Genomic DNA, 71,716 nt, shown 5'->3' with positions numbered 1-71,716 from the left:
ATTTCACGACCTCTTATTTATACTGAAGGCGAGAAAAAGGATCATCTCAGCAAAAGGAACTTCACTGGCTTCAATCCAGGGAGCAGTAAATTGAAGGAGTCATCAGTTTCCTGGCTGGTTGATTAGATAGTGCCTAAAAGAATGCTTAATGAAAGATGCAGTATAGTCTAGTGGTTAAAAGCAGAGTACTGGGAAATTTCCAATCAAGATGGCTCAAAGAATTCTAACTTTAACAACCCTCCCTGCTACAGTTAAAATTTTAAAAGAAAAAAACAATAAAACAATAGCCAAGCTCCAAACATGTTATCAATTTCTGTGGACCAGAAAAAGAACAGAAAATCAAGGAATTGGAGTAGACTCATGGGTCTCCTGGGCCCCGGAGCTGGAAGCAGGAGTTGTAGCCCTGGAGCTCAGCTTCTGCAGGTTAACAGAGACCCAAGGAGCCCCAGGTTAGCCAGTTACCCAGCTAGGGTCACTGTGGGACCCAGCTAGGATCACTGTGGGAAGCCAGGCCTGGAAAGGAGCTCCCATGTGCATGAAAGAGTCCAAGGGAAAATAGTAGCCTGCTGCAAGGGGTAACAGACTGAGAACATATTGGACAACGAAATTAGAGAGAGAGAAAAAAAGGCATAGACTAGTGGCTAGGAAGTGAGACTAGACAACCACAGGTTCTGGACATGAGATACTTCAATCTCACCACAGAACAAGAGCCCCAATGCATCTAGCTGGAAGGAACCACCAAATTTACATGAAATGGAAAGTTTTCTAGAAAAATATAAATTATCAAAGTTGAATCAAAGAAATAGAAAGCCTGAATAAGCTAATAACTGTTGAAGAAATGGAATCAATTATCAAAATCTTCTTCCCCCAAAAAAACAGATGCCGACAGTTTTAAATGTAACCTAGCAAATCTGTAAGAAATGAATAATTCCTATTTTATACAAAACACTTGAGAGAAAAGAAAAATAAGGGAAGGTCACCCATCTCATTTTATTGATACCAAAATATGACAAGGACAGTACAAGCAATAAAATTATAAACCATTCTTGTGAATACAGATATAAAAATCCTAAATAAATATAAGCAAATAAACTTCAGGAGTATATTTTTTGAAGTGTAACCAAACACTTTTGTCAGAAGAATATAAAGATTTTCTAATATAAAGTTAAAGGAGAAATATCATAAGACTTTTTCAATAGGCATACAAAAAGCATCTGTGCTAGATGTCCTAGCCAAGTAATATGATCAAGATTAAAAGAATGAGATATAAAAATCGGAAATGAAGACTCAAAACTAGCAAAAATATGCAGCAATATATTTGTATATGTAGAAAATCTAAAAGCATCTATCTGCTATTAGAACGAATATTAATAGTAAAGTTAAGCAATCCTTATGCACAAAAGATAATCTTTAAACAACTAATAATGCTCCTATATGCCACTTTGAAGAACTAATAGAGAAACAAGGATCCTATTTGCAATAGCAAGAACAATTATAAGGTTCCTAAAAATAAAACTAAAAAAACTAGGTAAGAACTTTATAGAAAAAATTTTCAAAATATTATTGATGGTAATAAAATAAACTTAAATAAATGGAAAGATATATTAATACTATTTTCGTGGTTGGGAAGACTCAGTTGCACACAGGTGCAATCCTACTCCCAAAATAATACATAAATTCATTGCAAGTACAATCCAGATTTTGACTGGGGGTTTTACGGAGCTACCCAAGATGATCCTAAGATGCCTCGGAAAGAGTAAAAGGCCAAAATTATCTAAGGACAAAAGTAAAGAATAAAGTGAAGAGATGTAACCTGCCTATACCAAGTGTTAAAATACTGCAGTAGTTTGGTACTGACACAGCAACAGACAACAGAACAATGGGACAGAACTCAGAGCTCAGAAAGAGACATATTTCTTAGGGCACAGGAGTGGATTATAAACGGGGGTGAAGACTGGACCAATGTGTGACTGGGATAAGTCATTTTCTGTGGGAAAAATGAAAGTAGATCTCTACCTCATTCCATTAGTAAACATTAAAATACAGAAAGATGTGGACACTAAATGGGAGGGAACTCTCCAGAAATTGAAAAAGAGAAGAATATCTTGATAACAACAGAAGAAAATATTTCAAAAATAGGAGACACAAATTAGTACAGCCATTATGAAAAACAGCATAGACATTCCTCAGAACTTTTTCTTTAAAAATAGAACTACTGTATGATCCAGCAATCCCACTACTGGGTATCTGTCCAAAGGAAATGAAGAGATATTCGCACTGCCATATTCATTGCAGCACTATCCACAGTAGCCAAGGTATGGAATCTACCTAATGTCCATCAATGGATGAAGAGATAAAGAAAATGCGGTATATACAGATGTTTCTTGACTTATGATGAAGTTAGGTCTCCATAAACCTATTGTAAGTTGAAAATGCATTTAATGCTGGTAACACAGCAGATGGTCCCTGACTTATGGTGATTCAGCTTATAATTTTTCAACTTTACAATATAAGAGCATTATACATTCAGTAGAAACTGTAACCCCATCATATGCTGTAAGGAGTTCCTCGACTTACAGTGGGGTTACCTCCCAATAAACCCATCATAAAGTCAAAAAATCATAAGTCAAACTATTCTAAGTTGGAGACTATCTGTATACACAATGGAATGCTATTCAGTCTTTAAAAAGAAGTAAATCCTGTCAATTTTGACAACATAGATAAATCTGGAAGACGTTATACTAAGTGAAATAAGCCAGGCACAGAAAGACAAATAGTGTATTATCTCACTCATAGGTGGAATCTAAAAAAGTTGAACTCATAAAAGCCAAGAGGAGAATGGTGGTTACCAGGGCTGGAGGGCAAGGGAGAGAGGATTGGGGAGATATTAACCAAAGGACACAAAATTCCAGTTAGACAGGAGGAATAAGTTCAAGAGATCTATTGTACAACCTGGTGATTATAGTTAATACTAATGTATTGTATACTTGAAAATTGCTGAGAATAGATTTTAAGTGTTCTAATCACAAAAAAATGATAATTATGTGAGGTAATGCTTATGTTGATTAGCTTGATTTAGCCATTCCACAACATATATACATTTCAAAACATCGTGTTGTACACCATAAATATATACAATTTCTATCCATCAATTTAAACAAAATTTAAGAACAACTTGCCTGTAATTAATGTTTGCTGAATAAATGAAGAAATAATTACAAATGCCTAAATAAAATAATGAATATAAAACAAAAAACACCCACGCAAATCACTCACTACAAAAACATTCCCAGAAAGGCTAAAAAGCTCAACCACTAACACTTGATTAAATTTAAATAAATGAAATTTTCTGCTCATTAAATGACACCATAAATAAAATGAAGATAGTTGCAATTCATCGAATTAATATCTACACTCCACAAAGAATTTCTCCATATAAATTTTAAAAAGACTAATATCCCAACTTAAAAAAAAAGACTGTGGAATATAAAATGAGTATAGCAGAATATTAAGTCTAATAAAATTGGATGCTGGGTGCATGGGTGTTTGTTGTATTGTTCTCTGAAGTTTTCTATGTGATTGAAATATTTCATAGTAAATTTGAATAAAGATAAAAGCAGTGCTTTAACATCAGACAGGCCTGCTGTATCCAAGCTTTAGTTCTGAAACTTACCAGCAGCCATGTATGAAATATTTGAACTTTCCAATTAAGGATCTCAGTTTCCTTATTTGGAAAACTGGAGGAGTAATAACATATACCTATGGGCTCCATACTGGGCTTGACAATAGCTAATACTTAATAAAAGCTAGTTTCTTAATATTAATCCGAACCTCTCCTATTTTTTTCCTCTCACATATAATGTCCTTAAATCTGCCCAAAAAGGGCAAGTCATATTGACCTTTTGACCTAATTGATGTAGCAGATGCTTTTGAGCAGTGTGTGAGATTTATTTATTTCTAAGAAGGCTGGGAAGGTCCAGGCCTGGATAAACTCTAAAGTATGAAATGTAATAAATACTTGGAACCCACACACACATCAGAATCCCCAACAGGCTTAAAGCATCTACCCTCTGCCTTAACTCTGCTATTTCCTGTTTCCTATTCCTATTTAGGTGTTAACTCATAACACAGGTATTCATGAGCATTCCTGTGTTTTAAGAGAGAACTCAGAAAGAATATAACTTTCAGATCCAAAGTACTTACATTAATGGCAGATTAATTTTGCCCTAAACTCCCTCTATCACATCAAATAGGAATTTCTTGTAAAGTAGGACTAGGGCTGAAACTGCAAAGGTCATGTGCCCTCACTTCTAAGGCAATATTCTTGCATTTAAACTTAGACACACACACACATACATACACACACACACACGTGTGCACACACACAGAATTTTCTTGCCCAACCTCTGCTTCTGTATATTAATAAGTAATATAGAATAGGCTGATCATTATATCCTAATATACTATTGTGATGTGTAGAGTAAAGATCTTGTCCCTAGAAGTACATGTGGTCTCCCTTGAGAGGGACAATCATTCCCTAGAGTCAATTATCCAAAGAGGTGGCAGGTTCCCGAAAGGCAGGCCTCAGGCAGGGAAGAGAATCTCATTTCTCTTAGTGCCTCGTTTTATAGGAGCTGTTCTTCAAGGAGTCGAGATGCCTGGGGTGAGCTCCTGGGTAATAGGTGATAAAAAGATGCCCCTCCCATGGAGACAGGCTGGGAGCCAGGATGAGGTGAATCCTATCACTTCCAGGGTCCCAGCCATAGCTTCTACAGCAGATTATGTAGTGTAGCATCCTCCCTGGGTTTGTTTCTCTTTGGCTTTCCTCCCAAGTCCTCCATAAAGTAATGTTGGAGCATGCAGCACTGTCATTCTGCATCCATACTTGTTAATGTGCATTTCTGTGTAAGAATTAGTGATATGTTCTCCAAGAAGAGCTAATTTTTATGTATTTAAACTCATAACACGAGATCAGGATTATAAAGAATGTTTAAACATGAAATTACATGCCTTCTTACAATTCACGCCCACAAGTTCTCAACAAACATCTCATTCTCCAATGGGGAGATTTTTTTCCTTCTATTACCAACTAAATTATTTAGCAAGCTGTGTCTAAGTGACAAACCACTCAAAAATTTAGTGATTTGAAACAACAGTCATTTATTATTAGCTCATGATTACATCGGTCAGCAATCTGCGCTGTGCTCAGCTGGATGGTTCTTCTGCTGGGCTTCCTCAGGTTCCTACCTGTGGCTACACAGAGCTCACAGGTAGAATGGGGGCTGCTAGATCTAGGATGTCCTCATTCGCATGTCTGGCATTTGGTGGTGGCTGTCACTGGGGTGACAGAGGTGACTGGGCCATATGTTTCCAGCAAGCTAGCTCAAGTTCATTGACACTGTGGTAGTTGAATGTTCCCAAGAACAGCAGAAGACAACTCCAATGTGCAATTGTTTTTCAGGTCTCTATTTGAGTGCCATTTGATAATGTGCCATTGACTAAAGAAAAGCCCAGAGTAAGTTTAAGAGAACACTTACACAAGGGTATAAATAGAAGGAATGGAACTGTTATAGCCATTTATTCAAACAATGTATGCTTGCTTTGAATAGTCTGAATCTTATTTCATGACACAGGGAAGAATTTTCCATAGATACACAACATATTCACACACTCACATCCATACATGCACACAAAGAATCATTGCATTTTCTCACACAAAAGCACATGTACGTATACATCACAGTCATACATGTACCTAAACATGGACACATACCCACAAAGAGTTACATAGAGATACACATAAAACCAGTCATGTGTATAGTCACAAAAAGCCTATTTGCAAGGTATGGTTTTGCTGTACAACACTCTGTTTCATTTTGACTCCAGCTTTTCCTTGAGAAAACCTGCCATAGCAAATTCAGGAGAGGGAATCTGCTACTACAATCCATCCTTTGATATGAAGGGTTAAGCGATTAAGGATGACCCAGCCTGCCAGCTGCAGGCCCATCTCTGTGGTCTGATTTCTCAAGATGATACAGCTCACTTCCCAGCGGTGATTGCAAGATTTAAATCTAAGTCAGGAGAGAGAAAAATGCAATTTGTAGTATGATGTTAGTTAGAGCACAGCTAGAGACAGCATTACCATGAACAGACAGAGTTTTACAGAATTATTTTACCATTTGACTAGATGGAAAATAAGGAGATGCATTTCCATAGAGCTTCAGAGCTCCAGGGCCTTAGGAGGTCCCCTGGTCTAGTTCCCTGAATATCTAAAATGAATGTGCTATGTTCTAGAAAAAGACATAGCCTTTTAAATAAAGATCTCTTTATTTGCTACTGAAAGCATAGGACTTCATTCTACATTTTCACATCTCTATGCATTACCAACATATATGATCAACAATTTATAGTTAATAAGTATTTACACTGATAAATTTTTAAAGTGACAATATAATTGATAAATATGTTAAAAATAAGATGATATATAATGTCACTTTTCCTGAAGTTCTTAGGCCTTTGGGGAAACAATTTTTTTTTCCTATAGTGGCAAAATTTCTGGAGAATTTATATAAGACCAGCCAGACAGGGTCTCAAAAATGGACCACTTTTATAAATTCACTATATCTTACTATAAACTTTCAGTCCAGGACTGATGTGTGTGATCCCTACCACCACCAACTCCACCATCTGAACCACCTTTTGAAGCTGACTGCCCGCTGCTTAATGCTCCCCTGATGTCAGCCAAGTACAGCCCTGTCCTCTCCTCTCCCCCAAGTCCATTGGCTGCTAGATTATCCCCATACTTGGAAATACAGTAGAGAACTGTGGAGCACAAAACAGGTGGAAAATGACTGCTTTGGTTGCAAATGGGTTGTGATTGGCAAAGACGATAGTCTGAAGTGCATGTAGCACCTCCAGCCTGTCAATGTAAGAGTACCCACTGAGACCCTCCAGTGCATCTGACTACCTTAGGGCTGCACAGTCAAGGGCTCAGAGGCCCAGGCAGGTGGGCTGAGAGGAGAAAGCAGGTGGGCAGCTGGTGTACGTGAAGAGCACACGATGCCTTCTCCGCTCGACCCCAGGAATCAGGGCCTGACGTGTCCAGACCTTCCAAGGTCTCTCACTTTTTAAGTGCTGGCAACTAACTCAAATTATATCTGTCTGCAGGTCAGAGCACTCAATTAATTAATCGATCAATCAATCAATCAAACCAGAAAAAAAACAGTCAAGTTTCCAAAGCGCATACTCTGCACTGAGCCTCAAATTCCATTATCCTAAGACATCTTTGATCTGATCCCAAAGGGACTTGATTCCAAAAGTGGCCTGTTAGCAGGGTCCCTTCCTCCCCTCCAGCTCTAGGCTGTGAGGCCTGAAGACAGCTTTCTGCTCAACAGCTGGGGAAAGCAGCTATACCTGAGCACAATGTGGTCTTTAAGAACAAACACCTACTTCCCAAATTGAACTTTGTCCTGGTTTAAACTCCTAAGTCCCCTGGGACACCTCCCTAAAAGTTCTGCCTTAAATTGATTTTAAAAGGGATGGGCTAGGGAGCCACGACCTCCTGATGGATTGATGTGCCTCAAGCATTTCCAGCTTCCTTTTCAGCCAGGAGAAGCCCCCTCCTCAACACACACATACACACTCGCACTCACACTCTCACAAACCCTCACACTCACACTCACACTCACACACTCACACTCAGGGAAAGGGTCCTGCTATGATAACCAACATGGCTGCATGTTATAACAATGCATTAACCATGTAACTGATTCATGATTTAAAAAAAAAAAAAACAGCTTTAAAGAGTACAACCCGCCCACCAAACAGTCTATGAAAAGGGGAATGAATGGTAAAGCTGGTGATAAATGAAGTTTACGTGTTAGTGAGGCAGCACTGACTTCACGAAAATGGTGACAAGGGCACTCGCCCCTCGTTCAGACCCTCATCCTCAAAAAAGTATTTCCCCTCTTGTTACCCCAAGTCATTGTTCCACAATCCTGTGGGCCAGCAGGCGGTTGATTATACCCATTTTACAGGGGGGGAAAACGAGGCCCAGAGAGGAGGGGTAGGTCACAAAGGAAGCAAAGCCCCAAACAGGCCTGTCTTGCCCTGTTTGCTCCTCACCCCCATCTGGAGCAGCACTCCTGGCCTCCCTGTCTGCCAAAACCTCCCTGTCCCCTGAGACCAGCGCTGCCCTTGGGGAATACTCCAAGCCTCTAAAGGTAAAGGTTGAGTGTCCTGTTCCTCCCACCTATCCACAGAACCTGGGATGGAGCCGCCGCACATGGGCCCTCCGGGATAGAAGCTGTGGTCAGACATAAGAGAGCGGTTCCCCAAGTTCTGCCAAATACAGTTCCAGGGTCAGCTGGCCAACAGAGACCTCCAGGAAGGGGAGAGTGAGGGTCAGTCCAGGACGCTGGACACACCCCTGCCTGGAGGTCAGAATGTAGCAAATGCCTGCCTAGGGGCCCTCAAGCTCCAAGACTGGGTTGGTCTTGAAACTGGGTTTTAAGACTCTTGGTTCTCCACTAATAAGAATGCTTATTTTGAAGAAAATAAAGTCAACAGAACAAAAAAGAGCAGTCTCCTGATCCTGGCTCCCATTTCTATAGACTGTCCTGTGCTGGGCGTCTTGGGGAAAACAGGAAGTGAAAAGTCCCTGCCACCTGGAAGCTGATAGATCAGTGCGGGAAGTCGATATGTTCACGGACATGAATTAAGGCCACGTACCCATCTGACTTCTCAGATGCTTAAATGATCTTGGGGCTCCCAGTTCTGATCTCTGGGAAGACGTGAAGCCACAAAGAGAAAGGGGGACTTTTCAGGGGACTGGGCCTCTCGGAATGAGCAGACTGGGCTCGGATGCAGGCTGGGGTGCTGGGGGCCGGGTGGGGGCAGGCTGCAGGCTCACAGAATCTGGTTGGAGATGACAGCAGAGACCAGGGCAAAGGGTTTGAAATGGGAGAGGGAGAAACAGCCCTGCAGGGTTCGCAGGTTCAGGCCACGTGGGCCCTTGATTGCCAGAAGGAAGAAGCCGACATGTTCAGTCACTCAGCAGTGAACATGCCATCGATGATTCCCCTTGTAGTCCTTTGGCATCAAGCAAAAATGGAAAGGAACATAAGCCAGATGGGGAATAAAACAAAAGAGCAAACAACAAAGACCTACCCCTAGTCCCAGATGGCAGCCAAGGTCTAATGTTGGACCAAAGGCCCTTGCAAACAGTCCCAGGGCAGGTGCAGTCTGTCCTGCAGTCACTGGAGCAGTTCTGGAAGGTCGGCAGAGTTCTGACACCTGCGCAGAACCTCCCAGGCACTTCTTCAAGCCTTTCTCCAATGGCCATGCTGGGGCCAGCTCCTGCCATCACCCTGGAGGAGTGCCAGAGCTGGGGGCACCCACCAGGAGTGCTGGCCCCTCAAGAGCCTCGGGTAGGTGGCAGGTGTGGGAAGGGACTGCCCAGGCCCCCTCAGGGCAGCTGTTTGACAGCTGTCCTGCCACCCTCTGCCAAGAGAAGGAGATGGGGCTGCAGCTGATACCTTGAGCTGATGAAACCAGAAACTCTTTGACACTGAACACCCGTCTTCAAAGCAACAAAAAAAAAAGATAAAAGAAAATTAAGACATTGAATATAAATCTGGTAAAGTAAAAGAAGTTATTCATTTTTCATTTTAGTGTCACTCCAGGAAATGTAGTACATAGCAGAGAGTAAAGACCAGTTGTATAAGAAAGTCGTAATGATCCGGGAGTGATTTGAGGAGCACATAGAAGGTCCATTGAAAAATCTTCCCAGTCCACCTGCCCCAGTGCCTTTTATCCACTTTTGCCATGATCAAACCCTTCACTGATAACACGCATGCCCCATTCGGAATGCCACCGTCTGGTTTTACTGGATCACGTGCGGTTTCCCCAGCACACTGTGCTCTCAGACTGCCAGGCCTCCCTCTCCTGTTGGCCAGGGGCTCCTGCTCCCTCCTGACTCAGCTCCGTCGCAGCCCGGGCTTCCCCCACAGCATCGCCCCCAGCCCTCGTGACTGCCTGTCTCACTGCTCCATGATCATTCAAGTAGGTGCCTGTACTACTCCTCCCCACTGGGAAGTCTCCCAGCACACAGATCATGTCCTATTTTGTCTTCTAGGTCTTTACAGGGTGCACCTAACGAATTAGTCCTAAATGGGAATGCAAGCACCATTATCACCTGCTGGTATCCCCCTGTGCCAGTGTGTCGAATGGGCAGGATTTGATGTCACAGAACATCAGGAAGCAGACAGGAAGTCGTGCCTCGGGAGAACAGATGTGCTTCTTCAGCACAACAGTGAGGCAGGTGGCCACACACAGGGTAAGCTGGCAAGGGCTTAGGAAGATAGGATACCCACGAGACCCTCCCCCCCTGCCCACTGATGCCTGGAGGAGTGACGATAATGACAATGAGTTAAAGAGTCTTGCTGATGTGGACTGTCCATCCGGGTGCTTCCTGTGCCCCAGGTGCTGCACTGAACACTTAGCATGTATGATCTTATTTAATCCACACCACAAAGCTGGGAGGTAGCTTCTGCTCATCCTAATTCCACGGATGTGGAGCCTGAGGCTCAGAGCAGATAAACAACTTACTGAAACGCATGCAACTGGGAAGTTGAAGAGTTGGGATTCAAACCCCTTCCTCTCTACTCTTGTGCTGTTGAATAAGAAATCAGGCTGAAACTGCAGGCCCCGTTCAGTGGGAAAATACATCTATATACATTCACACTACTTCCCTCAAATCCTTTGAGACCATAGGAAGGCATTAAATAACAATGTATAACTAAGTAAGGATCTTGGTGAATTCATATCCACACACACCTGCCTGAAGTCAGTCCTCCCTCTGAGCGAGAGCCTCCCTGTAGGGTGGGAGATGCAGGTGCCAGACTCCTCAAAGGGCTGACATTATGGAACAGAGGGTGACGGGCGACAGGACGGGGAGAGGAGAAGGAGAGGCTCTCAGAGAAATTGCCCATGAAGGCAGTTCCCATCTTGCAGACTGTGTTCATAAAGCCCCTCTATCACCCACGGCTTCTGCTGGGGCTCTGCCCACCCCGGTCCAATCACCTGCGATTGCCTCGAAAAGATCCCCTCTGCCCCCAGCCCCTCCACCCTGACACGGCTTTCTCAGCAATGTCGGCCTGCCCTTCCCAAAGCACAGCTCAGACCATGTCATGTTCCTGCTCCAACATGTTCAGGGACTCCGTTGCCTCTGCCGAAGTCTAAATTCCTCAGCTTAATTAAAGGACGTGCACATTCAGCCTCCAACCAACCAACCAGACTTGTCCCCAGCTACTGGCCCAGACACCCCACACTTCAGCTTGTGGCCCAGAACACGACCAACTGTACCCAAGATGAGCCTTGTCCTCCCCACTCTCCCCTTTCTTATTCTTTCCATCTTTCTAGAACACCAGGTGCTACACTAAACAACTGGAAAGTTGAAGAGTTCTGATTCAAACCCCTTCCTCTCAGCTCTTGTGCTGTTGAATAAGAAATCAAGCTGAAACTACAGGCCCCATTCGGTGGGAAAATATATCTATATACATTCACACTACTTCCCTCAAATCCTTTGAGACCATAGGAAGGCATTAAATAACAATGTATAACTAAGTAAGGATCTTGGTGAATTCATATCCACACACACCTGCCTGAAATCAGTCCTTCTGAGCGAGAGCCTCCCTGTCTTCTCTCAGGCTGCCAACAAACATTTGTGGAGCACCTCCCAGGTGTTAGGCACGGTCCTGATTTACAGAATCGGACTTTTCCTTCGACGCTGACTTCATGACATGTTCATCAGTCTCTTCCTAAGAGGTAACCTCATCCTTCTCTATGTGTGGCATTTGGCCCTGAACCACAGGCCTGCATCTGCCTCCCTCAGCACTGGAAGCTCCTTGGGGACAGGGAGGATGGCATCAATGGCAACAGCCCATCACTGAGCATGATGAACTTCAATCCAGTCTGTACCGGACTGACAGTTAGTTCCAGAGTTCCTGAATGACCACTTCCCACCGGCATGTAAACCATGACAAAGAATGTGTGTTGCCAAAACAATCATCAAAATATCAAGGGCTGAATTCTCTGAAATATCTAATTATTAAAAAGACATAATAAGAATCACCCAGTCCCCTGGATAATTTTGATTTACCTAACATTTTCCTACTTCGTTCCTGCACAATTAAATAAACTATGTAAATCCATAGCACTTTGTGCTGTCAGACAAGGATGGTGTAAGTCAAGCTAAAGGGGATCGAACATATGCTGTTCATTCCCTCTCGGGTTTAGATTCTAAGCCCCAATGTTAAAAAGGAAAGTGGGTGTCAGGCTGCAGACTCACTCATTCAGTCAGCCAGGTGGAATTTATTAAACACCTCCTGCACTGAATCTTGCAGTTGAGCTACAAATCCAATGGGCACCATTCTCTCTCCAGGTTTTTCTACCATGGTCAGGCTTACTTAGACGGAAGAACCAAGCTAAACAATACCTAGGCAAGGGACAGGTAATATAAATTATTGACATGAATGCTGGAAAAAAAAATCAAAGTAAAAGAAAAATTCAAACAAGTTGAGGATCATCAGGAAAGACACATTTGAAGCACCTTACTTTCTCAGTAGAGCATAATTTTCAAGCTTCACAAAATCCCTGTATTAACCATCTTAGAATGTCAGGTCCAGATGGTTCTCAGGGATAGAGGACATCCAGTGTGTAGGACATCTAATCCTGCAGGCCTTTCATTTATTTCTCTATTCCCCAATTCAACAAATATTTATTGAGGGCTGACCATGTGCCAGGCTCTGTGCCAGTGCCTGGGATAAGAGGCAAGAGAGAAGCACATAGTCCTTATGAATTAGTGGGGTTTGGAACATACTAGATGAGGGGGTCTCATTTCCATTCAAACTTCATACCTGAAAAAGGAAGGTTGATATTCAAGCGAGTTGAATGACTAGATGATTGGGATGGAGGGGAGGTGGTCCAGAGGCAGGATGGATGGCAGGAGGAGACCTTACTGAGAAAAAATACCAGCCATCATTTACAGCATTTCAAGGTGTAAAAGTCTCAGATTGGGGTTTGCATGACAGTCATGGGGAAGAAGAAAGGAAGGGAGCTCCGGTTCCAGAAAGGGGGGAGGCACGCAGGGCTCTGCATCAGGGTCAGCCCTCTTCCCCCACCCCCAGGCTGAGACTTGGCATTGCTGCCGTGGAAAGCAGAGCCAAGAAGTGAAAAAACAATGAAATGGGCCTGCCATCAATGAGGAAGTGTCGTGCAATGCCAGCACTTGATTTGGAAAGTATTCATAAGGCTTTCTTGGCTAGGATATTTAAGACAAAAATAGAAATATTCTCATCAATGATTTATAAGATTGCTTCAGAAAGATGGGGCAGAACCCAGGATAACAAAAAGCAAAAAAACACACTCCCACTTGTCACCATGTTGGAGAGCATAGGTCAGGGGACACAGAGCCCAAGAGGGTGCTCTTTGCTCCGATCACAGAAATGAGAGTGGGGAAAATCTACCAATTTAGTCAATGTGAACCTCGGAACCCCAGCCACTTTTGGACTCTTCTAACTGCAATTTTTTTCTTCCCTGGGGGTAAAACCTCCAAACATGATATCCAAAAGTTGCATATGTATTGTAGAGGCTAACAAAAATATTAACAAATTAGCAGCCAATTAGATAGGAACATTAGAGAGCATTCAACCCTCAGGGGAGGAGGAGATGGGGACCAAAGAATGAAATAAGAACAGATTTTAAAAGAGCAAAAGTGAAAGGAAGCCCTCCCACAATAAGGTAAGGTCATTTCACAGTTATGGACTGCGTTTATTATAAGCCCATTCCTGGATTCTGTTCATTTCAATTATGCACAAATGGACTCCATCTCCTGGACTCTCCACTGGAAGCATATGGGATGGGAGTGGAAAAGGCACCTCACGCTTGTACCATTTCCAGTCCCCCGTCTTTAATGCTGCCTGCCTCCATCCCATCCTGTGGGACGCTCCCCAGCCAATCTTCCTAAACCAAAAATTTGACCGAGTCACCATGACAGCAGGAACAACCTTGCCCCTTGCAGGATCAAGATCTGACTCAGGCTGCCCTTCAGGGCGGTCTAGTCAGCCACTGGGACAACGAGTACTTATTATGCATGCAGGGTGCCAGGCCCTGGGGTGCAGAATTGAACAAGAAAGCCACAGTGGTGCCCACAGGGAGCTTATCATCTACTGGAGGGTGGGAAGGATCAGCAAGTAATTAATGAAACAACTGTGATTGTGCAGGTGGCTATAGAAAGTACGGAGCACTTCAAGAGTGCACTATGGGTTACCCGCCCTAATCTGTGTGGTCAGGTGAGTAAGGCCTCCTGAAGCAGTGATGTCTAAGCAGGGAAGTGAAAACTGAGCAGGGGGTAGCTAGCACAAGAAAGGAGAAGAGGACTCCAGGAAGGGGAGCGAGTGAGCGATATCGTGTGTACCCATGAAACTGGGCAGGAACAGAGGAGGAGGATGGGAGCAGGCATACAAGCTGGGAACGGGATATCCAGGACAAGGGAAAAGAGGAGGTCACAGGGGAAGGGCCTAGAAGGGGAGGCAGATGGGACGGGTGAGTCACAGGATCCTGGAAGGACAAGCCAATGACACTGAGCTCTATTCTGGAGGTAGTGGGGAGCCACTGAAGGCTTTTAGGGAGGAAACTGGCAAAACTATTATAGATCTGTTTTAGAAAGTTTGTTCTGTGCACAGAGTGAAGTACATGTGGGCTGGGGGAGGCAGGGCCGAAGGCAAAGGCCCCAGTGCACAGGCTCTGCAGTAGTGCAGTGAGAGAGAATGAGGAGGATCTGGGAGGAGGGCGGTGAAGATACAGAAACACTAACAGGACTTGGTGCCCCAGGGCATCTCGAGGACGAGGGAGAGAATATGGTCAGGAGAGATTCGCGTCCTGGCTGAAATGACCGGGTCAATGACGGGGCCACTAGCCACAACAGGGACTTCAAGTGGGGGAGATTCTCCTTCTTGTGGGAACAGAAACCAGAGTCTGATGTTCTTCTCATGGAGACCTCTAGAAGTTGTAAATAGGGGACTGAAGTTTGGTAAGAAAGATGCAACGGGCCTGTGCCCATGTCTGGAGGAGAACTGCCACCCTGGGTGACCGTGCGGTGGCCCCAGGAGTCTGTGAAACTTAAAAAGAAGAAAAGACCAAGGCTGGGACAAAGGTCACTCTAGCATTTAAGGACTGCACAGATTAAGGGGACCTGGTCGCGAGGACTAGCAGGAAGTGGGAAGTGAACAGAGAGAGAAAACGTACGTCTTGAGAGAGAAGGAGGAGGCTCCAGAGAGGACGTGGTTAATAGCATTATGATGAAGACTAAAAAAGTGGCTACCAGGTTTGGCCATTAGGAAGCCACTGATGACTTTAGTAAGAATAATTTTGTAAGTGGGAGGGGCAGAAGCCAGATCTGAGACTATTACAGAACAAATCAGAAACAAAGAAGTAGACAAAGCCAGACCTGTGTCAAGGAAAGGAAAGTGACAAGGAGTGTCTTGGGAGAAATACATGACAGGACTTTCGAAAGGTATTGGCTGGCATGTGAAGGGGTGAGCTCCCCATCACTGAAGGTGGTTAGACAGACTGGGAAACTTCAGATAGGCCAGAGAATGGATTCCTCAAATGAACGTGGGAGTCACAGAGAACATCTTGAAGGACGATCAAAGCCGAGATTCCACGCCTCTGTGGAAGAGGAGATCAGTCAAAATGCTTGTTTCCATGGTCTGTTATTTGAGGCTGAGAGACAAACTTCAGCACCAGGATACCAGCATGAGAGGGGAAAGAGCATTTCGCTGTGTTTTTGGACATGAAGCAAGTAGCATGTACATCTTCCCTAAAGGGGTGTTCGAACTGGACACTACATGGGCCAGGCCAGGGAAAAGGACTCAGGAAAGAGGAGCAAACGCCAAGGAGGTAATCCCTTTCCTCCCCCTCCGAGAAATCCTGCTCCAGAGGCACCCAGGGAGGGGGATCAGGCTGGAAATAGATTGCTTAACAGTGGAGCCAATTCATCCTCCTTCCTCTTTGCTCTTCCCCGAGGCCAAAGGTAATGCTCCCTTAGCTCCTGACTGATAGGGACGTCCCTGCCCCAGCTTCTCTGCCTGTGCCTCCTCAGCTGCCACCCAGGACCACAGAGCAGGAATGAGAGGGGGAAAGACAGACAGACAGACAGATGGGGAAAAGGAAGCACAAGGGGGTGGGGGGAAAGAGAAAGAGAGAGAGAAATGCTGAACAGAGAGGAAATAGCTGTCACTGCTGTAGAGTGTGTATGTGCACGTGTGTGCATGTGCATGCGTGCATGAGTGTGTGTGTGTGTGAGAGAGAGAGAGAGAGAGAGAGCTGGGTTCTATATCTGACCCTGAGCTAGTCACTTCACCTCTCTGGAGGTTAATTACCAAAAGTATAAAATGAAAAAAGTGGTTAGAAGATGCCTAAGGTTCCTTTCAGGTTGAAAATCTTGTGTTTCTCAAATTCTGTATCTGTATATATATAGCACCCCCAGAGGCCAAAAGCATTAGCAGCACAAAGAAAATATCGTTAACCCCAATGCAGATGATACGGTCACACACGTGTGTCCCTGACAACACACACATGCACACACGCACACACACGTGCACACACAGGAGGGTGCGTGCTGTACAGAGGGGCCATGCCTATATGTGATGAAAGTGGTTAGAGCATCCACACATACAACTTGACTGATCAAGTCATAGTTACATCTCTTGTACACACTCGTAAATGCTTAATCTCAACTAACCTAAATTTTTGACAAATGTATCATTTTAGATTGTCAAGCTTTCTAGATAGCTAAGGATTTACTCTTCAAATGATCGAAACTGGTTTTAAAAGATACACCAAAGGGAAATATTTGGGGATTTGTTTCTGGTTTTGTTTTTTGTATTATAAATGTTTAAGCAAACTCACCAAACCCAACTTACTGATGGCACTGGCGGTTCAGTGCACGGTGCCACGTGTGGTGCGGGGGCTGCTCCCAGAGGGAATGAGCCATAGGACCGTCCTCCAGGGTCCATGTGCCCAGGGGAGGGGGTGCACTGGGGACAGAGCACAGAAGCCGTCCCGATGTGGGGAGAGCAGACCAGTGCAGGGTGCCTTTCTGCACACCGCTGGCCTGTGCTGCCCACCCAGAGTGGACCCTTCAGCGAGGAAGGGGGAGGGAGACAAAATGGACAATTTTCAGACAAAGCTGTAAGCTACGAAGACTGGGCTCCACCTCCTGTTTGGGTGGCTCTGGGGCCACCACCCAGAGGGGCAAAAGGAGAGCAGTTTTAAGCAGAAAGATGAGTTTTAACAAATTCATCCCTGCTCCTTTCCTAGACCATCCTGCCTGCCTGGGGTACTGGAGAATTCCAGAAGTTAGCTGGTCGCCCTCTGAGGCAGGAAACAGAGGAAGAAAACTGGAAGCCAGGGTGTGCCCAGGCGCCCCTGTCCACAGTGGCTGTGGGGGTGTGTAGGAGGTGCAGGACCCAGAGGCCACCTGCGACACGGTGGCCACCTGGGGCCTGGTGGGTTCTGGGGTTCCCAGGATGGAGATGGTGGCTCCCACACCCCAGGGAGCCCACGAAGGCCCCAGAGGACACAGGCCAAGGACAGCCCAAGCCCCCTCTTCCACACAGGATGTGTAAGCTTACCCTGCCTCAGATGCCAGCTCAGCTAGAGGGGAGACGAGAACGAAACCTCCGAAGATGGAGGATGTGCCCATACAAGACTGTATTGCCTTGAAAAGAGGGTGAGTTACCTTCAACTAGCGGGTCTGGAGTCTTCCTCTCCCCTTGGCATGGACAAGACCGGGCACCGGCAGTAGGAGACTGAAATGGCTGTTGGAGAAAATAAAGACCACTGCGGTTGTTTGGCCTCGCATAAAGCGCTCCACCTGGATGCAGCTGCAGGTGGCAGCCGGCGTGCCCAGTTTAGGCATCTGTCTTCGAACGCACTGCTGCTGGGCAGTGAGGGTGCGGAGGGTGTTGGCAGGACACAGAAGGCCTCTGTCTCCCCGGGCACTACTGTCAGGGAAGGGCTCCGCAGCCTGCCTTGGGGGCACAGAAGAAGGAAGGTGCCAGAAAGCCCAGGGCAGTTTACGTCCAGGCCAGCCTCAGCCTTCACCTGGAAGGTTTGAGGGGCCAGAGAAGGCCTCAGGCTACCTCAAAACTGTGTCCCAACAAAGCCTCCACTTTGAGAATCCCTTTGCAAGACAAAGGACTGAAAACTCCAAGTGCAGGTGAGGAACTTCCAGGGGAAGGGCTAGTGAGCCCAGGAGGGGAAAGATTGGCCTGGGGCCTGGACAGGCAGGGGGACCCACCAGACACTGGGCCACCATCCCCTCCTCCTCTGCTGAGAGCCCAGAGCCCAACGTGACTGCCAATGAGGCGGCAGCCAGGGGGACCCTCCCTCAGCTCTCAGCCCCTCCGACTCTCCAGCCAACAGCCCAGCAGACGCCTGGCTCTACGAACCACAGGCCCAGGGCCCACCGTGACACCGTGCTCTGGACCATGTGCATGCACACTCACTGACAAAACACACAGACACACACCAAGATAAGCAACACTCAGGACAAAGGGCCTCATTGAGGGTCTGGATGCTCTCTTTTGTCCGGGATCGTTTAATTATTAGCTTCAGAGTGGCTTAAAATACTGACACTCTCAGATTCTGCCATCTCGCAAGAGGTGGCGCAGGACTTTTCACAGCCTACTTTCGTCCTCACCATCATCATCACCCTCACCATCATCAGGGCCAGGTGGTGCCATAGAGATAACCCAAGTGTTTGCCAGACAGATGAGTGAGGTCCCTTGTCAGGAGCAGTGGGGATTGGGCTCTAGCAGAGATGCTCGTGAGAACGCGAGTCAGAGTTAGGACGGGGAGAACGTGAACAGTGGCAGCGGCTCAGCTCTGTCCACTTTGCACGTGGAGATGCTTCATGGATCGAACGGCAGGGGAGGGCTAAGCCAGGGGACTCATGCCCTGCCCACACAGGACCAAGCTCAAGGGCTGCACAGGTGCAGAGTCAGGTGGGCCAGTGTGCTGCAGCGGTGAGGTGGCTTTCCAACGGGGTGGTGGACAGAGCCACCAGTGCGGGCAGAACTGGTTACGGAGAGAGGGGACTACAGAATGAGGACTGAATAAATGAGCCGTGGAACCAGCCAACTGGATTTTGAGTTTTCACTGTCACTTTCTGGCTACGTGACCTTAAGAAAGACACCTAACCTCTCCGATCTTCAGTAGCCTGGTATGTAAAGTGCCAGCGCCTCCCTCATGAGGATGCAGAGAGGAAGAACCTACCTGCAGAGGGGCTGGCCTGTGGTGAGCAGCTGGTAAATGGACAGGCCAGCAAAGGTAAACAAAGGCACCGTGGCTGAAACAAAGGCAGTGCATGTATAGGGCGGGGGACAGGGGAGCAGAGGACGAGGGCGGCTGTGAGCAGCCTACAGGGCCAGGCCCCAGAGGGTGAGCTCCCAGGCTGGACGAGGCTGTGGCTGGAGTAGCCGCCTCTGAGTCCCCATCCCCCAGGAAGCTGCAGCAGCGGGCAGGTGGTGGCCCTGCCAAACAGGCTGTCAGTCCAGCCCCGTCAGACACTTCCTCCCCATTGGCCACGATTCTGATAGGAAAATCAGCAGGCCGGCAGTGCGGCCCGGGCAGCGCAACAGACAAGGCCCTGGGGACAGCTTAAGTGGACAATAATTGCAGGTTATTATATACCGGGCTGCAGCCAAAAGCCAGGCAGCTATTAAGTGTGATTGGAAGAAATAATCCAGAGGAAGAGGAGGGATGTGAGGGCCAGGCCACCCTCTCTGTCCCAGGGCTGTTCTGGGGCTGGGGGCTGAGCGGAGACAGGGACGGGGCGGGTGGGGAGCGGAGCTTATCTATAGCAGAAGCACCCAGCGCTCTGGGAAGCAATTCCACCCTCGCCCCTCCCCACAAGGTGTGCAGGGCAAGGATTCCCCATCTCACAAGTCAGGGAATGAGGCCAGAGAGGGGAATCCATGACCCAAGGACACACCCAGATAGCCAGATACAGAAGCAACTCTTACAGGAACCCTCTGAGGCCCTGGCTGTGACCTCAGTGGGGCAGTCAGAGGCTGAGCAGGGAGCATCCCAGAGCTGGGACCGGCAGCAGGGGACCAAGACCCAGAGGGGGCACAGGTCCCACCTCGTGGCCTCCAGCTCAGCCAACAGCTACAGGCAAGGGACTGAAAAAGGCAGGAGGAACAGAATGACAATAATTCGCTTAGTTATTTCTCAGAGCTTTATCTATTGGCCAGATACCTCTCTAGGATACAAGGGGAATTTTATGCCCATTTTATGGATAAGGATAGAGAGACCAATTACATGACTTGTCCATGGCAAGGTGGTGATGCTGTGACCATTGCAGGTTGGGGGCTTGGCAGCCTGACTCTGCCTTCTGCCACCAGGCTGGGAGGACAGGTGGCTTTATCCCTGTTAGCTGGAGTTTCCCATTTCATCAGTAGGAGAGGTGGTTCTCTTTCTGGGCCACAGGTGACATGGGATTGACCCCAAGGGGTGACACTATCCTTGTACGATGTGTGGATCCCACATCTCTAACCACCCCCCCCACCCCCTCAGCTCTTCCAAACCCACAACTCAGTCTGGAAACAAGGATGAGGCACCCTCAACTCCGAAGCACAGATATGGGTATCTCCAAGGAGATTCCCAAGGCCAACCCACGCCCTTCATTAGTTAACAGAGGCAACTTCTATGGAGACAGCCCCACCCTGATGAGGACGTGGATAGAGGCCCGTGAGGGGGTATATATGATGGTGGGTGGTGGACACCCCCAAACACAGCACAGCAGCAGACACCCAGGAGCATCATGTAAAGGCTCAGTGCCATCCGCAGGTCTGACAGCCCAGCCCTCCCTCCCGGGATCGACTCCCCAGCCCCAGTCTGGATGTGGCCTGGCCCAGTGACCCTGCTCTGGGTCACATGAGAGCAGAAACCTGGCTCGGGGAGGGATCGATTACTCTGTGACTCAGCGAGAGGGCATAGGGCCAGGGAGTGAGTCAGAGCAGCTCGCCCACCTGCCCGGCAGGGACGTTGGGGTACAGGCCTGTGTGGGAGCCTCCCGTGTCTGGGCGTGTAGGTGTATGGGTGCAGGCTCCCCCAGCTATGTGTGTGCACTGGAAGACAGTCCCTCCCGCTGCCCTCCCTGACACAGGCTTGTGTCCTGACCCCCTCACACAGCTTTGCACCCACTGCTGACTTTGTCCACCTGCTCTAATGAGGAAGGGGCCAAATTGGGCTCCCACCATGGGTTCCTCTCATCTCCCCAACACTGGGCGGACACTGAGAAGAAACCCCGACTGTCCTCGTCCTTAGAAAATCTCCATGTGCTATTACACGTATTCTAAATGTTCTCTTCAGCAACGGCTTATACCTGGAAAGAAGAGAGTTAGCTTACTTTTTGATGAATACACCCATGATAATCACAGCTAACATTTACTGGGCACCTACTGTGTGGCACGCACTAAATGTTTATTACCTCTTTCAGGCTTCATGAAAATCGTATGCATCATTGTGACCCCGTGTTTCAGGTGAAGACATCAACGCTCGAAGAGCATGACTGACTTACATGGCTGGCAAGTTAAAGACCTGCCTGGTGTCCAAGTCCAAACTCTTTCTAAATACAATGCACGCACCTATGCACGTGTGTATATAGAGTGCAGTAACTGAAGTCTTACATACAGATTTTTAAGCAATAAATGTCCAGTTGAATTTATAGACCAAATTTCTTTAAATTGCACTTTTTGAACAAAATTTATATTAATGTGTCTGTTTAATAAGAGACTAGAATTTATATTTACAACTTTTCACATATACCTTGGAAGACTTTAAACTTACTAAAAGAAGACTGTCGTCTTGAATTAATTGGGGAAGGGGGTCATTTTCTTGAAAACCTGCAGTATCTTCTTTTAAATATTCCTAAGGGCAGCAAGCTCTCCTCCTTGAGAGTAGAAATGGTCTATGGAAAACGGGCCCTATGCAGCACCCCTCCTCCTCAGCACATGTGTGAGGGGAAAAGGGAGGGGGAAGTCATTTCTTTCTTGGCACCCATTTTTCCTAATTCCGAGATACCTTCTTTGTCGAGGTCTTGTGTCACTGATTATACTTTTCTGTGCCACCAGCAGCCAGTAAGCACACAGTCCTTGAGTCCCCACCCTGAATCTTTCTGAAGAGCCGGCCCTGCCCCAAACCATCCCTCGCCCTTCAGGGCCACCTGCCACCCCTGGAGCACAAGCCTACACCCTTTCATGGCCTCGGTCCCCGGCTTGACTACGCATGTTCCCTGTCCATCCTCAGCCTCTCCCTCCCTCTCCCCAGGCTGTGAAGTCAAGCCCTCAGAAGCACCCAGCTCACCCTGGGTGGGTGAGCAAAAGGGTGCGCCCAGGTGGGTGAGTCTGAGGTCCCCAGACAACAGCCCTTTGAAGATCTAGCCTGGTTAAAGGTCCTGCAGTCTCAATCTTCATGAGACCCCATCCAATTGGGGTCCCCCGGCCTCACCCAGCCACCTCACTCCTTCATGTCACCCGCACAGCCTGCGGGCATCGAGTTTCTTAACCCTGGCACTTTTGAAGGATTGTGTGCTGAACTGCAAGAGCCTGGAGGCAGCAGGGAAAGTTAGGATTAGAAGCTGTCGATCCAGTGGCATTATCAGAGAAATCGTGGCCATGCCGAAGTGACATTTACCCACAGCATTGTGTGTGTAATAAATACAACTTACTATTCCAGTTTCTAAAGTGAGCCCAGTGTCTGAAAACCTCAGGGCTCATGTACAATAAATTAACATAATTAAAAACTAATTAGTAAAACATCACAATTAAAAGGACTTGCTGAGGCAACACCTCTCAGGTAAGAAGGGACCAGGGGAGTGCCGGCAGCCAGTGCCGAGGACAGGCCCCCGGAAGAGCAGCAATGCAGGCTTTGCCCTCCCCGCAGGGCTGCCTCCCCAAGGAGCACCGTGACAGCAGTCTGCAACATGTAAGGACACCCACTGCACATCATCCATCCTAGGTCTGACCACCAGGCCCCACCAGGGCCGAGGTAGACGCCCCTCCCCCTCTTTAGGAGCTACGAGGGGCTTCGGCAGGACCCTCAGCCCCCAGTGGCCTGTTAGTGATGTTCCTATAATATTGGCTGGCCAGACATTGATCTAAGCACTTTACCTAAATTTACTCATTTCATCTTCGCAACAACTCTATGAGGTAAGTTTTCTTTCTTTTTTTATTTTACAAATGAGGAAACTGAGCCACGAAGTGATTAAATAATCGGCCCAAGGTCGTACGGCTAATAAGTGGGAGAGGCAGGACTCAAAGGCAAAGAGAGTGGCTCTGAGCACGGGCTCTGCCAGCATCACCCAAATGCAGCCGAAAACACCTGCTTCCATTGGACGGAGCACTGTCCTTTTTTGGAAAATGTAAATTCTTTGGGCAATATAAGGAGCAAATTCCTGACCCCTCCGTGCAATCTAGTTCACCAAATTTATCTACGTCCTTCTGCACATTTAGACCCTCGACCCCCACTCTTTCACCCTAATGATGATTTTTTACATGAAAACCGTGAGTCAACCTCACAAATGTGCCGCCGTCTCATCTTTTTGGATACGATTTGAGGAAGGAAAGGGTGGAAGAAAGGGGCCACAGTCTCCATTGTGCAGAGGAGAAAGCTGAGGCCCAGGGAAGTGATGACTCAGCTCCCTTCTGCCGAGTGCTGGCTCCCTCAGCCACATCACACAGGACGCCCCTGGCTGTGATTCCTGGGTCCCTTGATTCGGCCTCTCCCGCTGCCTCTCCATTTCCTGCCTGTCTTTGGCATGAGCGAGGCAAAGCCCCGGGCTGACATAGAAGCCTGAAACAGGAGCTGATTAGAGGCACAAAGACCCTCAAAGCATTCCCTGCCGATGCCCAGGGCCAGGGGTGCCCCCATAAGACCTAGGCAGTGTGTCTCTAGGGCTCAGCCAACAAGGAAACCAGCTCAGAGACCCCTCTTCTGCTAGACCTGGCACTTGTCTGAGCCCCGGGAGACAGCTCAGTCCTTCTCAGGAGCCCTGGGTCTCCCAAGCAGGCAGAACTGTCCCTCCTATTCTCTGCCTCCCTCTATTGGGTTTGCTTCCCTGCCCAGACCCACCGTGGGCTCAGGAAAGGACAGGAGGCCCTTCAACTGTCTACTCTGGGTAGCAGTAGGCTGCTGATATTAACTGGGAGGTGGGAGGGATTGTTTTTCGCGTTTTCTCACCCCAATTATTGTTCTTTACATCATCAAACCTTCCCAAAGTATTCAAGGGCAGCGAAGCCCTGGGCTTAGAGAGCAGACCACATATTTCTTAGGCTGCCTGCAAAGCCCCATCTTAATTACCCAACTGACACCCACATGGCGCCTCCTCCTTCTGACTGGCATGCAAGAACCCAGAGCCCATTGCTCATGCCAGGCCTGGCAATGCCTCAATCTGAAAGGCTGCCTCCCTCCTCTCTTCCGAGCAGAATCGCCCCCTCCTGCAGGGCCACTGGGGCTCTCTCCTCCAGCGGGCCTTCCCTGAGCGCCACTGCCCACAGGAGCTCCACCTTCTCAGGGGCCCATGGCCCACACAGACTACTCTTTTCACTCTGCCCCTCCATTGGATCTTTCCCTTGATGGTCACGCATCTGTGTGAGTCAGTCTCTTTGCCCAAACGACATATCTTTGCTCTGCAGAGAGCAAGGGAGTCTCCCTACTCCAGCCTGCCCTCACTGCCCTCTGGGGTCTGGGCAAAGCAGTCACTCCGTAGCAATGGTTAATTGGAGGTCTGGCCTCTCTGGTCACAGCTGTTTTCAGAGTGGTCTCAACATAACCTTGGAGCACTCGCTGCTTCTTTCCCTCCTAGTCCTGAGTCCAAGCCATCCATCGGCTCTCCGCAAATCTGGCACCCTCTGCTTCCTGCCTTCACAGGCGCCCCTCCTTCCTCCAGGCTACTACCCCCACTGCAGATCATCACACGCGACTTGGATTGTTTTCTATTTTCTCCTATGTGGAACTCTTCAGGCCTGGAAGACATTTAACCATCTGTTGCCGTTTGCTGCTCTGGGGCTTTTCACTTGGTATGACTTTGGTCTAACTAGACAGTGAGCTCTTTGCAGGCCTGTCCTCTCTCTGGAGCTCAGAAAGGCTGGATGAACCCAAGAATGGCTGAGTGGGTATGCCTCCCAGCCAAGCAGTGCAGACCCACGAGGCTGAGCTGCCAGGGTATTCTAAAGTGCCAGGTTCTCCGACCCTGAACTCCTTCTGGGAGAGTGTCAGCCTGAAGCACTGCAGCTACCCATCCTTAGAGCCCATACGAAAGGATACTGTCAGCTTAGCCATTGGTATTTATAAACTCAGTCGTGAGCACCAACTGTGTGCCCATCACGGTCCAGAGGAGCTGCAGAGGAGGAGGAGGGACCAGATTACTGGGTTCCTGCCCCCTATGAGTTCACAATCTAGGTGGAGAGAGAAGAGTCACAAGCAGGAGAGCCAAAATCGGTCTGAGGGTGTGTGGCCACGGCCAGGGCTGCAGAATGTGGCTCAGCGGGTGCCAGAGGGAAGACAGTGATGAGTGATGGGTGGCTCCACTGAAGGGAAGCTGGGCACAGAGGGCTCCCTCCCTCCTTGAGGAAAGAGAGGAGAAGCGAAGGGAAGTGAGGAAGCAGAAGACATGACAAGGTATGAGTAACCAGCCCACCTGACTCAAGACCCCCAACAGGACTTCCTCACACCTCCAAAGATGAATCAGAAACAAAAGATAAACCCCAAATGTGGAGAGAAAAGGGGAACAATTGTTCCCAGCCCCCACTTCCATTTGCCAGCCTCCTCCCTCTCTCTCTCAGGGGATGGAATAATTGTGGCCATGAAGTGGCACTTGGAGAAAAAGTTTTAAACCTGCTTAAATGTCACCGTGAGTAATACTTTGCCCCCATCTTTCTCTAATTACATTTCTCTTTGATGATCTAAGGCTAAAAAAAATTAACTCAAGTCTTCCTAGAATATAAAGGATGAGGATACCAAAGAGTCAACCTAATCATGTTCCGTACTATTTTCTCAGGGGTCCTGCTCTTTTATTGCATTAGTTGGAGACACCCGTCTGTGTTATTTTATCCCCAAAACTCTGCTATGGAGGAGAGGTGGGAGCCTAAGAGATTCAGCTCTTCACTGTTAAGAAATCAATGCCTTGACAGAAGCTGCCTCTGCTGCTGTACACCCGGTAGCTCAGTTACAGCGGGACCCGGTGTCCTGGTCACTTCTGCCCCAGCAAGCTGGGGGTGGGGGACTTATACTCTACACCTGCCTGAGACCTGAGGGGTGAGGGATGTGCTACCTGCTAAGGGGAGATAGCCCAAGTCCATAATAAGCCATCTTCAGGTGGGGGAGAGGGGAGGGTGAAGAACCTCTGCCTAAGGAAGAAGGAGCTCTCCACAGCTTTGTCCAAGCAGGAAGACACGCAGGGAGGGGACTGGTGCAGGGAGCAGAGAAACAGTCCTGGAGGGAGCTGGCACTTCACAGGATGGAGGAGTTTTCAAAGGCTTCTGAAATAGCCAGAGTCCCCTTTCATTAACAAGCCCACTCCCCCACTCGCTCCTGCCCAGGGACTGCTTTTATTTATGTATTGGCTATTATTATTAATAATAATATGAATAATTAAATACCTGTGAATAATTCACTTGGCCCTGGGGGTGGCTGGGGTGGTGGTAGGAGGAAGAGGAGGATGGACCTCAGCAGCCCTCCCTGGAGAAGTTCCCTTCTTTTCCAGCTGCCCTCCTTCCCCTTGCCATTGTCAAGGCTTTGCTTCCAGGGGGTTGGGGGCAGGGAGAAAAAGAGAGACCTCAAGCAGAAATTACTCTTCCTAAACTCCCCCGTGGAGGCAGAAAATATATTCCACTCAGCCGTGAGATCCTGGGAGGCATGCACGAGCACCACAGGATGATGGTGGAGGAGATATTTTGGACAGTTATTAGCCTCTGCTGATGTGTCCTCAGGCTGGTTTCAGCCTCGTAGGTACGCACACACATGCAGAGTGTGGCTGCAAGTAGGGGCTGTGCACAGATCCATGCTGCGTCCACACAAGCAAGCACACACAAGCACCCACAATTCTGACAAGACACAGAGGCACGCACCTCCAATCCACAAGTACAAAGTGCTTACCAGGGACATAGCCACCTGATTAGGGCACTTCATAGGCACACTAAGCACACAACCACATGGCAGAGAGACTCTACATATGAGTTTCTGTGCGATTCCATCAACTTGGTCGATTCTCAGACCAACATACAGTACTGAATGATTTAAGCCCGGGAAACCAAGTTAGGAATCAACTATACTTACACACGACTCCATCAAGCAAAGGCAGGAGAATCTAAAATGAAAGGATGAAGTTCCACAGTTCTCAGAATTGTACTTGGGCCCCGGGATCCTCAGGGAGAGGCGTCCTGAGCGGGCTCAGGGCCTGGGGCTGCGAACCTCGGGGCCTCCGGCCTCCTCCGGCGCTGGAGAGCTCCGCGTTGTGGTTGTACCAAATGGGCTCGGCCTGGGTTTTCAGGCAGCCGGGGTCTCTTTCTCTCAAAATAAAATTTTAAACATACCGTCTAGTAGTGTAATGTAATCCGAGGGTAAGAAAAGGGAAACCCTGAACGCCCGAAAGTGGCCAGCCCGGGGCTGGCGGGGGTTAGGCCAGCAGCTCCGCCCCGCCGCCCCAGCTCCCTGCCCCGCAGCCTTCGGGGGAGCGGGCGCGTCATTTTAATTTGCCAGGCTTCTGAAGCGGAGAAGAGGCTGTCCTGAAAAAGCAAATGTGAGAGAGGATGGGGTGCAGGTAAATACCATTAAAAAGAAAATCGGCTGCCCCAGCCAAGTTCACCACCAGTATTCGTCCCCAGAGGCGGGGCTGCTCGGACCGGCTCCCGCCTGCCACTCCCTCTCCCGCGCAGCGGAGGTTCCAGCCCCGGCGGGCCCGGTGGGGAGTCCGGCGGGGTCCGGGCGGGGCGGCCAGACGCTCGGCTCTTTCCCGCAGACGCTACTCCCCGCCTCGCACCTCTGGAGCGGGAGGTGCCGAAAACGAAACCCGCGGGGTCAGCGCGCGCCGTGCGAGTCTAGGTCCAGCCGCAGCCCGGTAACGATTTCAGGGCTTTATTTTCTTTTATGGTGGATTTTTTAAAAAATTATTCAATTTGAATCAGTAAAGCAGGCGAGGGCAAAATCAAAGCAGTTCCCCGCGCTGGCTCCCCGGCCACCGCGCCCAGCGCCTTCCTCCCCGCCGGCGGGCGAGCGAGCCGGGGCGCCCGGCTCCTACCTTCCTCCCGCCAGCCGCCGGCCTGCCCAGCCGCCGCTCTCCCGGGCGGGGGAGGCCGTCGGGACGCGAACACCCACCTCCCGCCTGCGGAGGCGGGCTGGAGCGGGTCGGAGCCCGAATCTCTACTCCCCGCCGCCCTGTCCCCCGCCCGACCCGAATGCTCCCCAGCCCCGTCCTCCCAGGTGGCTCGGGTGGCAGTAGATGCCTGGCGGGAGGGAGCTTTGGGGCTGCTCCGGCAGGTTGGGGATGCGAGGAGGAAAACAGCAGAGAGAGAAAGAAAGAGAGAGAGACACACACAGACAGGGAGAGAGCGCGCGCGAGAGAGCTCTTGTCTATAGATTTATCCACATAATATATATTTATGTAGCTTTTTTTTCTCTCGACACTGATCAATGCGCACTCGGATTGCTGGGCGGACTCCCTCCAAGCCGGCTCGCTTTTCTACTCTAAATAAATAAATAAATGAAGCCAGATGGGAGAAAAAAGCGCCCATTCCACCTCCGCCGCCGCCCCGCCCGTCATCCCTGCCTTGGCTTCGCCCGCCTGGCGCCCTAATAGAGCGCAGCTCGGTGGAGAACGGCCCCCCTACGTACCCACACGAAAATAAAAACCAATGTTTTTAAAATACAAAAGTTGCACCTGCTGCTAGTACAAAAAGAACCCCCAAAAGGCTACGGGAGGAGGCCAGCAGCCCGGCTCCTAATAGGCACCCGCTCCCTGCGGCCGCCGGGCCCGGAATCTCAGCGCCTCCCGAAGAGCCATGCGCCTGGCGCTATTTATAGCCGGGGGCCGTCTCGGACCGTACCACCGCCACTCCGCGGGGCCGCCGGCGGGGGAGGCGCGGTGGGGCCGGCGCCGCCCCACGCCGCCCTGCCCCCGGCCGCCGCTCGCCGCGGCGCGGGCCCCCCCATCGCGCCTACTCTCAGCCCCCCGCGCCCTCCTCCGCGCGCGCACGCTCGCCGCCCCCACCCCTGGTCTGGCTGGGAACTTGAACCGGTCCAGCCTGTTTAAACGGAAAGGACAGAGATCCTGTCTGTTCAATGTAAAAAAAAAAAGAAGAAGAAAAAAAGAAAAGAAAAAAAAAGCAGATCAGACCGAGAGAGACAGAGAGAGAGGGAGAGAGGAGAGGGAGGGGGGAGAGGAGAGAGAGCGCGAGCGCGAGCGAGCGAGAGAAGAGGAGAAAGAGAGAGAGAGCAGAGCGAGAGGAGAGCGAGGTGTGGAGAAACCGAGGGGAGAGAACCCGAGTGTGTGTATGCGTGTGCGTGTGTGAGCGCGAGCGAGCGAGCGAGGGAGAGGAGCGAGAGAGTGCGAGCGAGAAAGAATAAAAGGAAAGAAGATTTTCTCTATGTATATAAAGATGGCCACGTTAGCAAACGGACAGGCTGACAACGCGAGCCTCAGTACCAACGGGCTCGGCGGCAGCCCGGGCAGCGCCGGGCACATGAACGGATTAAGCCACAGCCCGGGGAACCCGTCGACCATTCCCATGAAGGACCACGATGCCATCAAGCTGTTCATTGGGCAGATCCCCCGCAACCTGGATGAGAAGGACCTCAAGCCCCTCTTTGAGGAGTTCGGCAAAATCTACGAGCTTACGGTTCTGAAGGACAGGTTCACAGGCATGCACAAAGGTGAGTGCACCTTTCCCTCCCAACTTTGCCGGGGAGAAGGAGCGAGCGGGCGGGCCGAACGACCGGCCGGCGACTGACGAGCGGCAGACGGAGCGAGAGGGAGCCTCGGGCGGGCGCCGTGGAGGGAGGCGCTCGGGCAGCAGAGACCAGAGCTGGGGTGCGTGGGGAGCTGTTCGCTGGGGCAAGGCTGGGTTTTGGGCGAGGTGCTGATAGGATCGGTGCTATGGGGAAAGCCGCGGGCGCAGAAGATGAAGAGAAAGAGGGAGAAGATCGAGGGGAAAATGGGGCTTGGGTTTTTGGGTAATGTGACTTGAAAGATTGGGATGGGGACGGCTGCTCGCCTCGAGCCCAGGACGCTGAGCGGACTAGCCGGCGCTTGGCCGGCCAGAGACCGAGGGTGCTGTCCATCGCCGTGGTGCTGAAAACACTACAGGAGATGGTCTCTTCATCCTCTGCTCCGGGCCGGAGTAGCAGGAGTGCAAGCCGTCTAAAAGGGAGAGAGGTGACAAATTCAAAGAGATAATTTTATTTCAATTTAACAGCAAACTCTCCCTGTCGAGCTGTGTGCCTCAATAATCTGATTGTGGTGTGAGTGGTTGGGGGGGATATGTTTGAAGGAACGAGTGATAAAACCTAAGGCAAGAATTAGCAAGAAATCAGCACCCCCTGGGTGGAGTGGAGGATCTGGGAAGCCTAATAGTCCCCTTCCCAGGAAAGCAGGGCTTTGAGAAAAAATATGTGTGTGCAAGATATGCATTTTGAAAGGTGCACCCTAATTTATCCCAAACTCACCATGCAGAGAGATTTATAGTACATTATTTCTCCCTTGAAGCAATCATTGCTAGTGAGTGCTTGGGGGAAGGGGAGACAGAATAATCAAAGAATTAAAACCCAGCAACTTTTTAGGAAAGTGGTCATGGGAATTGTCTGCAGCCTGCCTGTTTTCTCCTTGTTTTATTATCTTTAAAGCAGAGCCCCAAACGTGTTCAGTTGTAGAATGTGTGTGGGTGGCTGGTGGGTGACGAAATTAGCCCAGTGCTCCGCTCCCTAACAGTAATGTATAGGATGTGCAGCGGGGATTAATCGGTGCTGGAGCTATGTGGGCAAGTTAAATGCTTTCTGAGAGAGATTGATCGCTGGGCTGGGAAGGAACACGGGGCTAAGGAAGTTGTAGGGGATGTGTATGGACGTTCCGTTTTTAATAAACAGTAGTGTGGAGAGCCGCCGAAGATGCTATGTTAGAGCTGGTGGTTTTAAAGATGAAAACACGCACACTCACACCCACCCCCACGTTGAGAGCAGCCTCATCCTTGGCCACAAATGGGCTATGAACAGAGCTGATCCTCCAGCACATTAGGTGCAGAGCGCGAAGCTGTCTGGCTCTCTAAGCAGCAGCGGTTTTCACTATCACAACCACCCTCCTTCTCCAGCCCTCCCTTCATTCGAATACTAAACAGAGCTCCAAACTCTTCATAGTTGGAGTCCCAGAGAGCAGTTTTTATTGGCTTTAGCATCTTCCAGCTTGCCTGCTGAGGAGTAAATCTTAAAGTTAATGGCATGTTGAGTAGCACAAAAACACGGCAGAATGGAAATATACCGGGTTTGTTGGGGTGGGGTGAGGGTGGGGGACATAATGGAAAGAGAAACCAACCTTTATTCATTACGGAGAAAATGCCTGTCTGTTCAGAGGAGAGATTGGAAAGGTGGAATGGGAAGGTAGTTTTCAAAATGACATTTGAAGAAAAGAAAGAAAACACTTTCTTTTTTCTCCCTCCCTCTCAAGTCGACCATATCTTTGTAGTTATTCCCTTTCCAATCAAGCTCCCTAGAAGCTAATCAAGGTTTCTATGAAACCTTTGTCATTCTAACATGCCCTCATTTTTAAAAATAGTAATAATAAAAATTGTAAAAGCATAGTCAGGGAAGTCTTTTGCCCATCTTAGTGATCAGTTCTTGTGGTGATTTAAGATTTCAAAGTTAAAAAAAATTCAGAACCCACTAGAGGCAAGAGACAGTTGTAAGGAGCTGAGCCTCATACGATAACTGGATTGAAGCAGTTTATTTGCTTCTTTATTTCAAATGAACATAAAATTTAATAATATTCCTTGGTTTCTTTTCAATAATTCCTTGCTGATACCATCACTTTGTTTCCGATGTAATTTGGACTCTCTTGTATTATACCAAAGAAGTAGAAATTTCATTATTTACACCAGGGAAGTAAAGAAGGTTATGAGATGTATATATGGCATATATATTATGTTATTTATACACATATTATATACATATAACAAGTCAGAATTCCTAGGACAAGCAAAACTTCATTTTCTAAATAATTCTTCCCACAAACTGTCTCAGTCAGTGGCAGGCAGGCCCGCTGGCTCTGGCATACTGGGTTCCTTGTTGTCGCAGCTCACCCTTCAGAGCTTGAGCATATATTTTTCTATGAAACTTCCTGCATCTCCATCCTACTGATTTTTATAGTTGAGGTTGGGCCACAATGTCCCTAACAGTGCCTGGAAGCTCCCGGAGAGCTGAATAAATGAGACAGTTTCCAAGGTCTGGTTTATTCAGTCCTAGAAGAGTTTGAACTCCTCCTTCAGTGATGCAGCCTGATTTATTAGCTAATCCTGATAAAATAAGCCTCCGGCCACCTTAAAAAAATTACTCGCTTGCCATTGGTGATTAATTACTGTTAAGTCAAAAAGCTTGATGAGGCTCGAGGAATGAGGGTTGCATTTGGCTTCTAGAATTTCCCCATCTCTAAATTGACAACATGAGGCTAGGGATTAGAATCACGCCTTTGTTAAGCCTGGTTTCTGGGCATGTTTGTGGCTATTGCTCTCCCCTTCTTGAATTTCTAACTTCTAATGAATCGTACTGGGATAAAATTGAGAGACATAAAAAGACACTAGCCTCCAGTGGGGATGGCATATGTATGTTGTTGGTAAAATGAAAAAAGGAAGGAAGGAAAGAAGTAAAGAAGGAAGGAAGGGAAAGAAAGAATGAAAAGGAAAAGAAAAGAAGTAACAACTAAATGAAATATGTGAGATTTCAGGTGGGTATCCATTTGTTGGCCACCTGTCATTTCAGGTATCTAAAGAAGGAAGGTGTTCTAAGGGTTAATGGAATACCTGCCATGCGTAGAGTACACCTTAAAAGGCAATTACTCTAGTCAAATTGGGAGTCTGTGGAGGAGGGAGTGGGTGGGTATTGTGGAGCAAACCCAACCATCTCAGAGAAAGGCTGTGGAATGGGGTAATTACTGTAAAGATAAATTTACCCCCTGGAGACCAGAAAGCAATTGAGGGAGGGGGATCTGGGTGCTAAGCAGAAAGAGAAAGGAAGAAGAAAAAAAAAAAAAGCCCAGAATTAAAATTCAAAGAAACAACACCCAAGGAAGAAAACCCAGTTTCATGCAAACTCTCCCGGCCAACTCAGAGTCTTCTTTTCTCTCCCATTAGAAGCACTTTGGGAAAGATTGTTTTTCCAGGCTCTGAAGAGAAAGACATTGTGCTATTGATTAAAGAGAAGAGAGGAGAATTCCCCGGGTAGCAGCAAAAGTGAGCTGAGGACCAATTTTGCCCCTTCTTGTAGAATTTTTCTCCCTTAGAGAAGGAAACAAGTCATCCACTAGTCTAATTCTTCCCTTCTCTCATTTTTTATTTATTTCTCTTTTCTTCTTTTAATTTCCTGGAGGACAAACAGAGACAGTGACTGAAGATACATACACACACACACACACACACACACACACACAAACCCATGCCTGCTAACACACACATACACAGTTAGCGGATCACACATGAACAAGCCGGCAATCCATTCATAACTTTGGTCCTGTCTAGCAGGATAGGAAGCAGCAAAGACTGAGTTACTGGGAGACATAAAGACTAGTGCTCTCTGGATAGCCATATTACAATGCATTATCTTTGAAGTCATTTAAGTCCAATTTAAGTGGTATTTAGTATAATATTTATGAATTAATGTAATCTAAACATAGGGCTGTCCCCAAAGGTTTAAACAGCCTTTACTACTGATGTGTGCTTGTTCCCAGAGCCTGCGATGCATTTCAGTCTAAACAGCCAAGTCCACATCATAGTCACTCTTGCTATCCAGTCAGAACAGATCTGTGCCTGGGTAGCCACACTGCTTTGAGATTTTCCCTGCTGCATGGAGGAAAATCTACTGTACTGGCAGCCTGGGGGGCTCCCAACCCAGAAGCCACAGCTGCAGAGACTTCAGACCCGAGTACTTTCACACTACATCCAGAGGAAGGGTGGGGACTGAATAATAGAACCTTCTGTAAATTTAGCCCTGGAGAGTGTATCATTTTAAAATAAACTCACCACCAGATGCACAACCTCCCATTTCAATGGAACCTTCTATGGATTTAGCTCCGGAGAGTGTATCATTTTAATATAGTCACCACCAGATACACAACCTCTCGTTTCAACTATACCTGAGTAGGAAATGCCTGAAGCCCCTTGATTTGGGGTGTAGCTGGGAGAAAGAGGAAGGACAAGGTTATGATTATGTTTTGGTAAAAATTTGTCACCATCTTCATAAAATTATGTGTTGCATTTGCATTTAAGATGTAACAATCTCAGAACATCAAATTTCCACCTCTTGACTTTAGCCGAGCTGGCTCGTTGTTTTTTTCTTTTTTACTCTTTAGATAGGTGAATTAAAACCGTGAGGCTCTATCTGATTTCCATTTTCAAACGAGTCAAAGAGACAGTGCAGCTGAAGTATTAGCATGGGCATCAGCTCAATTAAGATGAACTTTTTTTTAATTACTTTTAAAAATAAAAATTCAGTCTGTCCAGGGAAAGAGACGGGCAGAATAGCTGGGTACACACCTATAGTTTCTTAAAAGAAAGATTTGCTTCATCAGGGATAGAGAAAATGTAATAGCCATAGTAAGAAAACAAGAAAAATATTTATTTAAAAAAACAAGTTTCACCAAGAAAATGAGCAATAGAAATTATTACAAAATTAAAGCATGTTAAAGCAACAGCACCATAAAAAACTCCAAATTCCAGATGTCGATAAGTGTCCTATTTAAGAGCAAAGAAAAAATTATTAGGGAAGACTGGTTGATTTAAGAGACTGGTGGTTATTTGCTGCTTATGCATAATTTCATTTATCTCTTACACAGACTTCCTCAAAATCAACACACAGACTCACAGATAAATTAGCATGCACATGTGCACGTATATGCATCCATGTGCAAGCATGACTAAGCACATCCCACACACATGGAAACCAGGGCTGGCCTAGATTTCACCACAATTCAACAGGGAGATGTTAACACTCCCCCCACCCAGCCTTAATGGGAATTCTAGCTTGGGCTGAAAGAACCCCCCTGGCATACTTTCACTCCCTCCATCACCTGCTCCAGTTGGCTGGATATTTGTGGCTTCTCAAACAGAAAACAAAATAAATGAAAAGGAAAAGCTTTTCTTGAATGAAGTCATAACTTGAAAACAACCCAGAGGAAAACAATTACAAAAATACATGCCATAGCTCTGCCTCCCCCCTCCCCATACACAGTCATATTGTAAAGTTCCCAGAATTCTTTCAAAGAGCTGGTTTCCAGGGGCATTCCTGCTGCTAGTGATCTCACCACGCTCCAGGAACTTGAGCGTGGCCATCACCATCAGTATCATTAGCATCACTATCCTCATTAATACAGCATATATATACCAGGATGGGAGAGTGGCTTCTGAGAGAGGCCTGGGAAGATATCAAGACACCAGCTCCTTGCTTGAGAAAAGAACTGGTCTCAACTTTGCCTCGGTCCAGAGTTCACACTTACCATGTCATCCGGAGAGGATCAGTTTCTAAACTGATCTGGGAGGGATCTCAACTGAAGAGGATTTGGGGTGGACAGGCTGTAAAGGAATTGGGAGATGCAACAGAGAGTGAGGCCCAACACTGCAGGCAAAAAAAAGGAAAACAAAGTTGTAGGGTCAAAATGCCAGGTGGAAATTGGGCACACACTGGTCGACAGTGGCTAAAACCTCAGCAGCTCCTGAACTTGGCAGGGAAATCCCATGTGACATACAGAGAGAGGGTGTAAAAACCTGTGTGTCTGTGGAAGCTGGGGTTTGGGGGAGGCAAGATGCTGCAGCTTGTGTGGGTGTTGGAGTGAGCATGTGTGTGAGTGTGTGTGAGAGAGAGCGTGTGCACGCACGCACTCACGCACAGGGAAAAGATGACAAATGCAAGTGGCATGGAAATGACGTTAGGGGCAGTTTCATCTTGCAAGGTTATGTGCAGGATAAGGGAGAAAGGTGATGGAGAAAGGAGAGAATCCGAAAAGAATAATGCTATCCTCATTATTACATACATGATCCACCTCGGAACTCGTGGCTTGGATTTGTCAATGATCCAAGTCCCAGTGTGGAGGTGTGCTCTTTTTTTATCTGCTGATACCCCCACCCAGAGCTCAGGCTTAGGAGAGGGGTCCATCTTCATACCTCACCCATCACCCTTCGAAGACTAGCCTGTTCCTGCTCACCCACTGACTCATTTTAGAAATGACCTTCCATCTGGGCTTCGAGTGGCCAGCCACAGAGCCCAGCTCCCTGCAGGTAAATTTCCCCACCCACTGCATTCTCTACCCCACTTGCTGCCCCTTGGCATCCCAGCCTACTTGCTTTTTGTAGTGTTTTCACACACACACACACACACACACACACACACACACACATGCACATATACACACACACAGAACTTGACCAGCTCAGTCAAGCCGGGCCCTCCAAGCAGCATGCTGCATTTTCCCTAAATGCAAGCAGAATGTGTCAGGGATCAACTGCCCTCCTTTTGGGTTCTCTGTAACAAGAGAAGCACATCCACCCTTTTACCTCTACCTTTTTCTGCAAGCCTTTAAATACACGGCCTCTCCAAGAATCACAGAAAGCATCCAGTCCTGCCCAAACAGCCGAGGGGAAAGAAACAGAGCCCTCTGACTTAGATGTATCCCTTTATCATCCATTGCCCCTCCTCTCCCTCTATTCCTTTTTCTCCTTGCCATTTAAGATAACCCCCAACCTCAAAATGGGACCTGAAGAAAGATATTCGTGTTCCACTTGGCAACACAGAGGAAATAAAAGGTGCCAGAGCAGAAAAACAGTCACAGGGGTAGGAAAGGCAGCAGAGGAATTGCCAGAGTTGATGCGCTCACCCTGAGACCTTTCTCCATCTCCACCCATTAAGTTCCCAGTGGCCCCCGGGTGGGTATAAAGCCCAAACCATAGCCCTGCCCACAGGAACCAACAAGGAAGCCAGGTGGGAAGCTCAAGGGTAATTGCCCTTATTTCTGAGTCCCTCAAGAGTAAAAGGAGATGATTTTAGGACCATCCGTTCCCAGGGTTTCTCCCCTCCCACTTGCTCCACATTTGGTTTCTCTTATCCTTCCTTGTATCTCCCCTCCAGCACGAGCTGATTGAGGCTCTCAAACAGAGCGATTCCCAGCAGCTCAGCTCAGGAACAAATCCTACGTGGCCAGCTGCAAGATGTAAATAAATGGGTGCCCTCTTGGAGACAGACGCAGTCCTGGTTCCATGAGGATAGCACAGCCAAAAATATTGATCCAACCCGGGAAAAAAAATTCATAATGAGCTGGCCTCCAACAAGAGTTTAATTGACAGAGACTTCCGAAGGCCGGCTCTGGACAGCGCATAAACTGACCGCGCTGTTACTTTATTGCAATATACTCTGCTTTAATTAATTATCACCTTTGTTAAGAGCGGCTACAGATCAAAGGTTTCTAGATACTTAGCAGATTTTACGAACAAAGCCCCCGATGCATTAGGCTATCCCACAGCTTGTCAGTAAGGCAAGCTAGCTTCCCATTTTCTTCCCTCTTAGCTGTTGATTTCCTCCTCTTTGTTAAAGACGAACAGCTCTTTCTGCCCAGCCGCACTACCCTAGGACCAGGATTGTGAGAGGTGTTGTCCACCGAGGGCAGGGGGGTACTGTTCAGCAGCTGTTCCTAAAATTACACAACTAAGACTTGTTTCACCTTTGAGTCTGTCTGAATGAAATAGGGAGTGTCGGTAGAAGATAAAAAGAGTTCGTGGAAACACAAAAGGGGTGTGTGTGTGTGTGTGTGTGTGTGTGTGTGTGTGTGTGTGTGTGTGCGCGCGCGCGCGCATATGCACGTGCACAAGCAACTATGTGCACATCCACATAAATATTATGGGATCAATACATTTCACATCCGCTGCCCACACCTCTTAACTTCTCCCTCCCGTCTCTTGAGCACCTGTGCTACTGTCGTATTTCATGCTGAGAAATGCTCACAGCTGAGGCGTGCATAGATGATGCTGTATAGAACCAAGTCATTGTTTGGATTCAGTTGTGGAGTCTTGGTGCCCACTGAAGGATGGTCCTCGCCTAGGGTAGGTAGTACCTAAAGAATCCAGTTCTTAAGATATGACAGGAATCTCACTCTCTAGAGTCCTCAAAACCTACAAACTGACAGGTGACTTACTTGAAAGCAACCCTTGGAGTCGTTCTAGGCAGATTTGAATGCCATACGTGGCTGTTTGTTCATTATTCTAATTTAATGATGCAGTCACACCTAATTAATCCATGTCTGGTTTATTCATACACTATGTCTGAGGATCCAAAGATCTCTCTAGCTAGCTGGCTTCCCTTTACAGGGACGAGTGAGGGGGCACCCCTGACAAGTGAGCATGTCTGGGTCTGAACAGGATGGGATCACTGTAGACAGAGTTGATAGAGGCACTGTCCCTGACACCACCGTCCATGCAGGTAGACATGACAGCAGCCACAGAGATACATGGCAATGAGGTCTGTGTGCCTGTGCACACACGCATACATGAGCACACAAAGCATGCCTTCTACCAGGGAGCTACACAAACCCATTCCCTTCGAATAGGTAATGGGCCACACCCCACCATGTAATAAACGAGGCCTGGTGGCATGTCAAGCATTCATGTGATTGGGAGTTTTGGTATAGAGGGTTTAGAGGCTGAGCTGAGTCAACCTCCCCCTCTGATCTTAACAAAGTAGAGCTGGATGAATTACTACCATTGCACAGATAAAGAGACTGAGGCCAGGAGTAGCACAGCCCCAAAGTCAAGCCTGCAGCATGACCTTTCATGCACCTACCAGTGGCTGGTTCTGGCCAGACTGCTCTCAGTGAGTGCTGTCTCTTTCCTGGCAGGTAAATTGAGAGAATGAGGCATCAACCTAATAATATCCTTATAAAGCCAAGCCTCCTTGCGCAAGTCCTAGGAGACAGGAGGCATCCAGAGATCAAACACTACATCACAGTGTATTTGTAGGAACTCTCTGATTCTGCTACCTACCTATAATGCTCTAATTGACTATTTGATCAGCTCTAAAAGGGACGGTATTCAAGACAGACTTACACACACAATACTCATATTCACACTCACACACACACATACCCATGAACGCGTTCACATGCACAGACACATACACTCACCATACAAGCACATGCACACACACATTCTTTTGCATGCTACATGCCATAGAACCCACACCAGCTCATCCAACAAGGGTAGATTTTCGCAGGCGATGCTTGAAGGTGAGTGAAAAGCACACACCTAAGATTGTACATGCCCTTCCAGTAATGGGCTTATCAATACCTCTTAAAGAAATGTGACAGCTAGTGCAGAGTGATTCAGTTGTGTGGACAAAGGTCAGCATATAGATATCCATTATTAATAATATCAATATCTTGGTTGACCAATATAACCAGAAACTGTATCATGTCGCTGTTGATGGGTGAGGCCGGGAGGACTCCGCAGCAATAGCAGGAAATTATGCCCATGTAAAATTAATCATATTGACTGGTTCTAAGAATATGCAGAGAGACGAAGATGTGGGGAGTGCTTGCCATGGTGGGAGAGGGGGACCCGGTTCCCAGAGGCTTCATGGTTTTGAACTCCCGGAAGGAGACCACCGGGGGAGAAAAGGCGTCCCTGGGTGACCGGTGAGAACACTCTCCCTCATCCAGACTTTGCTTTTCAGCGGGTGCGGTGGAGGAGAGGTGTTCTCTGAACAGGAAAAGAGAGAAATAGGATCCCCTAACCATTATCCATCCAGCATATCCATGTCTTTCTGTCAAATCAATACTTGGCTTGGCTTAGTCTCACCGGATGAGGCACAGGAGCATCCTTGCCCCTGCTCTGTGAAGAGGTCTATCTCCGAGGGGGTGGTGTGAGCCTGAAGCATCATCCCGGTTTCCATGGTGGGACACGCTCCAGGGGATGCCAGTGTGCACTCTGCAGCTTGGGCGTCTCAAAGGGAAAGGCACTCAGTCCGATCCGTCACTGCCATTAGGTTCTTGGGGTCAGCAGAGCCATGAACTCGGGGTGCTGCCCCGTATGCATTGCTGATGGGGCAGGACTGTTCTGAACTTCAGAAAGCCATTTCTCACTAAGGCTCACTTCCAGTCTCAGAGAGTGAGACGCCTCAGTCCCTTACTCGGCGGAGCCCTGGCTCAGGATGTCCCTGGGTAACACCTGGAGGGGTGTTCTGAGGAAAGAGCAGAACGCAGAGAATTCCAGTGTCTGGGGCTCCCCAGGAAGGGAAGAGGGCAGGCTGGGGAAGTATCTCCAGTGACAGCCAAAGGCCCAATAGGCTTTTTGATCATTCCTTTTCTCTGTTTCCAGAGTCGTCAAGGCAACTGAAAGGGAGCCTGCCTTTGAGCCCAGGCCCCTCGGTGGGGGGGTCATGAATAAGAAAGGGGCTGCCGAGGTGCGGGGAGGGCAGGATGCCTTTGATTGTAGAGGAGAGCAAGGAAATGGTGGCTGGGATAGAAGGGGCTCAGTTTGGGGCAGAGTGCTCCCCTTCCCATAAGAAAGCGCAGAGACCAAGGGCCCTAGCGGGCTACTGCCATTTCCTCACTGGGTGTGCACAGCCCAGCCTTCTTAGCTGAGACCCTGGCAGTTCCCAGATCTCCAGACTGGCTCCCATCTCGGCACAGGCTGGGCGCGGCCACAGAAAGTGTATGAGGAGGGCAGGTGCTGGCGCCGGAGTTCAGTCCTTCAGCTGAAGTGCCCAACTCCTAAGCAGCCCTAGGCAGAACAGGAGAGCCCAGAGGCTATGCCACTACTGCCTTAGACCCTCTCCATACATTGGGGAGGCCCCCCAGTGTGTGTGTTGGGGGGATGGGGTAGGGCTCCTGTCTCCTCCAGCTGTCGCCTGCCCTCTGACGGCAAGACGAAGAACTTCTTGCGCACACGCCGCGGCCCCTGCGCTGAAGCGCCCAGCTCCTTCTGCAGCCCAGGCTCTGCCGGGTCACGGAGCCGTGGGCCAGACCTCTTCTGCGCCCTGCTCATTTGCTGGCCAGGGTCTGCCGCTCCTTGTGCGTGGCAGCTCCCTGCTGGGCTGGGTGACTCAGGACCCCAGGTCATTTCCCTCACTTGGCCAGCAAAACAGGAGCACACAAACCCAGAGAGGAGCATGAGAAAATACAGAAAGTATTGTAGTTTCTGTACCCGTGTGAGTTTTGTTTCATTTCAAAAATTAATAATTACAGTCTATGATTTCATATGGTTTTTATTCTTAATTCCCTATGTTAAGAAGCTTATCAGCAAGGGACCAGAATCTTTTCCATACTTAGGCCCTGATATGAGTCCAACTCCAAATTGCTATGTCCCTCAACTTCTGCAAAGGACCCTCCAAGTGTCTCCACGAAACGCGCGCAGCACACGCTTGCACGCTGCGTCTGATGAAACGGACAGGCCCGGGCGGAGGACCCACCGATTAGTGACCAATTGGCACACTTGCCACCGAGGCCCAGCTGAGGCCCCAGTACAGCAATTTATGCCCCGCTCATCACTGCAGTGACAGAGACACAGAGCAGGACAGCCGCCTCTGCCTTATTTTTCAGCTTCATTTTCTTGTCCAATTTTTAAAAATCTTTGTATTGAAAAAATTAGACCTTCCTCTGTGCTGTCATCTTGACTATTACGAATAGCAAATGATTCGATTTATTTTAGGGTAAATTCTGTTGCACTTCTGTTGGGCAAGTTTGGATATCCCTTGGAATGAGGAATGAAAGGCGAGGCCTGGGACCCGGCAGCTGAGTTGTGTCCCCAGGGAAAAGGTCGGGGAGCAGCAAGCTAAAGGTTGGGGTCTCTGTGCAAGAAGGTCAGGGTGTTCGGCTGCGGTGACTGCTGACTGGGCAGACCAAGTCACAGTGGGCGGCTCCGACTTTAGAGCAAGAGGTCACACTTCTGAAGGGCCGGCCAGCCACACACGGCTGCAGGGGGCGCGCCCCCTCCAGCAGGCCCCGGCTGAGACAGGTGGGAAGCTGAGCAGAAAGGACCGAACTGCAGGCACTGCCCAACTGGAGCCAGCAGGGAGCCCAACTCCTGCGCCCTTCAGGTTCGAGACCCCTGTCTGCTCCTTGTGCCACCACCAAGGCCTGAGTTTGTTTCTCCCTTAGTTTCTCAAGTTTCTCCGCAAAGCGTTAACTCAGACTGTTCTGACCTTGTCTCGGCTGAGCCAGTGATTAAGAGGGCTGGTCCGCTGCAGAGGCCACGCCGCAGGGAGGAGAGCATCCCGCAGACCAGCAGAGGCAGGAGGAGGGGCCTGCTGGGGCAAGAGTGGGGGACTCAACTGCAGTCGCCCCTGGGACGCCCCCAGCCCTCCCCATAGTTGCCCTCAGGGTGCAGAAGGAGGTGTCTGCAGAGAGGAGGTGGGCATTACGGACAGTAGGGGAGACATGCCATGTCCCTCCGACCCCAGAAGTCCCTGGGTCTGATGGGGGAGACACTGGCCTCCTTCAAGGAAGCGCAGATTCATGTCCAACTCAGGTGCCCCAAGTGTCAGTGTCTGTCCTCAGAAGGTGGGGGACTCGCCTTCACTGCCGCAAAATAACTCTGAATGTGACAGAAAGCGGCAACCCCAAACATACAACTGCCCGATGCAAACGCCCTGCATGGGTAATCAGGTGGAGGGACTCAGGGGGCTTGGCGCCAGGTTCCCAAATACACAGGAGCTGCATAAGCCCTGGCTCGCAGACGGGAACCAGACAGAGCAGGGAGGCTGGAGAGCTGACAGGTCAGGGTGTTGTGTTTTGTTTCATTACGCTTTGCTTTTGTCCCGCTGCAATGAAGTCTCGTTCTCAGGCTGGTGGACAAAGGAATTTCTCACTTTGAATAAATCTGGACCAAGTTTATTGCCTGGTTGAGGGAGAATCAGTCGGGGGTGGGCAGGTGGGTTGCAGAGATTTCCAAGGAAGTCAGTGGCACACAATGAACCTGGCAGGGCTGTCTTCACCTGCTTTGGGGCTGCAGTGTCCTTCAGCTGTCCCAACTGCAGCCCACTTGTGCTGAGAAATTACTCATGGAATATTGAAACCTGTAGCCACGATGTTTCCTGTCATCGAGGCAGGCATCCAGATTGTCCCCACAGACTCACTCAACTGAACATCCCGAGCCGTACGCTGGGGGGTGTCTGGAGGCTAGAATCTTCCTGCACCCTCTGCTCTTCCACTGCTCCCACCTCCAGCACAGGAGTGGCTGGACAGCAGCCAGGCAATGGGACAAAGCCAGGGAACAGAGTTTTCTGGGGTGACACTGGTCTTGCAGCTGGAGGAATCTTGGCAGGTCCTTGGAAGAACTGCTCCCATTGTGGTCGGTACACCTGGGCAAAGGTGCCAAGGGCTCCTGGCAGCCCACGTACTGCAGAAGAGCAATGAGGGGACCTCTCCCATCTCTGGGAGAGAAATCCAGCCCAGAGATGCAGTAACGGATGAGGTGGCCTTCGGGGCGAGCTCTTTAGACAAGGGACATTCCCCTCTAAGAGGCCTCCACAGACCTTGATCCCTGGCATCTTCCTGACCCCAGGGATTTCTCAGGGGAGAACAGAACTGGGCTCAGTCACAGAGCTGGAGTAACTGAAAAACTCAGCTCCCCGCAGGGATGCAGAAGTCACTAATGGTGGTCTTCCAGCACCCTCCCAGTTCCCGGTCATCCAGCCCGCTAGACAGTCCCACCCCATGTCCCAAACTCTAAGCCCTAGGCCACCAAACTAGGACCCAGGGCCCTCAGGCAACAGTCCCCAACCAAAAGTGACCTCCTTTTCCTATCCTTTCGAAGTCCTGCCCCTTGCTGATCTGACAAATCCAAGTGGGCAGATATGTCCCTGGTGGCTAATGGACGTTAACGTGTTACCATCTCTGTTGCCACGTGCCTTTTAACGGGGACCTTTTAGAGCCCAGGCTTTAAGCCGAAGAAACATCTCTCTCTAATCAGGGGACTTTCTGGCGCAGGCCAGGCCAGAGGGAGAGAGTGCGAGGCAGGGAGGCCTCTGCTACCGGCAGGCAGTACAGGCCTGCCTGGCCCAGAGCTCCGTGGCCCAAGTAGGACTCCACCTCCCGAGCTGCGGCACCAGAGGGACCCAGGTGGCTGAGGAGCCAGTCACTTTGCCCGTCTCCCTGAAGGGCCAGTGGCTCACGAAGGCTGTTGTGCCAAAGGTTTAATCAAATATTAAACATGGTCCGTAAACTTAAACCAACGTCATATCTGGAGCGCCACAGCCCTCCCGGAGAGCAGCCCAGCTCAAGGGAAGATTCCAGCGCAGCTTTGCCTGGCTCCTGGGGCAGGGGCTTCTTGGTTCATGCCCTTTGGGGGCAGGGGAAAGGGGAGACAGACAGGGACCATGGCAGGGATGAGACTCGTGGCTTTCCTCCTCCATTCTATTATTCATTTCCTCTGATTTCTATCTAATCTCTCCCTGATTGTCCTGGTGAAACTTAATAGACAAAGTGAATTTTTATTACATCATCAATATAATCTCCAGCTAATCAGCAGACACAGGGGCCACCGCAAGCCCTATAGCTCCTCATCTGGCTTCATAAATAGTAGAAGCAATCACTGCCAAGCCCAACTCTTCCACCTTCTCCCGAGAGGGCTCTCTCCTGCGGAGCCCCTTCCCAGACCTGTTCTTGGGGTTTCTGTCTTCCCACGGACCCCTGCACCCAGCAGGCCACATTGCCGGTTCACGGAGATATCTTCTCCTTTAGTATTTTTAGTTTTCTTTCTCTTAGCTTCAGCTGTTAAAATCGCAAATCTGGGGCTTATGTTTCGAATGCCAAAATAGCCTAATGTCAACTGATTTCGATTCTACTTTCTCTGCGCTGGGAGTATGATATGTCATAGATATTATGTAATCCTATGGATCACAGTACATACTACAAACCACATTATATAGAAAATTAAGTCCTATGTTATACTGTACACATATAATCTATATACAAAAGTGTTTCGGTCATTTTAAGTGAAACCATGCATCTTATGTACTGTATCGTAGATGTTAAGTTATATACTTTATTTATGCTATAGTACGCCTTTCATTTATACAGCATTTTAATCTGTACAGTACTGAATTACGTATTACCTCTTTTTATTCCTATTGCAACCAGGTACAGTTGATGCTTTTTTTTATAAAGAAAAAAGGAAAAGAGATCATGAAGGGAAATTTTGATCTGGTCCAGTCCTGCCCGGATATGGCAGAGGGCTCAGGCCCAGGACAGGTGCAGGCAAGGCAGGGAGGTGGCCAGGTGATGGGGGCAGAGGCGTCGCTGCTGACTGGGTGGGCAGTTTCTTGGAGCCTGGCCTGCTGGAACAGCCCCTGGCCAACAGGCAACTTTCATCTAAGAATAGGGATTCTTCCCCCCTCACAACCCTGCACAAAGTTAAATGTGAAACTGAGAGCTCTCCCTACAAAGGCCTCTGCGTGGGCGACTGGGCCCATTCAGTAACACGAGGCTGTCTTCTCCCCTGTCCCTGGGGGTCCAGGCCACAAAGCCAACAAACACCATTTAGAGTCCAACCCTGTAAATAAGGTGAATAAAAGCTCATGAATCTGGCTTTGGCCGTCCACAACACCATCAGCTCTTTGGGAGAAGCAGAATTTGCTTCCCACAGGCAATCAGAGCCAGCTCCGGGCATGACCAGCCACCCCTAAGGACCTGGATAGCTACCTCCTCAGCTCTGTCCCCTCTCACATCAGTGCAATGGCACCTGCTCCGCCCACCTCCTGGGACCCTCCTGGGGATCAAATGAGAAGGCAGCACGCGGTGTAAAAGTCAAAATATCCAGGGTCACTGTCATGTATTAAGGGCCAGTGCCCTTATTACATGGAGGCCATGTAATACTAGGGGCCACGTATTGAGGACCAGCCCCAGCAGACCACTGGGCAGCTCTGACAGTCCCGCTCCCTCTCGGGAACAGAATGCCAGGGACGACGCTAAGGCCCCAGGGTGGACGGGAAGGGAAATACATGATGCACCTACTAGGAGACATACACGCAGCCTCTCACTTATTTTATCTCATCAAATCCTCACGACAAAACCTCGACAGAGATATCACCGTGCCCCCTTGAATGCGGAGGAAACGGAAGCTCGGAGAGCAGTAACTCGACTGAGGTTACGTGCACCCAGATTTGTCATGTTCTCAAGCCCGCCACATTCCTGTGACTGCGCGCTCCCTTTACGGAAGTAAATAACAAGATTATCTCCTCCATCTCCTTCATTCTGCAGATGGGGAAACTGAAGCCCTGCAACATTATTGGCTAATATTTTCTTAAATCATTACGCACTGTCTTGTATGCAGGGTCTGAAAACAGATACACACAGAGAGACCTGCACGCATTTACAGACACAGAGAGATAACTCACACGGACACATATACAGATACACATATACACACACACACAGAGACTCACAAATACATACACACTCGCAGACGCACATAGGACAAGCTCAGATATAGACATTCATACGCATACCCACATACGCGAGCATACACACTCAGAAATGCAGATACACTCACAAACACAATCACAGACACACACATATAGAAACATTCTGACACACACAGCGACACACACAAAAAAGCACAAATAGAAATACACGGACACAGAGGCACACACTCACGTACCACTCCTTAACGACAAGGCTTAGTTAACCACGAGGCCCTTGACACCATTTAGCCACCCAATGTGTTAGCAGGAGGGATAATGCAGCGGTTTGGAGAGAGGGATGACAAGGGCCGGGTTTAGAGGGGAGGGGGGCACAGGGGCCCCATAAAGGCTGAGGCCAAATCCTCATTAGAAACCAACAAATAAACAGAAGGCGTTTGCTGAGAGCACTCCCTGTGCAATCACTTCTCTGCGTCAACCTGCGGGATCCAAATTCCCGTTCCTCTGACCAAGACCAAAAGGAGGTCCTGGAGGCCCCCCAGCCCCACACACTGGCCAGGGCAGCTTTCATACAGGCAGGGTGAGGCCTGCGAGCAGAAGAGGCAGCTCCAGGAGGTGGCGACTGGGAAGGCAGGAGAGGAGGGGTAGGCAAGACCTCTCCTGGAGGCCATGGCTCGGAGCAAGAGAGGTTTTTGCACACCCAGTGTTCTGCTATCCACCCAAGCCTGCTCTCAGCCTGCTGGGTTCCTGTCGGCCCATGGGAACACAAGTGGCAGAGAAAGTGGCCCTGTTCGGCTGTATTGAGAGAATAAACACACATACACACATACACACACACACACACACACAGAGCAAAAGGTTAACAAAGCCACAGGCTTCATCAGGGAACAGGAAACCTATGCGTTTCTTTTCTTTAAAATAAAATCCTGATCTGGGACTGAGTTCTCTCTGTTTTCGCCACCATATGGATAAACAGACCATTTGGAAGTTGAGGCTTTCTTGGGGCGACAGGGCAGCCTGCTTTCACATGCGCGGACTTGAGCTGTGTGTGCTGCACGGGAGGTGCGACGGGTTGCTGCAGGAGGTGGCACAGTGTTGCCCTGTCCCGCGTGAGCATGCTATGCCAACAGGCTGCAAGGGGTGAGGCTTGGTTTGCACCTTTGGGGACTGTGGCACAGCACCATGTGTCTTCTGGACACGTGCCATGTGGATTCATGTTGTATCCTTAGGTTTTGCATTGACGCTGCATCCTGTGCGTCTGCTGGCTGTTGGCGTTGTGTGGGTCAGCGTGTGTCTGTCGGGTGTGGGAGAGCTGTATTTTCTGCCCTGCTTTGGCAAAAGAAGGGAGGACACAGAGAGGGCTCTCTCTATTCCTCCAAGGCTGCAAAGCTTCCTCATCTTGGGACTTGCTATTGGGCAGAGCCCCACCCTTCCTCTCCCAGGTCAGGGTCCAGGGGAATCTTCTGCCAGGGCCCCGTCTGTCCCCAGCCTGATTGAAGCTCTGGGTCTCTGGGGCCTCCCAGAACTCTGGGACCTGGGGCCTCTCACCGCACTGTGCCTGCATGTACGTGTTCACGCGGGACAGTGGGTAGCATGCGTACACACCACCTCCATGTGAGCACGCTCCGATCTCATCCTGTAAGACCCGGACAAGGAGATGTGTGGACATGTGTGCTCATATGTGCTGAGTGTATGCAGGCACGTGTGGGCTGCGATGGGCTCGGGTGGGCCAACTTTTCGTGACAGATTGTGTGTACGTCTATGACTACAGTTTCTACCAAGTGCATGTAAAAAACAGAAAAGATGAGTCCAAGTCCCGGGGTGGGCACGCCTGCCGTACTCTGCAAATGTGTGCGCACGTGGGTGTCTTTCTGAGGGGCCTCTGGCCAGGTGTCGGGGAGGAGTGTGTGGGGGAGGAAGGCTCCGCACACGTGTGGCTGTGGGCAGCCTAATTGGGTGGGAGGCTAAGTCAGACGGTGTCCTCCAGAGACCTCGCTGCTTTCCTGGACGCATGGCTGGGCCATCTGTGGCATTTTCTCACATTCTGCCCACACATTCCCTGGGACACCGGAAGAAGAGGGGGTCAACTCCCGAGAAGGCTGCCCCGAGGGCTCTTCTCAGAGACAACCACAAGTGCAGGGCTGTGTGTGTGTGTGTGTGTGTGAGAGAGAAAGAGATAGACAGAGACAGAGAGACATGGAGAGAGAGCTGGGGGGCGGTAGCTCTGGGAAAGAGAGGCCCCGCCCCGCCGCCTCCATCTGGGCTGCAGCAGATGGTGCTCAGACCCGACCAGCCAGGCCAGAGGCAGCGCTTGGAAGCCAAGTGTCCTGAGGGAAAGGCGGTGCGGAGGAGGGCCCAGGTGGGCATGGGCGATGCTCTCCGGCGGAATGCACCTCTGCCCCCCGCGCCTGTCCTTCTGCCCAGGTGCACAGAGCTCCTGCGCCTAGCCTCGTGTCTAGCTACAGGTGTCCTGTCCCTCGGCCTCATCTCTAGGCCCCTGGGAGGCTGAGTCCAGTGACTTAGGGTACAGGTCCAAAAGGCAGGCCCTCCCCAAGCCTGGCCCTGGCCCACCTCTGGCTCCAGTGTGAGCTTGTTTTGCTCCTAGGCAGCGGGAAGAAGGCCAGTCCTGCCTGCCCAGGAGTCCTCGGCTGCCTCATCCACTCATCTGGAGGCCCCACCTCTCTGGCCCCTGGGGACACGACCCTCTCCTAAAACCCACAAGTCCCTCTGTGCTTTGCCTGACCCACCCCAGCAAGTAGCTCTGGGGCACACAGTGCCTCGGGTGTGCCTAGATGCCTTGTCTTCCTGAAGCTGAGGCCAGACACTGACCTTGCCGGGCCTTTCCCAGGACACCTGTATCAGAATCTCCTGGGAATCTGGTAGAAAAGGAAGATTGTGGCCTCGGCCCGAGACCTTTGAATTCCCTGAAGATGGAGCCAGGAAATCCACAGTTGGATAACAACCTCAGGGTCTCCACACACATCAAGTAGCCTGGTCCCCGGAGCTCTGCAGTCACCTCCCAGTCCAGCTTGTCAGAATGCCACCACATCCTCCTGCCTCAAAGCTGGACACCCTCCCGGGTGTCCCCTATATTTCTGCGCTTTGCCTCATAGCCACTGGGGTCCAGCCTTCTTCCCCAGGGAATGACCTCCCTCATTCTCAGGACCATCTACTTACACCATAAAACCCACTCCTTAGGCTGCTGTCATAACCGTCTTAACAGACATGTCTTCCTCACATTTCGGAAGTGGGTCCTGACCTCACATTCTCACATTCTCACATTCTCACCCTCACGCAGTTACACACACAAACCACACACACGCCCAACCAGCGCTGCTGGTGGGACATTTACGTGCAAGTTTTTGTGTACAAAGGTGGAGCTCTTCTGTCCCCAGCTCTGTGGAAGCTTTCTCCTGCTCAGCACTTCACAGCTCCCCGGGCCGCCCCGACCCCAGTCAGGGGAGGCGGAAGGCTCCGGAGGTAGCACAGGGCTGTGAGACAGGCAGCGCTGAGGTCCAACCCCAGCTGCTCCACTGACAAGCCGTGTGAGTTGGGCAAGTCACTTTACCTACTGGGTCTGCCTCAGTTTCCCTGTCCAGCAAATGGGAGTGCACACGCCGCCTAAATGAGTTTCCTGCGAGTATGAAATGCAGCGATCCAGGTAGAGCCTTTGGCACAGCGCCTGGAACATGGTGCGCCTGCGATAATTGTAGCTGTAGAACAAATGAAAAAGGAAAGGAAGTCAAAAGAGTTCACAACCCAGACAGCCCTGGCCTCACTGCCCCTGCCCTCACCTCGGCCCTCCCTTCCTGTGAGACAGTCGCGTCCCCACAGCTCTGCTCAGGCTGTTTCCCTGCTGGGGCACCCTCTCCCCTCCCACTTCCCCCAGACCCAGACAGAAGCCTGCTCCTTGGTGTAGACGCACCGAGCCCCCTCCAGGGAAGCCTCCACCTGCTGCAGCATTGTCAATCTCTCGGAGTCCCCAGAGTTTGAATCTCTCGACCCAGGGCCTCAGGCCCACTGCGCCACCCCAGCTGCTAGCACGTGTCCGGCCAGCCTCTCCTCAGACTGCGAGCTCCCCAAGGCGAGGCACGGTGATGGTGCTCTGCCCCCGACAGACCTCCCCAGGCACCCCGGCTGGGCACGTCTCGGGCACAGATCCCATGGTAGCCTCCTTCACTCATTTGGAGGGACAGGAGGTACCATTACTCTGGCCCCCAGAAAATGCCTGGTTTTTTTTAATATTAAGTTTATTATAAATGTTTCCTGTTGGCAGCAATACTTCTCACAGAAAAAGCCAGCAAGGTGGGAAGGTAGAAAGAAGAGAAAGGCACCCATATCCCCACCACCTATAGATAACGACTGTGAATGTCTTGGTGATTGTCTTTAGGTTTGGCGGGTGGGTCCAGCCAGAAGCTTCGTGTAACACAGGCTGGGGGCTTGCGCACCTACAGCATGCCCAGAGCAGGGCTGCACGTTGTGTGGGAAGTAGAAAGCAGAGCCGCAGCCCCTGCCCAGGGAGGCTCACACACCTGTGGGGAGGTAGCACTCGGAAAAGCCATGCCCAAAGCATAATTAAACACAACTGTCCCCATCCACCAGCGGCTGACTTCGGGTGCCCTGTGTCCCTCACCTGCGCCCCTTGGGACTAGGGAGATGGCTGGGAGATGCCTGGCTTGGTGGAGGGAAGTCAGGTTGTGGCCAGAGTTGGGAGAGGGTGAAAGCCCCGAGCTCTAGTCCAGGACCCCCTTTGGGGGCATCTCTGTACGTCCATTTCTTCATCCGGGAACGGGGGTGAATGGATCACCTCGAAGAAGGTTTCCTGGTGCACAGTCTGTATCGCTATGATGTAAAGTTCATGCTGAACTTAGAGTCCAGAGTCCATGGTGGAGCAAACCTTAGGGGTTCTGGGAGGCCGGGGATGGGGACAAGCATGAGAAGATGTGAGGAGTCGTTCGGAAACCACGGTGAGAGGTGCCGAGCCCATGCAGGGACTGAAGAGTTAACATGGACATCGGCACTAGGCTCTAACCGAGGTCAAGGGAGGCAGCTGTGGTGCCCTGGGAAGAGCACTGGATCTAGAGCCCAAAGGCTTGGGTTTGAACACTGGAGAGCTCGCGATGACCACAGGCAAGGCATTTTGTTCCTTGAGCTCAGAGCTCCTCCTAACCTGGAAGTCAAGAACAGCAACGCTGGCTTCATAAGTTATTGTGGCAATTATGTGAGAATATGTAGAAACATCCAGAATCATCTTGTATAATGGCAATAATCATAATCATAATAATAAGAGAAGAACTGTTCACATGTATTTATCATCTACCACGTCCCCAGCACGGTGCCAAGCAGTCTAATGTGCTATCTCATTTAATACTACCAGCTTTCCTAGGGGAGCATTTCCATTTCTGTTTTACACACAAGGAAACAGAGGCACAGAGTTTAAGTGCCCTAACTTCCCAGGGCACAGAGCGAGTAAGTGGCAGGACCAGGATGCCAAACTGTGCTCCCAAGAGTCACATGCTTGGTTAAGAGTGCTTGGACCCATTGTGGTTAAGTGCCCGTGTCCCCGAATGAGCAAGTCTTCCTAGCTGGGCCTCAACCTTCCTGTGCATAGACCAGAGCAGCCGGCTCATGAAGTTCAGTGGGTACACAGTGAGCACTCAATAACGAGTGTTTATTTATTGCTTCTGTTTACAGCTCTATTCCCAAAGTGAATTGTTTGTTTAACTAAGGAGCATTTACCTTTATTACAGTCATTGGTAAATAAAATTATATTTGCATTTCCACAAATATGTATGAGTTTAATTAGTCTTGCAATTCGTACACAAGAGCCAGTCCAGGAAACACATTCATGAGCTCACACTTCTACCCTAGGCAAAAAGCCTTCCCTGACAAACACCATCCGGATTAAATAATTCATTCATTCACAAATAGTTATTGATCGCCCACTCCATGCCAGGCACGGGTCTCCCTGCTGGAAATACAACAATGACCAGGGCAGATAAACTCCTGGCTCTCCTGAAGCTTACATTTTCATGAGGCGAGTTAGATGATAAATTAATAATAAAAATTAAAAACCTGATCGTTAGTACAGTGCTGAGACTTACAATGTACAGATGAAGTGTGGAGTGACAGGGGCTGCTGTATATTGTGTAAGCAGGGAGGGGCCCCTGAGGAACTGACAGTGAAGCCAAGATCCAGACAACAAGCAGATGGGGAGGGAGAAAGCACTTGGGCAAAGGGGGCGGTAGCAGGTGCAAAGGCCCTGAGGCAGGAATAAGCTTCCTGTGTTCCAGGAACAGGAGAAAGACCAGCATGACAGGGGCATCATGGGACCGTTGGGGACAGCGAGGTGGGAGGGGTTGGTGCGGGCAGGTTGTCTCAGGCCCGGCAGGTCAAGAGGGAGGGGCGTCTGCATTGTTTTCTAAGGATAGCTAGACACATCAGAAGAGGCATGTTCTAACATACGTTACACAAAGATCTTTCGGCTGCTATAGGAGAGCAGACATGGAGGTGTGGATTAAGGTGAGCAGTGAGGGTGCAAGAAATAGACGGAGCAGGTTGCATTGGGGAGTTAGGGGTCCCAGGACTTGCGGATGGATGGTGTGAAGTGAGGGGAAAGAGAAAAGCCCAGGACGCTGTGAGCCACTCGGTGCTGAGTGGGGCCATTTACCGGGAAGGAACGCATTTTAGAGGTGGGTGTTGAAAGTTCCGGCCGTGCTGAGAGTGGGAGGCCTGTGGGACGTCCCAGAAGAGGCAGAAAGAAGGCAGGTGGATATATGATCCGGAGCTCAGCGTGAAGATCTGGGCTGGAGGTATAAATTTGAGAGGCATCGGTATGTCATGGTGTTTAAAGTCATTTACAACAGAACAAATTAAACAGGACTTCATAGATGTGATTATTGTTCTTCCTCAGTGTGGACCGAGCATCAATTAGGTGGCAGACTGTGTCGCGCACACTATGAGGTCACACATGCATGAAGCCTGAAACAGAGGATGCTGGGAGTGCTCTCCTCCCCACACCCCCACACACCTCCAGGCGGGTGCTCACCTACGCTGACATTGCTAACCCTCACTTTGCCATGAGTGAGTGTAATAAAGAAAACTGTTCCTCCTGCCTCAAATCCCCCTTGCACCATCTCACAGAATTTAGCCAGGTCTGTCCTTCCCATGCTCCCACCTAAATCCCTCATGCTGTAGCTTCACTCCCTCCGGCTTCTGCCAGGGCCACTGCTGCTGCCCTTTCTTGGAGCGTCTCTCTCCCAGCACGCCAAGGTTGCACTGCACCCAGCAGGGAGAGCGGGAACTGCTGTCCAGGGGTGAGTCAGCCAGATTCACAGCGGCGATGTAGGTCGCAGTGCTCCCTCCTCCCTGCCCGGCCTCCTCGCAGCCTTCCCACCCCGCCTGCCCCGAGCTCCCTGTCTTTGTGGCCCACATCCCCCCGCCCCAGCTGTCCCCAAGAGCCTGACCTCACCAGCTCATTTCTCTGAACTACTAGAAGAGAAGAGCCCCTTAGGGACTTCTCTATGGCCCCCAAAGCCACCACCAAACGCCTGAGGCAGACTGCTGGCCCTTTTTCCCCCTCCTTTAAAGTAAAAAACCAATAAAAGCAACACGCAAAGAGAGAAGCTGATGTTTTACTTACAAATGAGATGAAATCATTCGTCCAGGTACCTGGGAGGCTCTGGGCTGAGGTGAGGGGGCCAGTGGGTAGGAGAACCCAGGGCCATAGGCCGCCCCCTCCACCTCCTGCTGGGTGCAGGCAAGTGACAAAGCACTTGGGTCCCCACCCCAAACTGCTCTCCACCGACATCCCAGAGCCAAACCCTCCTTCCTTGTCACCTTCACAGGTACTCCTGGGTCTGAGCCCACTGTCAGGAGGGCAGCTGGACAGAGGAGTGATGGCGATTCGGAGGCTATACACACGTCAGTGCACACGCACTGTCACTTACTGGGTGGTAATTAACAAACTGCATCTATTGTTGAGCACTCTGAAGTACGAGGCCTCTGCTGCCCACGGTCCCACATCGTCTCTCTCCATCCTCACGACAGTCCCACGAGGTGGCCAATTCGGTAGCCGACAGCCACATGTGGTTATTTATATTTAAATTCATTTTATGCAGATGTAATTAAAAATTCCATTCCTGAATCTCAATAGCCACATGTCCAGGGTTCAGTAGCCACAAGTAACCCATGGCTATTGTGTCAGACAGTCTGCGCTGTCTACATAGCACATTCCCTGCATGGCAGAAAGTTCTATTAGACAGCACCTCTCTGAAACATCACAAGCGGTAAGACACTCAGAGCACTGTGTGTAAGTACTCACATGGGTGCATGCGTGTAACCTGATGCACCTGAGTGCGCGTGGGCTTCACCGGAATGTTCACACGTGCACAGCACACAGGCCACAGGTGTGCGTGTGCTTAGGTTGACATATGTGTGCCTGCGTTTGCACATGTGTGTCTGCGAGGTGCCTAGCCCTCCTTTCTGCTGCCTGAAGGAATGTTATGAACATAAGCTCACGAATCAAACTGTCTGGGTTTGAATGCTGGCTCTCCCACTCTCTAGCTGTGTGATCTTAGGCAAGTAGCTTAACTTCTCTGTGCCTCTGCTTTCTCTGTATAAAATAAGGGTAATAACGGAGCCATCTTTGAGGGTTCTTAGGAGCATTACATGAGATAATACGTGCAAAGCTTTCAGCGAGGCTCCCGGCACACTGCGAGCTATTAATAAACATTAGCTGTTACTGTCCTTTCCAGGAGGCAGTGTATGGGCTGCTCTGGAGCAGCCTGGGAGAAGAGTCAGCCATGGCAGGGAGGGCGTTGGGAACTCCCATGAGCCTTATACTCATGCCCACCGCAATTTCCTGAGAGCAGCAGGGCGGGGCTGGGGAGCGAGCTGGTGAGGAGTGACAGTGACACCACTAGACCCAACTGAGCAGGAGACTCATGGGGCCAGGCAGAGATGGGGCCCGGAGGACCGGTGCGGAGTGGGGGCGCACGGGAGCAGGGAAGGCGGTCAGCCTCAGCCTGGTGTTTACAGCCCCATCCTCCCGCCTCGCCCTCCCGAAATGTGCTGCAGGGTGAGGGGGAGAGAGAGGACCACGTGCGTGACTGTTTCACAATGTCAGAATCGCTTTCTATATTCGGTAAAGCACCAGGACAGCATTCCCTCACACTGCCCTCTAGGATCTAAAGTCTCACCTGGGAGACGAGGCCAACCCACAAGCGACAATCGGAATGAAAAAGAATGAGAGCAGAGGAGGCACCTGAGGGAATCTCTAGTCCCAGGCAGCCATTTTAACACAAATCAGTGCAACAGGTATTTGTTGAGTGAGCGCCTGTGCTGCGCAAAGACAGCGCGGGGGGTGCCGCGGGGGATCCAGAAAAGAGAGAGGATAAGAAAGCCTCTGCCCCGGGGAGGCGAGAGCCCGAGAAAGCGGCCCCAGGGCCCCGCAGCCAAAGGTGAGGTGTTCGTGCCGGGCGGGAGGGGCCCTGCGCCCAGATCACTCGTAGGAACCGGTATTGGAAATGGGCTTGGGAGGCGGGTGAGACCTTACAGGGAGCAAACCAGGTCCAGAGAGGTCGCGCGGCTTCCCGGGAGCCACACAGCTGGTGAGACTAGAGCCAGGGGAGGTCTTTGCACCCTGGAGGGAGACGGCAAACGGATGTGTCAGAACGGCACAGAGAGCTGGGCCTCAGGGGTGCGTCCGGGAGAGGCGGGCCGTGCTCTGGGATGGGGGCCAAGCCGTGGCCCATGGCACCCTCTGCCAGCCCCGGTGGCCTCCCGACGGCCTCCCGCAGGGTCCGGGCGGTGCGGGCCCAAGGCTGCCTGCGCTTTCAGCCGTGGCCAGCAGAGGGCACCAGGACTGCTGCGCAGCCCGGACCATAGAGTTGGCCGCCCGAGTTCTGGATCCCGAGCCCAGCACGCTCCGGCACACTCAGCCGCACCAGGCGAGCCCGTCATGGGACACCAGAGGGGGCAGCTGCCCCGGCGACTCCCGTGCCGAGGGTGGGGCCACAGAGGCATGCTTGGGTGGACAAGAGAAATCTCACGGCCCGCCCGGATCAGACACATCCATAACGGTGGCACCGCAGGTTGCACGTAAGAGGTTTCCCCCCAAGAGGAGCTTGCGCCTGGTGGATATAAAATGAGTGTGTTTTCTCTAGTTTCACTCAGAAAAAGCAAAGAGAAGGGACTCTCCATCTGTCACCACCCCGGGGTTCATCCCCATATCTCCTACAGCCAAGCGATGAAATACTATGAAGAGTGCCTGGCAGGTTGTGAAGTCGGGTGGAGACAGCAGCCTCGAACAGCGCCCAAAGACCTGCAATGCTCGTGTCCTTTTGCAGATGCATGACAGAGGAACCATGTCCTTTTATATAGACCTGACCGGGAACTAGCCTCCCCGCCGTAATGATAAAGGCCATCCCAAGTTAGCACTTGGGTTGCCCTTTTGCAGAAAGACACCCCCAAGATTCCTACTCTTGCATAGAGAGCACCATTCCCGTCTGAGAAGCCCAGGCCTTCAGAGTGGACACAAGGCCATCTGAGTCCAGCCTGGCTGAAATTTCCCAAACTCCAGTGGAATTGGGTCTGAATTCGGTTTTTCTTCTTCCCACTCTAAGAACCTGCATACATCTGGTTTGGGCAGTGACAGTTTGGAGACTGAGATGACAGTAATGATCAAGGTGGTGATGACTGAGTGCACAGCAGGAAATGTGTCAGGGAGAGAGGAAGACAAGGAGAGAGAGGCACCTCGGGGGCAGAAGAAAAACGTGGCGAGAGCGGAGTGGCCAGGAAGGCCGGGCTGACGATGGGTGACCTGCCGCACCAGCCAGTCCCGGGGATGTGCCACATCACGTCACGTCTGTCCTCAGCTTTGTGTGCATGAATCTTGTGAAGTGAGTCAGCCAGTGTGCCCTGGCAAGGCAAGGTGCTGCCTCTCCCTTGCAGCACGCAGCTCACACCACCCAGGAGGTGTCACCCATGTCGTTCTCCAGGCCAGTGGTGCTTTGTGTGAGCATGTAAAAGCCGCAGCAATCCCAGGGCCTGGGCCGTCTGCATGAGCCTGTGGCTTTGTGAGGCGGGGGTGATGCGATGGCAGAGGGTAGGAAGGAGCAAGTACAGACCGTGTCAGGACTCCCCGGCCAGGGCCCAGGGCTCTCCTGGTTCTTCAAGGCTCCCTGTCTGCATCTGCAAAATGCAAATTGCAAGCTCTGCCTTGCCTACCTCACACAGATGTTGCGATGCTCGGGTTAGACAAAAACATAGAGAAAAGGCACGAGCACCAATGCCCCGAATAGACCCGTAGCTGGGGACGCCTAGCCCAGGGCTGGGAAGATTGCTGTTGCTCTACAAATTCCCTCTGGGGAGTGAGTGCAGAGATAGGAAAATACACAGACAAAAGGCAGGTGCCAATGAAGAACGAGTTCCCACTTGTTCGGGCTTCAAGCCACTTTTTGCCAGAACACCTGTCCCCAGGGATTCTGAAGACCCCCAGGCTTACCCCACAACCACACTGGTCTGTGCAGGGCTCAGCTTTCCCTGGGGAAGCCTGTTTGCCGCCGCCACCCCTTCCAACACCCCTCCAGGGAATATCCTCCCACTTACCCCCATTGCGGCAAACAGCTGTGATTCAGAGAGAATCATTTCCAAGGAAACCAAAAAAAAAAAAAAAATTCCAGGCGTCAGGGGAAATTTCAACCACAAAGCAAGTGGTTCCAGAGGAGCATTGATGGCACCCAGGATGCAGCTTTGGGCTCCCAGCATTGTCAACAGCATCCTCAGAGGAAGAGACATAAGCAGGACATATGTGCAGGGGTGTGGGGGAAGAGATGGATGTTTCTCAAAAGTGGAAATTAAAGTTTTCAGTAACATTCGTTGTTTTGCCACAGGGTCCTTGCAACTAGAGGACCCTAAAAAGAGAAGAGGAAGGGTTAGCAGGGGCCTTTTGGCCAGGAAGCGAATTGTGTTCTCCCCCTCTGCAGGGCCAGTGGGGATTCAGGTGGGGCCTGGCTCAGCCAGCCCCAAGCTCTGTGACAGCCCCAAGCTCTATGACAGCCCCAAGCTCACCAGCACAGGCTCCTCTATGGCCCTCTCTCCTCGTGGCTGCCCCACTCCCCAGGGGCACTCAGGGATAGTTTAGATTTCACACTCAGGACTTGGCCACTTAGTGTCCCTTCGGAGCTCATGGCACCTGCATACACACTCTTAAATAATACACTTGTAAAAGTCACCTGTCTATAGCACACGCACACATGCAAACACGGGAGCACGCACCATGTACCATGCCGAGTGATGGGTGGCAGGAACTTTTCCTGTTACTCTCGGGATCATTTTATGCTAACGTGATAAAGTGAGTCACATCCAGGATCCCGCCATGTGGATCCGAGACAGGCAGCGGGTTGGAAAGTCTGCACCTTGGAGCCGTGGGGCCGCTGCTCTTCGGAACAGGACAATTGCCTTCAGAATTTGTTCCAGACGGTGGCATTGGTCTTATTTTTAACATTCTGAAATGATTGACTGGGAAAAACAACAAAAAGACATAAATAAGCCCAATAAATTATCTCTGATAGCTTCTTATTAAAAGAGTCAGATTCTGCTTCGTCCAAATCATACAGAGATGTTATTTCTAATTCTAGAATCGCCCATTGGATAATCCTCTGTAGGCAGGAAGGATTTCCATCGTGTTATTCTATAGATGGATGCAGGGTGCGGGGTGACAGACCTCCCCTGTCGCACCCCCTTGCCAATCCGAGGCCACCACATGGCAGCCGGGTCCCCAGGGCTAGCCGTGCCTTCAGACGGCTTCAAGGGTGAGGAAGTGAGCACAGAGGACAGCTTTCCACCGGCCTGCCGTGTGCACAGCTCCAGCCTCCGGACTCCGCACCTCAGCTTCCCTTGTGTCAGAGAGTGGTGTGCAGCATCTGCTCCTGCTGGCTTGTGGAAGGGGCTCTGTGAACACCCAGCTCTGGGAGGCGTGTGCCCTCTTCTCCAAGGCTGCAGCCGTCCAGACAAAAGGCCAGAGCGGGAAGTGTCTGCATTCATATTCAGTCCTCTGCCTCCCTTCCCTCTCTTCCCCTCCCTCTCTTCCCCTCTGGCCCTGGGGATGTATTTTGCATCCTTTAAATGATCTTGTTTATTCTATGTGTCGGAATATAGTTATCTGAATATTAATTATGGCTTTAGTGAAGTTCATCGGTTGAATGCAGGAATTGAGAATTCCTCCTTCACTTTCAGCCACCTGCTTTGATTTCTCTGTTTATCTGCTTGACTGAGCTGAAATCAGTTTCTGTAAGTGAAAGTCGGCTGCTTGGAGCAGATGTTAATGCTCAGAAATAGTGTACGGTCTGCTATTAGCATAAGTAGCATGATGCTAATAAATAGAGGTGTGCAGGGCTGGTGCTGGTGGCAGCAGTGGAAACCAAAGGACAGTGGCCCGCACGGGGACGGAGCCCGAGCCCTGCCCAGAGGAAGAGGGAGAGCCCCAGCCTGAGTGCTGGGCACCTTCCGCCCAAGCTAGCGCCCCCTCCCCCTTCCCCAGCACCCCAGTATGCAGCCAGCTGGGGGCCGATGATTAATGATGGTGAGGACTGTAACCAAATTGTAGTGCCATTAGCACCAAGTCACGACTGACAACTAGATACATCATCTCTGAGGTTCCTATCCAGCTAACTAATTTAACTATGTGAATACGGGAAACTCTGCGCTGATGCCATAAGGCAAATATTGCCAACACCCGGGAGCCCGTCAGTAACGAATGGGAGACGGAGAATCCATCAGGGCCCAGCAGACAGGTCCACGGCCCTGGCGGGGTCAGCAGATCTGTCTTCATAGCGTTGGGCTTCGAGGCTCTGGAATAACTCCGCCATACACCCCAGGGAGCCAGGACCCAAGGACAGGCCAAGCCCCCAACTCCAGGAGCACCCCTCACCCTGCCCCCCTGCCTGGAGATGGCAAGGTTTCCTTTCAAGTCAGAGAAGGACAGGGTTGCTCATGACAATGCCTTTCTCCCCATCCCCCAAACTTCTCCCGGGGCTCTGCAGCTCCCCGCTTTCTCCAGGAGAGGGACTTGCAGGCGCCTTGATGAGATACAGGTGGGCCTCGCTTCTCACAGGAGCTGCTTCCGAAATAGTGAATGCAAATTGTTATTATCTTCTTTTTTGTCGTTTTACAATGAATCCTATTCGAAATGTGCTGTGTTTGCTCGTCAGAAGAGCCTTATAAGGAATCCTTTTAGAAATGAAAGAATCCTTCTGCCATGTGAATAGCTGCCCTTTAATTGATCTGGTGTGTGAGCTTGGGGGTTCCATGCAGCCATGTTTCTTAGAGCCGGCCCCAGAATTACCAGGTGATTTGATCTCTGAATCAGAAAGCCCCCCACTCTGGTCACCCCCCTACTGTCTGGGCCGGTGTCTCAGGAGGTTGGAGGGCTGGGAAGTTGGCTCCAAGATAGGAACCCTTCTCACCTGTCATGCTGGAGGCAGGAGAATGTCTAGTAGGTTCTGTGTGGCTCAGCAAATCTGAACCCCTCTCTGCGGGGTCCCTACTCACATCCAGGGAACTGAGGACAAGCTAATGGGAGAACATCTGTGAATGCAGACATTTAGGAAAACTCAAAGCCCTCCATTGACGGGAAGGAGACATTCGTGCACACGCACATGTGTATTTCCGCCGTGTACCTGCAGCCGTGTACCTGACCGAAGCACCAGCACGTGGTAGCTCAGTTGCCGCCGCCAGCTTGCTGGAAGGCTCCATTCTGGAAGTGGCCGCCCACACCAGTAAGCTCCGAAGACAGTCATGGCAACAACCCAGATAATTCCGGGAAATTTAACTTCCATGAGAGAGATCCAGATAATGGGGATGGGAAGAAAGACTCTGGCGCCTGAATAACTGTGCAGCACCCCTCTTTCCAGAACAGGCACTAAGACAGTAATTTCAAGTCACTGATAATTACCTAAATAGATAATGCACACCCCATGCACAGAGCACTTTCTCCTTTGCAAAGTTCTCTTTTCTCTCATGCTTAATTTGTAACTGGCTTATGAGTGTGATGCAGCAGGAATTATTATCCCAATTGACAGATGGGAAAAATGAGTTTGAATATATGTGGACTGCAGGGCTGTTATTTCTATAGACAACAGGCTGGGTTTATTTTTGTCAAAAAATTAACACCATGTCATCTGACTTTTTTTTATTTTTTGCTTTCTCATCCAGAAAATAAAAAGTCAAATCCCTGATCCCAGTGCTCTAATCTTCTTATCTCAGGGGCCTAAGAGCATATATTTCCTCTGTCTCCCTCAAAGAGGCTACCATCGTATCCCTTAAAGGTCTGTTCTGTAATCTGAAAACTGTTTCATATGTAAGCGGGGCACGGTCTCCCCGAAAGATACCATCCATCCCTCCACCCATTATTTCACAAACCCTGGGCAAGGGTTCCAAAGGTGACTGAGATGCAGTCCCTGCCCTCCAAATACCTGCAAAGAAGTAAAGCATGAAGCCACATTTTCCCAAACTGCCACAGGAACATACAAAGTGCTGGGGATGTTCAGAAGAAGAAAGACTATCTCCTGAGGGGATGACTTGGGGAGCTGCTGCATGGGGTGTCCTTCGATCTTGGCCTTGATGAATGGTTGTGATTGTGAAACGCAAAGATCAGCAGAAGTGCCCTCTGCAAGGAGAAAGCGGTGTGAGTAACGGCAGAGAGGTGCTGGGGAACCAGTGCAGGGCCTGGCTCGGCCAGTGGCCAGTCCCTCAGTGGACGTGGTGGAAGAGGAGTGAGCATAAGGTGTTAAGGGCCTAGACGCCAGGCAGAGGAATGTGAGCCACAGGTGATGGGCAGGGGACCACACTGTCAGGCCCTTGCTGAGGTCATTTCCCAGGAGTGGCAGAATAGAGATTAAGACTGAGTTAACAGGCAGATCCTGGTGGGGGTGGGGAAGGTTCACCCACTCTCCCACGGTGACCAAAGCAGACCAATGTCCTGCCTTCTTGCTGCCCTGCCCTCAAGGACCCCAGCTGCACCCGGATCTCAGGGTGCTGGGGGCCTTGCTCCCCTCCCTCGCAGCTGCATCCTACACCCTGAAAGCCACGATGCAACGGCCCTTCTAGTCCTGCACAGGAGAGCACCAGCTCTGGGATGGAAATCCTCCTTTCCCAAACTTCTCACCTCCACCAGCACTATCCCCCACCCCACCCCAGCCCCAAGTCCTCTACTTTCCTAAAGGTTTTGCCTTTAGAACAAACTGCTGTTATTAAATAAATAATTGATTCCTTTCCCCATTTTTTATTAATCAAAGGCTAATCAGAGCCACAGATCGGCATGCGGCAACCAGTGTTAGCCACACGGAGTGGATATAATTCTTGCTAAAAGCAGCGAGGTGCTATTTTTGTTTTCCCCGTGCAGCCTCATCAAGGGACATGTGCAGTTTCCATTAGGCTTTGTAAAGCACTGAGACAGAGCTGGGCCTCTGGGACTGCGGGACGGCAGCCTCAGCCAGGCGGCCCACACCCTCGAGGGACACTGGGGGGCTGCAAGGAGGCAGTTTGAGGACCAGGCTCACAGCGGGGTGCAGCTTCTGGAAGGGGGCCCAGCTAGGGGCTGGAATCTGGGAGAGAAGGGTCTTCCGGTACCTGAGAGGATGTCAGGACAGGCAGCCCAGGGCTCAAAGGGCCACCCTGGGCAAAGATCCAGGCTGGACCCTGCCCTGGCCTGAGGCTGAGGGTACCTGCTGCCTCCCACAAGCCTGGGACCTCACCCCATCGATGTCCCACTGGCAGCCCCCACCCCAGGTCCCACCTCAGCAGACAAGATACCGTCTCACCCCCCCACCCTCACCTGTGCCACCCCCCAGCTTAAAGATACCACTGGCAGCATCAGGGTTCTATGACCTGGACCAGATTCTTATCAGTCCTTTTTTTCTAATCTTGCTGACTTTTTTCCTCTCTCTCTCTCTCTCTCTCTCTCTCTCTCTCTCTTTACTTATTGATCCCAAACGAGGAAAAAGTCTATTAATCCTAAACCCAGAGAAGATTAGAGATAGAGCCGAAAGGGCTTGTCAGGACAGAGCCACACAGGCATTATCTCCAGGAAGGTGACCACGTCACCAGCAGACGGCGAGAGGGGAATCCAAGGAAAGGTGCAGAAAGTAAAACAAAGAGTGGCCACCCAGGGCGCAAAGCTGTCCATGAGCTATGGGGTTGAGGTGGGGCCTCCAATCACAGCTTCCCGCTAACCGCCCATCCCAGGGCGGCAGGGAGCTGGGGGTGGGAGGTAGAACTCGGGAATGGTCACAGCCAGCCCCATTCTTAAAGCATCTTGCCAGGCAGGCAGGACTTTCATCTCCTCTGGGGCCACAGAGACTCTGGCTCTTGCCTGGGGTCACCCATAACCAAGGAGAGCACCAGGGTGATGGCCCAGACCCCTACAGTACAAGAAAGCCTATTTCTGACTGGGGGAATGGCCCTCCGCAGGGAGACCGAAGAGCTAGATAACCCACCAGAGACTTTACGCAAGTCCCTTGGCCTCTCTCTGCCTCAGTTTTTTCCCCCATAAAATGGACACAATTCTTATAAGAACCTTATAGAGTTGTGGTAAGAATTATATGAGATCATTTGTATGAAGAGCCTGTGTACATGCTAGTGTTATTATTAATAAGTATTATTATTATACTTTCACCCAAAGTGCAGGAAGGCTAGACCATGGCTGGAAGAGAGTCTGCCAGCTCTCCTCTCTGCACGGTGCCCTAGGGAGTGCAGTCTCCAGGGACGATACAAAGGTTAAGCAGTGTGTCAGTGCTGATGTAACCAAAAAGCACTGGACTCTGTGGGGTGGCTGTCATCCATCCTATAAGTGGACCACACAGCAAACCCACAGGACGGTCCATGGCAGACTCTCGGGCCCCCAGCTGCATGTCTCAGCCCCCCGGGGTCCTGTCTGCACAGAATCAGAATCCCTATGGGTGAGGCCCAGGCACCTGTATTTTTCGGGTAAAGATACAGAAGCCAAATTCTTATCCAAGGTCCTATGGCTGTTGGGTAGTAGCTGGTTGCTGATCCCCTGGGAATAGAATCCAGGTTCAAAAAGCTCCTCCCTGGCTTGTCCAGAAGTCCACCAGTTGCTTGCAAAGCAAGTCCAAAAACCGTTGGCTTCCCATGGCTGCAGGAAGGCTGGACAAGCGGGCTGTCTCCCATTAGAGCTTCTTTTTCCTAGGCCAGCTCCTCTTCCCCCACTCTGCTCCCCCGTGTCCTCGACGTGGGAGCTAGTGCTGGGCCATTTGGATGTTCCCTGGGCTATCTGCTCCTCTGCGAGCTCCCCAGTGCAGTGGGCCCCGTGTGCTGCATCCAGCCAGATCTGAGCTCCCTGAAGCCACAGTCGGTGTCTCAGGCTCAGGGGCACCTTGACCCACAGAGTCTGGGACAAAGCACAGGACGGACAGCATGCCCCTGTGTCCCACTCACCAGGCACATCTCTCACCTCTCAGGCCTTTAACAGAGGCCCACTGGATCAGAGGAAGAAGTCAGGGTCGCCCATCCAAGCACTTCCTGAGGACTACATACATGCATTATCTCATCTATTCTCCCACAGACGCTGGAAGCCTGATACATAGTGAGATTTTAGATCACTTTACACATGAGGACACTGAGACACAGAGCTCTTGAGTGACTTGCCCCCAGTAAATACCCAACTGGAGAGCCTGGTTCTTAACCCATTAATGCACCACTTCCACCTGGGTTGTCCCCCCTGAGAGCCTCAGTCCTCTGGGAAAATAGTAATTTGGGGGTTAAAAAATAAATGAATGAGCTAAGAGCAGATGGCTTGTTTGTTGCTTATTACCTACTTGAAATTATGACAATCAGCCTCCAAGTTACCAATTTACAGAAGAATAACAGCAAAAGGGGACACTGCTGGTTCTTCCACCTGATACAGTGGAGAAAAATGCTGCTGAACTAAAAGACTGCAATGCTGAGGTTTTTAAATTATGATTATTATTATTATTAGAAAAATAACACATGCACCCAGTAAAAAGTGCAAAGAGGTATACAATGAAGTGTGATTCTCCCTCCCACTCAAGACCCTATCCCACTCTCCAGAAGGTGCAGTTTCCTGTGTATTTTTCCAGAAATATGTCAAGTACAGACAGGCACACAAACACACCCACGTACATTTTCTGTTGTGGCAATTGGAATATGTTCCCTGCAAGGCTATGCACCTTGATTTCTTGCTTTGCAACATATCTTTGATCTTTCCAAATAGGCGCACGCATGAACCTACTTCATTCCATTTAGTAGCCGCATAGTATTCCATTGTCCAGACTTTCACTAATTGCCATAGTCAGGCCCCTACTGGTAGACATTGAGGCCGTTTCTGGTTTTGTGTTTTGTTTTATTTCATTACAAACCACACGCAATCAATATCCCTGCACACATGTGTTGCATACATGTACAATTCTATCTATAGAATAAACATCTTGTAAGTGAAATTATCTCAATAGATTTAAGCAGCCTACACTTTGATTGATATTTGCTTCCAAAGAGATTGTTCCACTGTAAGCTCCCATTCAATCTTCTTTTTTGGAATTCCTGTTTTCTCGAGCTCCTTGCTATATAACATTTTGTATTATCCGAAAATACTTAATATTTGCCAGGACTTGGGTTTCAGATTCTCCCCTGACGCTGGCTAGCTAGGAGACCTTGAACAAGTCACTTTGTGCTCTCTGGGCCTCAGTTTCCTCACCAGCAAACTGAAGGTTGGACTAGCTGATCTGTAAGGACCCTTTTAGCCCTACCTGTCTGTGGTTGGAAGTATCTACCTTGTGTCTGCTGTGTGTTGAAACTGCTCCGGTACCTATGAGTTCTCCTAGTCTAAAGGAACTCAAACCCTGGCTGGGGAGCTACAACATACCCAGAGAAGATTTAAGGAGCAACTTGGGACAGTCTGAGATCAAGTGCAAAGTTGTGTATGGTTTATTCTGTGGGCCTGCGGAAGGTCATGGGCGAGTGACCAAAGGCCCAGTGGCCAGGGGCTGCTCCTACGAGACGGCAGAGCATGTGTGGCTGGGAAAGGAAAATGCACCGAGGTGGTCAATTGGCAATGACAACAGGGAACATCGTGTCCCATGCCCCCCCCAGAGTCTGGAGAGCCAGCCTGTCTTCTGTCTCCCCAAACCACACCACAGTCTGCTTGGTTTTGAAACCAAGTGAAACATCAGGTTTGTCTCAGAGCATGGTTTAACGTTCCAGTTCAGTGAGGATCTGTTCTCGTCCCAGAGCTTCACGAAGTACTGTGTTCTTTGTAGAAACATCAGTTCAGTTTATTGTTCTGGGGGGTGGGGGGATTACTACTCGTAAGCCTTGATTGAACTAAGTTATAAAAAAATGGAGGATTCTAATTAATTTAGTTTTCTGGGTAATGCAAAGTAAAAAGGGTTTGGGGGTTCAGCTCACCTTGAGAATGACTTTACAAGGCTTGTGCTCCTCTCCCCCTTGGGTCAGTCTGGGCTGGTGACCCTTCTCTGGTGCTGGATCCAAACTTGTGGCCACTGTTCTCCGGTCAGATTGATGATGACTAAGTGGAATGCAGGTGGCATTTTGGTTTTGTGGGTCAGCTCTACAAAGTACAGGGTTTGCTATTTCTTACTTGATAATTGTGCCCATTTACAGGTGATTTTGCTCATTTTCTTGCAGAGGGGATGGGGACAGTGGGAAATCACTGCATGGGTTAAGGGTTCCGCTAAATTGATGTTATGCTACTTGGGGCTTACATAAAGTAATGGTATTTGCCACAGTTTATTACAGCTAGGGGGTCCTTGTCCACCTGCTCACTTTATAGATGAAGAAACTGAGACCCCAGCATGCTGAGGGGCTTGTTTCAGAGCTCTCAGAGAATCAGTGTGGTAACCACACCTTCCAAATCCGGGCTCTTTCATATTGAACAGGTTATGGGACTTGCTCAAGGTCCCACAGTGAGAGGCTAAGTTGGGGTACAAACTAGGCCCCATTGACACCGAAGCTTTTTCCAAGAGGTGCCCAAGGTCCTGGAACTCCTCCCTGCTCTCTGGAAACTCTTTTTCAGGAAGGGTGCCCTGGACTGCATTTTGAAGAGTACTTGGCACAATCCGGAGGCAGGTTGTTGGTGTTAAAGGTGCTGCTCTCCAACAAGCCACCTTCAATAGTTCCATGAAAACATCATTCTTACAGCATCATCCTTCTGTCACACAGGTGGCTATACCCCAAGTCACCCACCTCCCAAGCACTGAGTAGTTCTCGCTAGGGGAATCTCAACATCCAATACCTTTGTGGCCCCTACAGGTCGCAGCAAGGCAAATGCAAGTCCCCTCTCCAAACACATTTGTGTCCTTTAAGGGTTGCTTGTGGGTGGAAAGAAAGTGCATCTTCCAACGCCTTTAAAGGACACTTCACGCTGAGACTAGTCTTAGCCTTGGTCCTCCTACCATCTGGCCATGTGATGTTACTTCGCTGCTGTTCCTCCAGAGGTAAAAAGAAGATGCAATAATTTCCACCCCACCTAACTCCCAGAACTGCTGAGATAATTGAGGTCAGTGGTGCGCAAACTTTTGTGTGCTTCAGAATCCCCTGGAGTTCTTGTTAAACACAGATGGCTGAGCCCCAGCCCAGAGATTCTGATTCCATGGGTGAGTAAGGAAGGCCTGAGAATCTGCATTTCTAATAGATGCCCGGGTGATGCTCACAGGCCCATCCTGCAGGTGGGGGCCATACTTTTGAGAACCATTGCTCTATAAGACTGCAAACAAGGGCTCTTGTGATAGGTATTTTTTATTATTATTTTAGATTTTGTAAAATGTAGGATCTTTCTTTAAAGGGAAAAAGTACCATTTCCTCCCCCCCCCCAACTCTGTATCTGATCAATTTAAATGCTCATGAATCCCATTTGTCTGTGCAAGAACCTGTGGGAGTTTTAGGAAATATTATGGACCCATTATAGACCCATCAGCCAGACACCAAAAGAGCCTGACACAGTCCTTCCCTCACCTTCCTTCCTCACCCCTCCAAGAGTGGTCCGCTTGAGAAGCCAGGAGGAGGTTCTACCCATGAAAAGAGAAATGTTAAAATACTTGCTCAAGTCCACAACCTGCCTACCTCACACCCTCGGGGACACCTGCGCAGACCTAGTCTGGACACAGGAAAACGTGCCAGGTCCCTCTGGCTGCCCTCCACACACCCCGGAAACTCCCAACAAGGGCTCTGTCCGCCGGGAGCAACGCTGGTTCCCACCGTAGACCTGTAGACGGACACCGCGTCCCTTTTCTAACATGGGGCTATTGTCTGGAGTTAGAAGGAAACAAGTTAAAAATGGAAAGGATTCCCAGAAGTCATTAACCCCAAATACGAAGGGCCTGTTGTTGGTTCCTATTAGCGAAGATAGACATTAAAGTGCATGGCATCTGAAGGGAGGGACACGCCGTCGTCCCTCGAGGCCGGGCCAGGGCAGTGCAGGCAGCCCTCTAGCGCGCTCGGGGACAGGGGATCGGGAGCCACCCTGTGGCCAGCTCGCGAGGAAGGGAGAGACAACAGAAGGGCGGTCAGATGAGCAAGAGGCACCTAGCACAGAGAGGTGGTTAACAAAGAGAAGAAGGAGGCGGGCAGGAGGAGAGAGGGAAAAAGGGAGGGCCGAGGGCGAGAGGCTCCAGGGAGAGGCAGGGAGGCGCAGACAAAGGGAGCAGAGCGGGGAACGCGCCGCCCGTCCGGCCGCCACCGAGACCCCCGCGCTCCGCCCGCCCAGGAGGGCGCGACACCGGCCGCCCGAGCCGGCTGGCGCGCGGGGCGTGGGTTGCAGCCCCGGGACGTGGCCCCCCGGCGGCGGCTGCGGGTGACGCGGGCCGGGGAGCCCAGGCGTTTGCCCGCTCCCTCCCGGTCCCCGCCCTTAATGGCTCAGTAATCGATTGGCCCCGCGTCCTATTTTCACGGCGGGCGGCCGGCGCCAGAGGTCGGCTAGTATCAATATTTCCCACGGCTGCGCCGCGGTGTAGATCCTCCTGCTCCGGGGCTGCCCCGCCGGCCGAAAATTTACTTTGGTTTAACAAGAAGTGGGAGCTGAGTCAGGGATTAGGCCGCGCGTCGAGTCAAGTCAACACAAATAAAGAAAGCGGGGGATGGGAAGAGGGGAGAGAGCGCGGGAGCCATCGAGACAGCCAGGGGATAATTGCGGGAAGAGAAGAAGAGCCAGGAGGAGGCAGAGAGAGGCAGGGGAGGGAAGAGATGAACGAGGAGGCGCAGGAGAAAGGGATTTTAGAAGACCGTGGAACCCCCATTCCTGGGGTTGACATTCGAAGCCATCTGATACCGGCCATTTTCCTTCTTGCCACCCACCCAGCACACAGGACCAGGAGCGCCCCTGCAGCCTGGTTTCCCTGCCCTTGCTCCTCCGTGCTGTTATCTGGTCCTATTTTAAGTGGCCTTTTCTCTCCAAGCAGATGTGACTCATTCCAGGCAGGGAGAACTAACATTTATGGAGGCATGGCTGTATGCCAGGTGACAATCAAATACTATCTCATTTAACCTCCTCAACAGGCTCCACAGGCGCAGGGCAGGGCATCTCCTGGTGGTGCCCACAGCACCCAGGCAGCCCAGGAACCTCATGCCCAGGAACAATGTGCTGAAAGACTGAGAGCATGTACAAATGGATGGCAGGAACACGATAGGGCAGTTGTTACCAAGGCTCAGTGAACCTGGGTACGTTGCCAAAAGCCACACACTCTCCCGTCCACCGCCTCCCCCTCCTTCCACCTTCACCTCTGTTGACTGATTAATTGTGAATGGATTGATTGGTGGTTCTTTACTAAAGACAGTGTGGAGACTCAAGTTTCACACTGGGAAGAAGGAGCAGAAGGAACTGGTGGCGTGAGAATTTGTGAGACAAACAGCCAGGAAGCCAAGAAAGCTCTGTAGGTGGGGCTGCTCTCGCAGGCCATGGGGTCTCAACTCCTCCCCAAAACCCATTCCACTCACAGCCTGAGCTGCAGGATTCAGCTGATAAGCATCCTATGATGGGCCTGAATGTCCCAGAACCAAGTCTGAGTGGGTGACTTGTGGCCTATCCTCCCAGCATTGGTGTCCTCCAGCAGGCCTTTCTTCTCAGCCTCGATCACCAAGTTTCTGACCCTTGGTCAGGACTACAGATATGTGGCTCAGGATCCCAGAGCTGGCAGCGGCCCAGGGTCAGGGACACGTGGCAGGCACCAATGGGTAAACAATGGTGCTTCTTTCTTCAGGATCCTGGCCACTCTTGTAGGAGAGGGAGGTAGGAGGTGTGAATGGATTTCCTGATACCCCAAAAGAACATCTGGGGTCTGTCTGAGCCCCTCTCCTGGCCCCAAAAGAGGCCTGGAGGAGCATGAGAATGGATCCATGTCAACTCTTGCTTTTTGAGAGATGCCCAACAGCTCAACCTCTTAAAGCTTCTCCCGATCCATGTGGTCCCCGTGTCTGTTCCCTGTCAGTACAGACTACTAAAGAGTCCCAACCAAGCCTGTGTGAACACGTGCCCAGCCACTCGGGGAAACAGCAAAGGGAGCATGGCAGTGCCTACCCCAACTGTCTCAGCCTGGCTGTGAGGCACAAACCTACCCACTGCCAAACAGTCAGAGAACAATGCAAGGAGGCATGACGAAGAACACGGTCCTGTGGTTCTTCACACTGGCAATTCTGCAGAGCTCAGAGACAGGAGTGCTCGGTGCGGTAGGACAGAGGTGGGATGGTTTCATGGAGGATGGTGGACAGGCTGGGAAGGGGAGAACACAATGCCAGAAACCTGAGGCAGGTCAGACTGATGGGGAGACCTGGGAGATCGGATGCTGCCCCATGGGATGGGCTCAGAGAGGGCGGAAGGAAGCCAGTGACCAGAGATGTGGCCCCAGGACTTCTAGTAGACCCTGCTGCCCTGTTAGTGGATGTGGGGGATGGGACCACCAAAATGGTAAGGAGCTCATCTCAAATGATAAAAATCCCCCTACACCCT

The 71,716-nt window shown here is 50.3% G+C and overlaps 1 protein-coding gene across 1 annotated transcript; it reads left to right on the top strand.

The window, feature by feature from the left end:
* Positions 1-29,368: 29,368 nt before the first annotated feature.
* Positions 29,369-52,501, top strand: LOC105822783 (CUGBP Elav-like family member 4). The gene is made up of 3 exons (XM_012659814.1): positions 29,369-29,997; positions 44,778-44,782; positions 52,138-52,501. Exons 1-3 carry the CDS (start codon positions 29,712-29,714, stop codon positions 52,243-52,245), a joined length of 399 nt encoding a protein of 132 aa, XP_012515268.1. The 5' UTR covers positions 29,369-29,711; the 3' UTR covers positions 52,246-52,501.
* Positions 52,502-71,716: the final 19,215 nt, after the last annotated feature.

Source organism: Propithecus coquereli, unplaced genomic scaffold (genome assembly GCF_000956105.1).
Source record: "Propithecus coquereli isolate 6110/MARCELLA unplaced genomic scaffold, Pcoq_1.0 Scaffold639, whole genome shotgun sequence".
NCBI classification, from domain to species: domain Eukaryota; kingdom Metazoa; phylum Chordata; class Mammalia; order Primates; family Indriidae; genus Propithecus; species Propithecus coquereli.
The sequence above is the reverse complement of the archived record's forward strand: the minus strand, read 5'-3'. Positions and strand labels throughout refer to the sequence as shown.

What these genes read in the sequence shown, in the direction of transcription:
- LOC105822783 (XM_012659814.1), top strand. Translation starts at nt 29,712, where the DNA reads ATGTATATAAAGATGGCCACGTTAGCAAACGGACAGGCTGACAACGCG.